The following is a 68,715-nucleotide window of genomic DNA, read 5'->3' as shown; positions in this document are numbered from 1 at the left end:
GGCTCCTAGTGTATGGAGATTTGACTCCTCTAGGGTAATTCCAGGAAAATACAGGCAGCGCCAGCCCCATTCAAATTTTATATATTATTATTTTTAATATATTCCCGCACATCCCTGACTCTAGGAAAGTTGACAGGGTAACTGTTGGCAATAATATTTAAAGTTTTGATAGAATATCTGGGGTCAGAAGTGGGATTGGGAAGAAACTAGGAAAGGAAGGACAACTGATGAGATGAACAACAGATGTGATGGCCTCTGCCCAAAAAATAGAGATACCCCCATCTCAAAATGTTTTTCCTTCATCTTATAACCTTACTAAAATCGCAGCAACCATTGTTTTTTTGGGGTTTATAAGTTCCTCTCAAAAAGCAGATGCCTTTGGGTGAAAAGTCACCCACACCTTAGTATGGATTCGTTTAATTACAGATTCATAGATTGCTAGAGCTGAAAGGGGCCTTAGAAATCATCTAGTTCAATTCCTTGGATTTATTTAATTTTATTTTTAAAATACATTTTTATTGATGCCTCATCTTATGTACATGACAGTCATTTCTCATCCACCTCCAGTTTTAACCCTTCCTTGTGACAAAGTAAAGCAATTAAGTGAATATATGTATATTTATTAACCATATCTGAAAATATAGTCAATGCCCTATTAACTCCTTCATTTTAAAGATAAACGAGTTTCAGAGAGATAAAGTGATTTTCCAAAATTAGTTATTTGCAGAGCTAGAATTCAAACTCTCCTGATACTCTCGGTTTAGGGTGCTTTCCCTTATCCTATATTGCCAGAGCTTCTTTCTAACAGAGGAAAGTCAACTTCCCTGAGAGAGATGGGCTAAAGGATTAGTTGATTGTTTGTCTTCCCCCCCCCCATCTATAAACTTTTAATAGGAGAAGGAAAGGAAGATCTAGGTTATACTAATGGGAAGTAGGCACTGGTGCCCCAGGCATGGAGTTGGGGGTGAGGGAGGTCATGGGAGATAAGACTAGAGGATAGGATAGGATAGGAGAGAAAAAAAGAGAGAGAGGAGAGGAGGCCTAAGACAATCTTCATGTATTTAGGAATTTTGCTCTCATTGCTCCAATCCAAGAAAGAGGGAAGATCCTCTCTCCTCTTCCTCCTCCTCCTCTATTTCTTCCTTCTCCTTTCTCCCATCTCCATCCTCCCTCTTATGCTGTGTTGGCACACTACTTCCCAGACAAATTTCTGGCTAGGACTGTTCCTTAACAGCTACTCTATGGGCTAGCCTGAGTACTTTATCTCTATGGAAAACTTTTTTCATGAATAAATACTCTCCTGATTTCCAGACAATAAAAAGGATATTCTATAAATTATTGTAGTTTAGAGGCTTCCTGTGACAGTAAAAATGAAAATGTATGCTGTGGGTGCTAGTCAGTAGGAGAAAGGTCGGAAGTCTTTTTTGCCCTATAATTCAACTATTCCTGCCTCTTTCTGGAGCTGCAGGAATCTTTTCTAACATGGATTTGATCCCCTTTGATCCTTTTTCTGTTCTTTTCCAATCTACTTATGTTTTTGCCAATAGCTGGTCATTTTGTATCTTTGGTTGCTGATAGGAAAGGGGCCAGAGAGATCTGAACCATACAGAATCCCTCATCATCATGCTGGCTATGCAATTTCCCTTTCTGTAGGCAAGCTTCCCTATTCTCAGCACAGGACCCATTTGCATTCCTTTGAAGTTTCTCCAATTCCAAAACTAGAGTAGTGGAATCCTCACCCTCAACTATCTCTCATGCCTTTTGATGCCATGTTAGAAGGAGGTGATCCTGATTGCTTAATCATAGGCCTTATACATACCTTCTATCTTTCCTGGAGATGAATACTATTTTACTTTATTTCTTCCTTTTAGTTCTTCACACCACTCCTGTGTTCCCTTCTTTACCTCTCTTCTCTCTGGAAAAAAACTCATATAATTTTTGTGTATTATCCCTCCTCTATTATATTGTTAACTCCTTGAGGGCAGGAACTGATTTTTTTTTAAACAATTGAATCCTGAACACTTAGCATAGTGCCTGTTACATGTAAGGCATTTAATAAATGTTTATTAGACTATTGGATATCCCCAACCTCCTAGATATGATTCTCCCCTTCTCATTATTTACACAAGATGCACTATCAGTCTCTTTTGCCTGTTGAAGGGTTCAGCACATCCAAAGATAAGCTTCAAAAGTTGTCAAATCTTGGGAACCAGATGTTTACTTTCCTATTCTAGCAAGCCTTCAAATATGTTTGTGTCATTATTTATGGACCTTTTCCCTTCATAAACACCAAATGTAATCATTCAGCTTGTGGTAAACCCAGACTTTGAGAACTCTATCAATTTCATCCTTAGCCCATTTTTAATTCTTCCTCAGAGGAGCAGCATTTAGCACAGAGCAACCCCCACAACCATACAATAAAGATACCCCATTTCAATCCTGACCCACACAATAATTACCTATCGAATCAAACAACTCAATAGCTGTAACAACCCCAACCTCACCAGACATCATAAATCAAATCAGTTCCATTAACAAAGTAAGTAACAACATACTAAAAGCCACCAAATTCCTTACCCAGAAAATTCTCACCTGTTTATCCTCAACAATTTCTCCAAATTGATGTAGTCAGTTCTAATTCAGTCAAAGAAAATAAACTCAGTCATTTAATGTTGTATTTGGTAATCAAATCTATTAGAAATTTGTTAGCTATATAAAATAGCCATTTGGGAGATAGTTGTCCTAATGCTTTAGTTTGACACAAGTCATCTGGGACTAATTTTAACCCCTAGGGCTACATTCCCCAGGTATGCCTCTTTCTTCCTAAACAGGGTACAAACCTGCCTTCCTTAAGTCTTTAGAGTGGGAAATAGCTCCTGACAGAAATGTCTTCAGAACACACTTTTCCTTCCCCCTTCTGTCTACCTAACTACTGAGTATATACTCCCTTAGAGTGAAGAAGGCTTAGACTCATGTGGTGAGACCTGATCTCCAAGAGGACTGTTGCTTCTCAGGAGCCATTATTAAGGCAGTGCTTACTAATAGATTTTTAACATGAAGCAGTGGAAAAACTCAGAGATTTTTGATTCAGCAGACTTAGGTTCAAATTCTGACACAGCTACTTGCTCAGTAGTAACTTATGGGAATCATTTAACCTCTGTAGGGCTCAGTTTTTCTCATCTATAATAATGAGAGAATTGGATTACATAACTTCCAAGGTCCATTTGAAATCTGGTAATCTTACAAAAGATTTTTAAAAGATGCAGGTTGCAATCCAGTTCCATGATATTCCTCCCTATCTCAGTCTTTTCCTCTCCCAATAACTGTCCTTGTCTCCAGACATAAAGCAGAAAGTCCTTGTTCTTTCACCCTAAGGCGTATCCCTCTTGCCCCATCTGCGCTCCATCCAAAGCTGCCTCCATCCGTTTCATCAGCTACATACATAAACACACATATAAACACACTCCACCCCCACTGTTCTCTTCGGACACCAAATAAAGAAGTCTCTAATAAAAGCAGAGCAGCTGGGACCAGAAGGAGAGGGGAGGAAGGGGGAGGAAGGTCTCTATAGCAAAGATAGACAACCCCCTCCCCAACTTCCTTATCTCTAGAGACATTGGGATACTTGAGTTTGACCATTGGTGTGGATGTTTTGGGTATGCCTGCAACTTTATAAAGCGTTTATAATGGTGTCTATGTTCGAGTGTATAATGAGTGTGGATGTAACAGGATGAAGTTGCATGTATTGGACTTGTAACAAATATATATATGGAACTTGTGTGGGTAAAGGGAGAAATGTCTATAGAGACAGCTGTCTAAAAGACTGCAATATAATCTGATCTTGTGTAAGGGAGAAGTGTGTTATAGTGGGGATGTATTTAACAATGTGTTTCTATGTGAGTGTGCAGTGGTGATTGAGTGAGTTAATAGAACCCGAGTTTTTGTGTTCCCCTTTGCCTATAGAAGCCCCATTGCCTCCACTTCCAACCACACAGGAGGCTGTTGGGCAGGCTTGTTGGGGACAACAGTAGTATCTCTCAGGCACTGATGCTCATTACTCAACATTATAATGTAAGTTAGCTGACCATGTGCAAGTAAGTGAACAGTTTGGCACATTACTCCATTCTGATCCAGACACCCTCTCAGACTTCCAAGGGAACACAGAAGACGCTGAGCTGAGATTGACCACTTTTGACTCAAGTTGATCTATTAACCAATCCCTTAAGGCTTACAAAGTCAACTGAGGGGTTGACACCTAGGGTTTTAGCCTAGATAAGATTAGAATGGCTGCTTCTTTTAGGGTTGCAAGAGTTATCAAAGAGCATATCCAACCAAGACCATCTTGAGACTTGGTGACCCAAGCACAACACACACACATATTCACATGCATCTTCACTCTTACCCTCAGGTGGTGCTGGGTGAAAATGGTATCAAAGGGTGCATATTGATGGGTGGACAGATTTCCTTGTAGCCACTGGGGCCCCCCACTGGTAGCCACCTTGACCCCCTTCCTCCCACTACTCCTGGCTCCTGGGACTTGTTTTGTTTCTCACTTTCTCTTACTCTTAGTGACACTTCAATGTCAAAAAAGAAGAAAATAAAATTGAAATAAAGGTGCTTAATGGCTCAATCCTAGTGTGAAGCACTCCTTAGCTAACCGTCTACTTCCTAACTTTTGACCAGCTCTGTATTTGGGCCAATATAGAGAGAAATTTCAAAAGATCCAAAGACTGAGGCCAAGGGCCTGTCGAGAGGTGGACTAAGAAACAATTTTCTTGACAACTGTTGAGGGTGCATTTGGCTGGGGCACCTGATAAAATCCCCTGAGGTGCTCTCATATTCAGTCTTCAACCTATCACACCAAAATGCATTTCCTAGGAAAGCGGTTGGTTCCAATCATATGATCAGCAAAGATCCCAGTCAAACTAAAGCAGGAGACATCGGTGAATGGGGTCCTGGGGTGGGGTGGGGTATGAGAATATGATTTATAGCTCCATCATAATGCAGTGCTTAGAAACAAGTATCCATGAACTCTGATTTTCTACATTTGCTCTCGGAAATCATGGGATGAAGAACGAAGGAAGGCTAGGACTCTCTAAGAAGAGCTTAAGGGACTCTGTCTTGGCAGCGATTTGAAGGTGGAAGGAGACCTTTTCTGTGCTCCCCATCCCTGGGCAGAGAACTACCCAGGTATTATGGATCTCGGAACCCCTCTCCTCCACTCGGCAGCAGGCACTTCCGATTAGGAGCAAAGTCTAGGCCAGAAACCCTCTTGGGGACTGACAGCTAGTCTGGGGTAACAGACTTTACTGGCACAAAGGTCTAAGCAGTCGTACTGAGCTGAAGGCTACAGGCTGAGCTCCGCAAAAACCTCCTCCCTTTATTTCAGAACTAGTTTCCAAAGCCGTCCATAGTGGCGCTAGCTCAGGCTAGATTAATAATGTTGCAGACGGGAGACTTGTCAGCAAGATGGAGACTATTCTGAATGGCCCCTAACTATTGTGCTGGTTACAGGGGGAGGCTTTGTATATCCGAATTCGTTTCCCAAAGTTGTTAAAGGAGTTGGCCCACGGCCTGGAGGATCAGAACTGTGCTGCCTTTTCTCCTTATCTTGTGCCAACTGGAGACAGGCTTCGGGGCTGGCTGGAAGAAGGCTCTGACAATGAGGACAAGAACAGAAGATATCCAGCCGCCTGGGAAGTCCACTTCGTACCTGCTCTGAATAGTGGTGTTATGTGATCAGCAGGGCCTGAGATGAAGGACCTGGGATTGAAGACCAAACAGCTCTAAGAGACAGTGTAGCATTATGGGACAGCTGGAAGGAGTGATCAAGACTCAAGTTTGAAAACAATGTCTTGGTCTGGAGAAGGTGCTACAGCTGTTGAGTCTGCTGGGGACTGGAGTCATTTTCCACCAAATTACAAAGGAAAACCCTCTCCAAAAAGAAAAAAATGTATGTTGCTCACGCTGCTTTCCTTTCTCCTCTGCTCTTCTCCCTCTCCCTCCATTTCCCTCCTTCTTGTCTTTTTCAGACACACACACACACCATTTTTCCCGAACTCTTTTTTCCTTCTTTTCGTCTATCTTCCCATTAGACTCTCTCCACCAAATATACACCTGGGTCTTCCAGGCTGTATAAAACGGGGCTGTGGACTCCATACAGAAGAGCTGGAAGGAACTTTATAGACCAGAATATCTAGTCCAACATCTTTCTGACATCTGTGACACTAGGGCCAAAGTTAAAGGACACTCAAACCTAATAGACCCAAAGGACAAAATATGGTCGTCTGCAACCCGCTCTGAACTTTCCTGGGGAAATCGGGGAGTAGGGGTGGGGGGTGGGAGGGGGGAAGAACGATAATGAAAGGGAAAGAGAAGGAAAGACAGGGAGGAAAAAAAGGAAAGAGGGAAAGGAGAGCCAGAGAGAGAGAAGGGAAAAGGAAAGAGAGGAGGAAGAGGGCTTAAAAGGGGGAAACTTGATGTGAGGGAACAGGAGGAAGAAGAGGAGAAGTAAAATGGGAGTCGTGGGGAAAGGAAGAGAAGGAAAAGAGAGCGGAAAGGGGAAAGAGAGCGGAGAGGAAGCAAGAGAAAGAAGAAATGAGTTCTTGGCCAGTTCCTAGGACCGCTTCTTTTAAGGTACCGCATTTCGGTTAAGGCCGGAACCTTAGCGACAGCCTCCGCCTCCACCTCCCACTCTGCAGTAGCCGCTCTGGGCCCGTTTGACCGCTCGCAAAGTCAGGTAAGTAATGAGTCGGCCCTTCAGAGCACAGACAGCTGCAATTGATGAGCGCCCAGTGCGCTCTCCTTGCCAGCCCTTTTTTTCCGCCATGCGCCTTATTAGAGTAATTACGGAGCGCGGGGGTACGCTTAATGAGCCCCGTTCACCCGGGTGAGGTGGAAAGGGAGGCGGAGGGTGGGGGAGAGAGAGAGTTAAGAGGAAACAGAGGCGGGATGGGGGAATGGGGCAGAAAGGAGAGGAAAGAAAGGGAAATATTGCACCAGCACCTCGCCTCCCTCTTCTCGGTCCCGGGGCGGGCCTGAAGGTGGGCGGGAGTTACCAGGGAACAGGCCCAGGTGTGGGACAAGGCCCGAGCGATAGAGCTTGACTGACGGACTTAACAGATGGGCTCTAAAATGTCCTTCTAAGATTCGAGACCTCATAGACTTGTTCACTCCCGTCATCACTGCAGGTTTCCACCAATCTACGATTTCTCAACCTGTGCCGATTCCTGTTTTTGTTTTCCTGTAAATCCTCCCCCCAAGATGGACACTGGAGGTCAACTTTGTTTTTCATACTTCGTGAATGTGACTGTAACATTCGGGCACTCACGCTCTGATATAAACATGCTGATAGAACAACAGATTTTTCTGTAGTTTTCTTGGGAGTGCAAAGTCTTGAGCACTATGCCCTCCCCTCCACTATGCTGTGATCGAGGTAAAGACCTCACCGATTTTGGGACCTCCCTAATTCGAAGTCTTTACAGCTTCCCAGTATACAGCATCAGCGAGTCGAATGAAGCAGAAAAAATAGATGTTTATTAGGGCATTCTGAAGGCAAAACAATCTGAGTCTTTGCCCGTTTTTTTGTTTCCGTTGAGGTTCTTGGATCAGGAGTCCAGGACACAGGTTTCATAGATTACATACAATCTCAAGAAAATTGGGGGAACAAGACTCATCCTGTCTGGGATCTCTGGGTATAAAGAACCCTTACTTCAGACCCCTATCTACCCGACCCAAATTTCTGGGTCGGTGCTTTCATCCCTGGCGTTGGGAACGAAAGCTGAAAGGGGAATGAGATTTGGGTCCAGTCCCACTTTCCTAGTTCTGGCTCAACCTTCATCAAATCTTGGTTATTCGCTAAGTCCTCAACGTTTTTCTTTTTCTGCCAAAACTGAGGGCCAGCAGTTCAGGAACCGCTGAGCCATTTAAAAGTGGTATTTTGCGACTCTGTGCTTTTTCCTTGAGTCGGAAGAGCAGAGTTGGAATAGATATCCGACCTGTCAATAATTTGAAAAGAATAAAAATCTTTGGGATTTCGGAAAACACGGGATGGTTGGGATGGAGAGTGAGGGATCCAAGAGGCGACCTAGTCTCCTTAACCGCAGCAGAAATGCAGCGTGAGGCAGTTGGCTGGGTCCTTGAGAGGAAACTGGAATATTTTTAGTTTATTTTGGCTGAGTTAACAGTTAGTTCTTTCTCTCTGATAGAGGAGATTCATTCTTTGTACTTTGTTTGCAGGTGTGGAGTTGAGGCTCGCTTATGATGTATCTTGAGCAAGTATCGGAGGTCTTTTACAAGGATGGTTATCCACTGACCATTTTTGTCGCTCGTGCCCATTTCTACTTACTTAAACATACAGTCACACACGTACATACTTATATACACATCTCTTTCATTCATATAGCCACACAAACTCCTTTTCTCCTAATAATCGTCCTGTCTCTATATGTGTTTCTCTTTCCAGTTCCTGGTCCCCCGTCCCCCGTTTTCCGGGTTCAGATTCTACGTCAAAGATCCTGAGGTCCCAGAAGGAGTTGCAGAGTGGAACCTCAGGTGCTTGGAGTAGAGAGCCTGACCTATCAGGGCCGGTGCCAGCCTCCCTGGAGCAGCGGAGAGGAGTGCGGGTGGCGCTTAGGGGCTCAGGGATGGGGGTGGGGTGGGGTGAGAGAGGGCGGTTCCGAGGGGGAATCCATATGGATGGGCTCCCGGGATACAAAGAGCAGCTGCCTGCAAGCTCCTGGTGTGCGGGCTCCGGGCTAATTGAATTAGGGCACACAGAGCAGGCTCCCACCCTGCGCGCCACCAGCCCCCCCGCCCTCCCTCCCGGTTTCCCTCCCCTCCAGAGTCCAGGAGCTGAATGAGGAAGGCAGCAGCCGCCTGCGTCCCCTGCCCGCGGCAGCGCCCGGAGCTCTGCGGGGTGCCCTCCCCCTCCCAACGCTCCCTCCGGATTGGGTCCTTTGTCCCGCTGGCGGCTGGCCGAGTTAGGAGCCCCGCTATCCTCAACTGGACAGCGACGCCGTGATTAATGGGGCAACCAAGAAGCTGGCACAAGGAGGGGCCTGTGCACCCCCCTCCGCCCTCAGCTGCTAGGGCTGTCAAGGGCCCTGGACCCTCCTCAGCCCAATATTGGGCTTGAAAGGACTACGCAGCCTCTTTTCGAGTTATTCGCTTAAATTACTATGTGTTGGGGTACTGTGCTCAAGTGTGTGTCTGGGCTTTGTGTACATGTTTATGTATCTGTGTGTGTCTGTGTGATTGTGGGTCTGTCGGCCAAGGTATGTGCTTGACTGAATACTGCCTCGATCTCAAGGACCAGTGATTCTCAAAGAGTATTTCACTTCACTCTTCTTATGCAGACTCTGGAAGCCGTCTATATCCAAAGGCGTTCTGGGAACCCAAGGTTTGAGGCACGAAAGCTACCCAACTGCATAAACAGGATGCCCATCATCTGGAAGAGCTGGGCGTCTGGAACCTCAGAGAATCAGCAAGGGTCCGCGAAAATCTCTAGGAAGAGATTACTTTCTCAACTCTAAGAATGAGGCTAGATCCTACATTCCTGGAGAGTTAGCCAGAGGAAGTAGAAATACCAGCTCAACTGAAAAAGGTCAGGACAAGTACTCCCGACTCAGATTTGTATTCAAATTGAAGTTGATTAGTTACTCTGGATTCATTCTCTGTTCTCTTCTTTCCCTTTCCTCCTCCTCCTCTTCCTCCTCCTCCTCCTCCTCCTCCTCCTCCTCTTCCTCCTCCTCTTCCTCCTCCTCTTCCTCCTCCTCCTCCTCCTCCTCCTCCTTCTCCTTTTTCCTCTCTCTTTCTTCCTCTCTCTCTCCCTTCTTCCCTCCTTCCCTCCTTCCCCCTCTTTCCCTCCTTTTCTCCCTCTCCCCCCCACTCTCCCTGTGGCACACTTTATACTCTTGCCCACACCCCAAACCAACCACTCACAGAAGCCAGAGAATCTGCAGCAAATTTGCTGAGGTTTTACAATCACCTTAGTGGGGCAGGAATCAGATGCAGAGAGGTGAATGGCAAATTATCCCGAACCGTTGAAACACCCAGTGCAAATTAAGCACCGTGGACTTGGGGTAAAGATTTTGTCTTGTAGAGTAGACGAACAGAGAAAGAAGTGGAAACACTGGCCCCCTACAATTCTCATCCACGGGGGAGGGGAGAGGAGAAAAAAGACGGGCAGGCATTCACAGAAGACTGGCTGGTCTACACTCTCTATACCATCCCACACAGATCTGTTGGCAAAGAATTCGGAAGAGATGAATGTCCTTCCCACAGTACAATTAGAGAAAATTAGATCTCCCTGGTTAATTAGGCAGATTAACAGCACACCAAAAAAAATCAAGCTTTTGGCCAGGAAAGGCGGGTCTTGGGTCCCTTATCCTTGGTCTTATCTTAATTGTGCTCTTGCTTCCCAGAAAATTGCAAGAGGATCCTAGTAGAGGGATAACCATGCCTGGGAGTGTAAAAGCTGTTTAAGCGTGGGACCTCGGCGGCTTTGAAGAAGGGTCTGTGACAGCACTTAATCACTCTGATCTCTTTCTCTGGAAGGGACATAAATAACTGGCCTTGCTAAATGCAAAGAAAATCCTGGAGAACCGAGCGCTCACTGTCACCTGAAGATCAGGGATCTATAAGGAGGGCAAATGGAGCCGGTTGGCATAGACTGGTAATGGGAGAGGAAGGATGCCTAGAATGTGGGCAAGATCATCTCCTTGGTGGGCTCGATTCATTACAGAGTGCATTGAGACCCAGGGAAGCACCCACAAGAGGGATCCAAAAGACCAGCCGCGAGTCAGTGCCCTACTCTCTCAGCAGCTAGGCTCAAGTAGGGGACATCCAGGGACTGATGAAACGTGGCTTCTGCCTTTGCCCTTTCTACTCTTCGATCCTGCCCCTCCTTTCCAGTTGCACCCGCAGTAGTTCCGGCAGGGGCAGCTCGGGCCGGCGTGCTTTCTGCAGCTCATAAAATCTCTAACACAATTTTTTCTAGGACTTTTACTGCTCAGCGGAGATGAGCAGTGACATCCCTGTCTCCCCTTTCATAAATATTACATCTTCCCAATGCAATTACAGGAAACGGAGCAGCGGAGTGTTTACTAAATAAGATTATGGGATAATGCTAATGTATTTCATGTCGGTGTCTGACACCAGACAAACTCCCTATTAATAACCACTCAATGAGGCGCGCAGCCTCTCACCGGGGGCCGCTGCAGGGGACCTCAGGCTTTCTGCGTGGGAAGTGGCCACTTCTTGGCTGTGCCCTATAGCAGAACTGGAGGGACCTGGAGCAGCTTCCACACGGGCCCCAGGAGCCACGGATGCTCCAATCAGAAGCTAGAACAAATTACCCCCTTGACAATCCTGCTGCTGCAAGGATTTGTACCTACGGGCCTCGTCTGTACATCCCTGGGATTTCTCAGGGCACATTATTCGAATTGGAATATGCTCGCTATTTACCCTCTCCCCAGGTCCAGGTTTTCGACACTTGTTTGCAGCCTGGTTTCTTTTAGCCGAAGGCGGATTTTTCTCCGATTTGTGGAATTGGTGGCGCCGGGATACAGGGGGGAGAGGGAAAGGGGAAAGAAGGCAGGACAATAAATCACACACACACACACACACACACACACACACACACACACACACACAAACTGATAACCAAGGTTCAAAGTCTATTGTGTCAGCCCCTTGCCCAAAGGTGAAATACTATAGACTGAGGACTCTTTTCTGCTTTCAAATAAAGATGTTTCATGCACATGGATCTAAGTAATGAGGGACCAGGGAGGGGTGGGAGAGCCTGCAGGCTCAGCAAATTCTGCACTGCCTCTGAGGCCTTCCCTATCCCCCTCCTCCGATGTCAGCAAACCTTGGGCAGAGAAACCTCTCAGCCTCTCAGCCTCCTTAGGAGGGAGGGGGATACTTCCTGCTTTCTACTTTCTCACCACCCGCCCCTTACACCCGGGAGTGGAGAAAGAAGATTAGCCAATGTGGATGAGTCAGTGTGGAGGAAAAGGAGAAGAGGCGGGGAGCAAGGAACACCCCAAACTCTGCCAATCCTTGTGCCCTTGTTTCTCAGGTGACCTTTAGTCTGGAGGTCTTTCTGAGCTTCTACCCCTCCCCTCTACCCCCATTCTGCACACTCAGCTTACCCTCTCTCCCAAGTGCCTTAGACTGCCATGGGGGAACAGATCTATCTATATGAATTATGAACCGGTCTGTTCTCATTATGTGCACAGAGACTTTCAACAAGTCTTTCCCTTTAAAAGCCATCATGTCTTCCTTTTCTGTGTTTCTAGATTTTCTATTCTCCCCCCACCCCCACAATCTCTCAGTTCCTATCCCTCATCTTCCCTCCTGCCTTTTCTCAAGGTTCTATCTTACAGAATCACATCTCCAATCTACAGGTATCTCCATACATACACCTATCTACACAAATATACAGAGGTGTCTGCACACAAGCACCTACATATACACAGAGAAATGAGCACAGGCATATCTAAATTTCCTCTAGCTTTACATTTCTGTGGTTATGCAACAAACATGTATACAGGTACACCTAGACACAAATACACACACACTCATGAACACAGACACATAGACCAATATAAACACCAGCAAAGCATTTCTTCCTGAAAGAGCTATTGAAGCCAGGCCAAGATTCTCCAGTTCTGCCTGTGAATTGAGCAGTCCTGGTCTCTGAGGGAACTTCTATTTCTTTATAGAAATTATATGTATCACGTTTGAGATAAAATATATTTCGATTCTTGTAAACCTGAAGCTATAGGATTCTGGAAGGACTTCAAAAATGAGTCATCTGAGAGAAAGAGAAGTAGGTGGGAGTTGGTAAACTATCTGGGAGGGACCTGACTTGATGCTGGAATTGTCGGCCATCTCTGTTCAGCAAAGGAACTGAGAGCCAGAAGAACCCCCCAGGACAAACAAAACAAAACAAAACAAAACAAAACAAAACAAAAAAAAAACAACCTATTTTTTTTTAAAAAACCAACTTTTAAGTTAAAAAATGTAAAATTAAATTTTATTTTGTTTTTATGTCTATTTTCTCTCCCTCTCACTTTCATTTCCTTCTCCCTCACTGAAAAACCAAGAAAAACAAAACCCCTGATACAAACATGTAAAGTTAAAAAAAAAAATTCCAGGACTGCTGTTTCCCTCTCCTCCCTTCCTCTCTCCATAGTCTTGATAAATAGTCTGAGTTCATCACCTCTCTTTCTGGAGATTGGTAGTATGTTTCAATATGACTCTTCTGGAGTTGCAATTGGTTCTTATGTTGCCTAAATATTTCAAAGCTGTTTGTTTTTACAATATTGTTGTTATTATATTGCATTATATTGTAAATTGAAAAAATAATAACTTGATAGGATAATTGATGAGGGAAGACCTGGGTTAAATTAGAGATTTATGTTGCTGATGATGCTGATTTTTTATATATTCTACTATTTGTGTTGATAGCATAGCTCTTAGTAAACTGCAAGCTCGAAAAAAAAGGGACTATCTTGTCAAATCTCAACTTTGTATATCCACTAATCTTGTAGATCCTAAATAAATGTTTCTTATAGTTTTAATTTCTTATAAATATTGATTTTTCCTTTTCTTTGTATCCCCAGAAATTAGCATGCCTAGCACATAATAGGTGTTTAATAAATGCTTGCTGACTTGATAGTAATATTCCTTTACATATATATTCTACAACTTGTTTATCCATTCTCCAATCAATAAGCATGGGCTTTGTTTTCATTTCTTTGTGACTACAAAAAATTAAAAAAACATTTATTTTGTTGTTATTCTTTCATTTATATCATTATAGTAATTAGACACATTGGATTTCTTTCTTCTTCATTTTGCATCAATCTTTATTCCTTGCTTCTTCATACTTTTCATATTAATATTTTTAGAGCAAAAGAGTTTTCCTTTATAACTAGATATTTCAACATTTATTTTATAAAAGAGAATTGGCCTAAATACTTCAACATTTCAAGCACTCCTTTAATTGTGTTCTAAACTTAAAGACAGCCAGCTCCCCATAACATCCCATAATGGACTCTATGGCATGCCAAAATGGCAGCCATCAGTTATTATCCTATTGTATTGTCGGCTCCCCCATTTTCCTCAGTTCACTCAAGCTGTTTAGAGAGTTTGGGTTTGGAGTTTGGTTTGTTTTTCAATTCATAGCTGTAATTTCACTTGCCTAGGAAACTTTCAGTGAAGACATCTCTCTATCAATGCAAATCTGGTCGCTATTCTGCAACTTCCAGAATGAGAGTGTTTCCTAGGACACTAGGAAATTAAATGATTTGCTTGGCAACTAACAACCAGCATGTGTCAGAATAGAGTCTTAAATCTTAGCCTTCCTTACATTAGGAAGGTTCTTTATCTGCTATTGTAAGCTATCTTTTGGAGTTTTGTTTTTGTTTTTGTTTTTTTTCTTTTTCCAACTAGCCATTTCTTTCTGGCATTCCTTAGAAAGTCCTTAGCTCTTCCTTAGTTTACTCACAGGTATTAATACTAGCATAAGATTATATTCATATTGTTCTACATGGCACCTGTATCTATACAATACCCCCTCCAAAAAAAAACCTTCAAAGAGAATTACCAAAGACCTCAAACTTTGAAATGGGAAGACTTGAAGCTGACTTTTGACTGTCAAAATTTTTAAGACAGTTGAATCTGCTAACAAGATCATAATTCTTTTAATTAGACCAAAGTGTGAGCATGGAATAGTGGATGAGGAAACTGAACTTCTCTGAAGAATAGAATCACCCAGAATAGCAGAATAGTTTGTCTGCTTTGACAGACTGTCCTGGACATAGGAAAATGAACCAGGAGGGTGGTATGATTACTTTGGAACCAATGAGATCTTTAAGAGGGCAAAGGTAATCATTGCCAATTCTTTAGAGAACAACTTGAAAGCTGAATCATATAATTTTTATTGATGCCATTTGTTTTTATTTTTACATTTTATCATTTCCTGAGATTACTCTTTCCTTCCCTCCCCCACTTACAATAAAGATAAAGTTAAGCAAAATCAAATGGAATAGTAATGGTAGTTCCTAACACAAGTCACATGCTGCACCCACACCTCTAACTAGAGGAAGGAAATATGTTTTATTATCTTTTTCTCTGGGTCTAGGATTGATCATTAGTATTAAATGGAGTTCAAATGTTTTCTGGTGTTATTTTTATTTATTTTAGTTATTCTATATCTTTTTTCTCTTGAGCCTGCTTATTTCATTCTGCATCAGATTAAACAATCTTGTCATATTCATCATTTCTTATGCTTAAAATTTGATCTTTTTGTTTATACATTACTTTCATTTGTCAATATATAGACCTTTCAGAGAAGGGAGTGAAGTATCATTCCTCTTCTCTGTATACAAGCTTCATCATTGTAAGTTCAATGCATTTGGGTTTTTTTAAAATAAAATTTTTATTGATACCTTTTACTTTTTAGATCATCCACAATTCCCAAGATGTTCCTCTCACTTTTCCTCAAAGAAAATTATCCCTTCTGATAAAGAATAAAAATAAAGGAGGGGAATAATTTAGCAAAACTAACCAAGATATAAAAACATTATGTTATTGCAAGCAGTATTCACCCTTCTCCTCTCTCAATTTTCAGCTCTACAAAGAAGGAGAGTGAGTTACTTTCTCATCTCTTTCTTTTTTTGATTAATTTTATCTCATTTTCCAGTTCAAATTCTTTTCTTTCACCTTCCTTCCTCACTCATTGAGAAAGCAAGAAAAACAGACTCATTACAAATATATATATATATACATATATATATAGTCAAATAAAATGCTTATTTGTGTGTATATAGATATAGACTTTGTGTGTGTATATATAGATAAGTATTTATGTGTATATGTATGCATATGCATATACACGCATATACATCTTTGTGTATACACACATACACGCATGTGTTATATATACATACTTGAACTGAGTCTGTCACCTCTCTATAGTAGTGGATAGCTTGGGTTATCCTAAGTCCTCTGAAATTGTGGTTGGTATTGTTTCTAAGTCTTTCAAAGTTATTTGGATTTACAATATTGCCATTAGTGTATAAATTGTTATCCTAATTCTGTTCAGTTTACTCTGCATCAGTTTATCCAAGTCTTCTCAGTTTCTCTGAAATCATCCCCTTCAATATTTAACAGGACAATTGTAACACATTCATATCCCATAAATTTTCAGCCATTCCCAGATCTCCTCAGTTTCCAATTTTTTTTTTTTGCTATAAAAAGGCTGCTATAAATATTTCTGGTCCCTTCCCTCTTTCTTGGATCCCTTTGGAAAACTCTTTTGCTCTAAAAATATTAATATGAAAAGTATGAAGAAGCAAGGAATAAGCAGAACTATTCTGCTATTCTGGGTGATTCTATTCTTCAGAGAAGTTCAGTTTCCTCATCCACTATTCCATGCTCACACCTTGGTCTAATTAAAAGAATTATGATCTTGTTAGCAGATTCAACTGTCTTAAAAATTTTGACAGTCAAAAATCAGCTTCAAGTCTTCCCATTTCAAAGTTTGAAGTCTTTGGTAATTCTCTTTGAAGGTTTTTTTTTTTTTGGAGGGGGTATTGTATAGATACAGGTGCCATGTAGAACAATATGAATATAATCTTGTGCTAGTATTAATACCTGTGAGTAAACTAAGGAAGAGCTAAGGACTTTCTAAGGAATGCCAGTACTATCCCTTCAGATAGTACTGAATCTACTATAGATTCAGTAGGGGTATATTGCTGGATCAAAGGGCATGAAGCTCAGCTTTTATTTTATTGTTCCCTCATTTTCATAGTTGTAGCAATTGTGCATCTTCTCTTCCTTGTTCTGCTTACTTTACTTTGCATCAATTCATTCTTGCTGCTTTTCATTCTTCATATTAACAATTTCTTAGAGCACAATGATATTATCTCATATTTTGATGCCTCAATTTGTTGTCTTTCCCCGACAAGTAAACATTCACTTCTTTCCTGGGCTAGAATCTTGTAGACTAGATAGAAAAGTGCCTTTATCACAAGGGAATGAGGGGAATAGACCTGGTTGGACAAGACCCACTAGGGTGAGTATTAACTGAACAATTTGCCTGGGGAACAGAAGTTGGGGTTGATTTAAGAATTCCACCTGATCTTTTGGCCGGGATAGTCTGAAGCTGTTCTGATTTAGATGCTGTTTCCTTTGCCAATCTAGCTTCTTCAGTTCTTACTTCTCTGGTCCAGTATTTCTTTACTTTAGTTTCTAAGTAAATTTCCCTTTCACACCTTCGAGGGTCTGTGGGCTTATAAAAGGGAAAGTCAGTGTTTTCTTACCTAGGGCCTGGGGTCAAGCAACCAATAACTCCTGAGCCTCTGGCATTCCTCTAAGTACATATACACCTACTGCTTTTTTAACCAAAATAAAGAAAAGGGTCTATATCTGTGTTGACTCATCTTATTTAGTCAGAAAGATCTTTAAACTAACAACAATGATTCTATCCTCGGAGGTAATTAGAGTTCAGATAGGCTCTCTCCTGCTCCTCTAGCCCCTGCTTCAAAGAGCATAGCTCCAACTGGGGGAGAGAAGCCCATTGCCATCATCAGTCAACTAGTTTTCATTTCCATGGGCTTGAGGCTGCCCTGTATCCTTCAAATTCTGCCCCATATGCCCCATTCCCTCAGGGCTAGGCTCTCTGTTTTCCAAGGCAACAATTAAGTAATCTGATAGACTCAGTGTGCTAATGTGCTAATGAGAGAAGCTCCTTAGGGTCCTCTCTTCTATTTCTAAAATACACATGTTCATTGTAACAGGCTCCTTCTGGAGATGATATATAATTATTAAGTCTTTTTATTGTTATCATATTAGCTGACATTTGTAATATAGTGCCTTAATGTTTGCAAACCACTTTATATATATTACCCGATTTGATTCCTAAAATAACTCTCTGAACTAGGTATTACAAATGTTAACATTCCCATTTTGCAGATGAAGAAACACTGAGGCTTCTGAGATGTTAATGGTCATTGAGATTGATGGTAATTGTCATAATCAAGTCATGAAACCAGTATGGAGGCTGGATTTGAATCCCGGTCTCTACTTTTGAAACTTTTTTGACTGTATCCCAAAGTCTCTCCAAGGGGCTAGAATTTCATTGTTGTGGAAACTTGCTTTGCTAATAATATTGCAGCAATTCTGTGAGAGAGTTGCTATGACAGAAAAAAAAAATCAGCACCTTGTGGCCAATCTGGTGACAAGCTTCTTTGAATACAGTTGAGATGATCCTTTGTTGACAGACAGACACATGCCCACACTTGAAATCTTTCCATCTGAATGAGATCTGACAGAGCTCCTGCCCTGAAGGCTACCCTTTGAAAGATCAGGGTCATTTCTATATCACAATGAACCATTACAGAAGGACATTAATGAAACTATTGCATTATATTAACAAATTTAAAAATTTAGGCCCCAATTTGTTTAGATGTTACTGATATAAACTCTTTCTTGAGCCAATGTAAGTGGCTTGTAATGTGGCTTTTCAAAAGGTTAATCTAAAAATATCATTTATTATGGCTCCTTTCCCTTATAAAGGCTGCCAACTTGTGCCTTGGTCAGTACAGAAAGGAGATTAGGGTGCTTCAGGTGGTCAAATGTGTTGGTAACAGTGCCCAGAACCTAGAGGGAACTGATAGAACTGAAAATGAGAAGAGTAGACAGCTAGTTGGAGTTTTTTAGAGATTTTCTAAAATGAGTTTTTCTTGGAAACCTTGAAACATTATTTCAAAACGCTAATTTAACTTTGCCCACAGGGTCCTGGGCCCCAGTTTTCTTATCTGTAAACTGGGTTCAGGCATTGTCTCCTAAGGGGTAAGGGGTTTATGGGGGGATGAGGAAAATAGAACAGTGCATTTGCTTTTTATGATGCTAACTACCTTGAGCCTCTGACTGATCAGATAACTCTACTGAGTTTGTAGTCCAAACTGAATAAGAGTTGCCTTAAAATCTGTTCTTAAAAGGTTAAGGAAAGCCCCAGAGAGGGTTCACATCTTATGCCATTAAGCAGAATTTACTTTTAATAAAAGTGTTTCCTAAATAGTCTTCTAGCTTCTTTCTCCTCCATAGTCCTACATTACTATCCCTTTTACTATCAGAGAGGAAAGAATACTCTTCTAAGGTGACTGAGAAGTTATGAGGAGAGGAACTTGACCAACAGTCTCTTTCCCCCAAAAAATTAGCAGGCAGCAAGAGTTTGAGCCTCTGGACCCTTAGCCTTGGGGCCTGACCCAGCTGAGACTTACCTTTTAATGGATTTTAAGTAATTTTTGCTTGTGATTTGGGACTTGACAAATACAAATTCTTATGAACATTTTCATACATAGAGAACAGAAAAGAGGAATTACATTAGAAATGAATAAATTATTGAACATATTGTTATATATTGTATTATGAATGTATTATTAATAGTTGTTTAAGCATGTAATAATTCAAAATATTAATTTCAAAGTTTTCCTTCTTTCCTGTCTCCTTTTTAAATTTCCTTTTGCTCTCTCTTATACATTAAAAAATAATTCAGTGACCCTCTTTTCTTTATTTTTTGTCATCATTAACTTTCATTCCCTTTTTTCTCCTCACCCCCTTTTGAAGTTAAAAAAAATCACCTCTCTTAGGCCAAATGATCATAGTCAAGGCAAAGGAATCCACTTATTGGTCAGCTGATCCTTGTAAAAGGTCACTCCTCATTAAAGTTCCCTTCTAATCACTACCACTCTTCTAGTTGCATTGTTCTCTACTTGGCATTGTTATACTAGGAGCACCACTGGTCCCCTATATCACCTGCCTGAAATGTCTTCTCCTCCAAGTTCAAGCCCAAGAAAAGGGCTTGCGAGCCAGAATTCATTGCCAATCAAGCCGCAGAAAGACAGGGAACCTTCAGAACTCCTTTTTAGCTTGAATTTTTCATTGTTCACCAGAAAAATTCAAAGATAAATGAGGAGAGGGAAGGAGTCTAGATATGTATGTATATACTCTTACTTATATTGCCCTCACCCAATCATTTCCCACTCCCCTCACACATATACCACCTACCACTCACCTCTAGGGCCTAGAGATTCTGTACGGCCCTCACTCATCGAAGAATTTTGGACTGGGGCACAACAACACTCTCCCTAATTAGCATTAGTTCGAGTTGAGCACTAACCCCATGGGGTCAAAGATCATGGCTTTATTTACTCACCTCCGGCTCTTTCCAGTATTCCAGTCCTTTCATCATTTTTTATAATGGAAATATCTCTCCTTCCTAGTGGCTATACAGAGTCCAGAGAGACAGGACCTCTTCCCCCCTCAAGTTCCCCATGCTCCCTCCAACACAGCTCAGGTTTCTCACTAAAGTGATGTTATATACTTGGGACAGCTTTCAGCTGTCACTTTATTACATTCCTCTGTCTGCTTATAGTCCACTAAGCTCTAGTTGTGTGTGTGTATTTGTGTGTTTGTTTTTCAGTACATGTATATATGAATGCAAGTATGTATAAATGTGTGTGTATTATCATGTACATGTTCTATATGTGGATGTGAATCTGAGTGTATATATGTGCAGAGGATTATAGAATAGCAGCACTGAAAGGGACTTTTATAGATCATTTAATACATTTTACAGAAGAAGAAATTGTGTCTCAGAGCATTTGAAGAGACTTGAGGATCACAGAACTATTATGTTGCAGAGATGGCATGTGTCTGTGCCTATCAGAAAATGTGTATGTGGGATCTTGCCTATTTCTCGTTATCATGATAAAGTAGATTACATGTATCACAGGTTACAGTTAGAAGAGGGAGCCAAATGTACAGAGCCTTGACTGGAGAGACATGATTCCCAGTCTGAGAAGAGGAAACATGATTAAAGGTCTTCCAGTCTCCCTGGAAAGATACCGTAGTGATATCACACATAAAACTACAAAATATATCAATAGGCACTCAGATATAAGTATCTTTGTCAGGGTTGAGTGAGAGGTGAAATAAATCCTCCTATGGACAACTAAATGGTATTAACCAAAGAGACTTTCCTGAAGGAGATCAATCTTTAGAAATGTTCTTCCAATTGGACTGTAGGTTTGCTTTTTAACCCTGGGAAGTTCATATAAGTTCTGGTATATTCAACCTCCTCACTTATAAAATGAAAAAATCACTCCATTTCTCTTACTGTTCCCTGAAGTATAGTATAATTGTGGAAAGGAATGAATATTACTGTTTTGGCATACTGTTAGATATAGGTCTTAATGCTGGGCAGAAAGAAGAAATAGTTGGGATCTTGAAGAACATATTAAAAGTTGGTATGGACTTATAGTCCATATAGTAGTCTATGCAATAGCAGTGATAAATGACTTCAATTACCCATATATCTATTGAAAAACCCTCCTGCCAAAAAATTAGAGTAACCAACAAATTCTGGGCTTGCCTTAATTATAACATTGTTCTGCAAAAGGTGAAGAAAATGATGAGAGAAACACCTTTTCTAGATCAGTTTCTAGAAGTGGAAATTAAGGCAACCTAAGGGGTAAGCAACTACTTTGTGTGGTAAAGGAGAAGGAACAATCTGGGCACAGTCCCCACTATGACAAATACTAGGAAAGAAGATTTCAAAGTTTTTAGAGGAAATATAAGTACAATCCCTTATTTTCTGCAGTTCTCCACAAGTCAGCCCAGGAGGTATTATAAAAATGATAATGGAAAAAGACACAAAGAAAAACAATATGATGAAGAGAAAATGGTGGTGGAATTATTTAAAGAGGATGATCTCTGTGAACCCACAGGGAACTAATCACTCAACTTAGACTTTAAAGAGACATAAATAAGGTAGCAGCAAAGTCAGTTAATGGAAGATAAAAACAGACACATTTCACGTCCTTGTGAAAACAGCCTTAGGAATAAAGCTCAGAAGGTTAACAAGGAATGCTAGGGAGTAGACATAAGGGTGAGGGTTTTTTTTAAAAGCTATATTGGGGAAAAGATGAGAATTGGATAAAGAATAAGACTGCTTTACAGAGTGTGTGGGATACTGATAGATTACAAAGAGAAGACAGAATTACTGAATTCTTATTTCTATTCTGCCTAGTCAGCCAAGAAGCAGAAAGAACAGAATAAAAATTGCAAGATAAATTAAAGAACAGTAAGAGAGCATCTAGCTGCCCTTGAAATGTTCAAATTACTAGCCTCAAACAAGGATTTATCAGAGTACTAGAAGATCTCGAAGATATATTTTCTTAGTCACTGTCAATGATCTTTTAAAGATCTTGGAGACCTATCAGAGAGAGGCTACCGGAGTGAAGAAAGGCAAATGTCCTGATTTTTTCAAAAAGGGAAAGGAATTGTGGATAGAGCACCAGCCCTGAAATCAGGAGGATCTGAATTCAAATCTGGCCTCAGACACTTAGCAATTTCCTGATTGTGTGACCCTGGGCAAATCACTTAACCCCAATTGCCTCAAAAAAAAAAAAAAAAAAAACAGGGGGAGGGAGGGAGGAATCAAATCTTTAAATTGTATCTCAGGGATTTGACTTTGATTCCTGGAAAATTTTCTATGACATATAATTAAAGGAACAGTTAGTAAATATCTAGAAAAAGAAACAGTGATCATAAAGAGTCAATATGATTTGATCAAGAGTAGGTCATGCCAGACTAACCTAATTTTTTTAGAGGATTACTAGATTAATTTGACTAGAGGAATGTTGTAGTTATGATTTACCTAGTTTCAGGCAAAGCATTTGATAAAGATTATTACATTCTTATTACTAGTAAGATGAAGCGGTGTCGACTAGACAATATAATTAGGTATCTTCAAAACAATAAACATTTATGAAGTATCTATTATGTGCCAGATAGTGTGTTGAGCACTAAAGATACAAAAAAGTAAAAAGTAGTCTCTGTCCTCAAAGAGCTTACAATTTAATGGGGAAAACAACATGCAAATAGATATATAAAAAGTAAACAAGTTGGATGACTAAACTAATGGAATAGTCATAAATGTCCACTTGAAAGATGCTTAATCAACTCATCCTTGACCTTAGGTAATATCCCAATTGGATATTTGAGTAATATCCCAAATGGCATGTTTATCAGATTTGTAGATGATTCAGCACTAACAAAATGCATGAGTGTCAGAATCCCAAAAGATGTCAAAAGGCTAGAATAATGAACCACATTTTATAAGATTTAGGGTTTTTATTAAAGCTTTTTATTTATAAAATATATGCATGGATAATTTTTCCAACATTGGCCCTTTTAAACCTTTTGTTCCAAAATTTCCCCTCCTTCTCCCCACCCCTTTCCCTAGCCGGCAGGTAGTCTAATACATGTTAAATATGTTTTAAAAAAAAACATGTTAAATCCAATATATGTATATGTATTTATACAGTTATCTTTCTGCACAAGAAAAATCAGATCGGGAAGGAAGAAAAAGGAAAATTGAAAAAGAAAACAAAATGCAAGCAAATAACAGAGAGAGTGAAAATGTTATGTTATGTTCCATACTCTGTTCCCACAGTTCTCTCTCTGGGTGTAGATGGCTCTCTTTATCACTGCACCAGTGGAACTGCATTATGGGAGCAACCTGCTAGTGGCTGCTGGATGTTATGGGAGCCACTGCCAGTGACTGTTGGGGAGCCAACTCAGACCAGCAGAATAAATCCTTTCATGGGAGAGGATAATGTGATACAAGGAATCTGAGAGGCAGTTGCATTCTCTGATTTCCCTCCTCTTCCCTCTTGCCTCCAATTTATTTCATTCCCAATCTAGAAGCAACATGTCAGTAAAGGCTGATTTGCAATTCCTTCAAGTGTGTTATGATTCACAGCTGTGGGGGCTTTTGGAGAACTGACCTGCCTCTTCACACTTAGGTGTGGTCCTTAACAGAACTGGTCCGAATCATCTCATTGTTGAAGAGAGCCATGTCCATCAGAATTGATCATTGTATAGTCTTATTGTTGCCATGTATTATGATCTCCTGGTTCTGCTAATTTCATTTAGCATCAGTTCATGTAAGTCTCTCCAAGTCTCTCTAAGCCGATCATCCTGCTGATTGTTTCTTATGAGATAATAATATTCCATAGCATTCATACACAATTTATTCAGCCATTCTCCAACTGATGAACATCCATTCAGATTCCAGTTTCTGGCCACTACAAAGAGGGCTGCCACAAACATTTTTGTGCATGTGGGTCTCTTTCCTTTCTTTAGTATCTCTTTGGGATATAAGCCAAATAGTAACATTGCTGGATCAAAAGGTATGCACAGTGTGATAATCTTTTGAGCGTAGTTCCAAACTGCTTTCCAGAATGGTTATATCCATTCACAGATTCATCAACAATGTATCAGTGTCCCAGTTTTCCCACATCCCCTCCAACATTCTTCATTATCTTTTCCTGTCATCCTAGCCAATCTGAGAGGTGTATAGTGGTATCTCAGAGTTGTCTTAATTTGCATTTATCTGATCAATTGTGATTTGGAGCATCTTTTCATGTGACTACAAATAGTTGCAATTTCTTCATAAGATTTACTTTTAAATAAACATAATAAGTAGAATTTGAGAGAGGAAAAATCAACATCAAAGTAATGAGGGAAGTAAAGCACAATATCTAAATAAGATAAGGCTTTTAAAAAACAAATCATAAGGTTAACATGAGTTTAACAATGTGACATGGTCATCAAGAAAGGGAATGTAATTTTGTAACCTTGTGGTACATCAAAGAGAAACAAGGTACCTAGATGATGATTCCACTGTATTCTGCCTTGGTCAGGTCCCATTTGGAGTACTGTGTTCAATACTGGTCACCACATTTTAGGAAAGACATTGATAAATTGGAGAACATTCAGAGTAGGGTTATTATGAGATTGAAGGGATTTGACATCATACCTTGTGAGCAGGAAGTGAAGGAGATAAAGATGTTTGGATTGGAGAAGAGTAAGTTTTTACTAGTTTTAAAATAACAGTCTTCAAGAATTTGGAAGAATATTGTGTGAAGGAGGAATAAGATTTATTCCTCACACTGGCTCCAGAGTAAAGAGTCAGGCAGTCACAGAGAAGCAAATAGAATTTTGATATGAGGAAAATACAATAGACTTATATTTAGCCCCAGTTTGTGGAGGAAAGGGAAAGGAAAGGAAAGGAAAGGAAAAGAAAGGAAAAGAAAGGAAAGGAAAGGAGAGGAGAGGAGAGGAGAGAAGAGGAGAGGAGAGGAGAGGAGAGGAGAGGAGAGGAGAGGAGAGGAGAGGAGAGAGAGAGAGGAGAGGAGAGGAGAGGAGAGGAAAGGAAAGAGGAGAGGAGAGGAGAGGAAAGGAAAGAGGAGAGGAGAGGAAAGGAAAGAGGAGAGGAGAGGAGAGGAGAGAAGAGGAGAGGAGAGGAGAGGAAAGGAAAGGAAAGGAAAAAGGAGAGGAGAGGAAAGGAAAGGAAAGGAAAAGGAAAGGAAAGGAAAAAGGAAAGGAAAGGAAAGGAAAGGAAAGGAAAGGAAAGGAAAGGAAAGGAAAGGAAAGGAAAGGAAAGGAAAGGAAAGGAAAGGAAAGGAAAGGAAAGGAAAAGGAAGGAAAGGAAAGGAAAGGAAAGGAAAGGAAAGGAAAGGAATACTCTGAGTTGAAATATATAGGAATGTTATATATATTTCAAGGTGAGTGGGGAGATGTTTTTAAAACACACACACACACACACACACACACACACACACAGAGAGAGAGAGAGAGAGAGAGAAAGAGAGAGAGAGAGAGAGAGAGAGAGAGAGAGAGAGAGAGAGAGAGAGAGAGAGAGAGAGATTGGACCAAGATAACCAAGAAACAACCATGTGGTACACCATAAGAAAGAAAAATCAATGGGAATAGGTCATGAGGTCTGATAGAGCTTTCTGTTTTCCTCTTGGGTATATAAAGATTAGGGGATTCCATTCTAAAATAATGGAGAGAAATTACTACAGAGCATGAGGATACCTAACCTTTCAATTGAGTTGTTTGAAACCATTTGTGCCATCTCAGTACTATGACTTTTTTTCTTTCTATTTCTTTTGTACAAGGCTATACTTGTACAAGTATACAAGCACTCTCTACTTGTCAGTTTTATGTTGTTCCTCCATCAGATGCTGATAGTGATATCTCTTTCCTCCATCTCATCAAAAATCCTTCTATTCTCCCCACCCTTCATGGAGCAGCTGGCTTGATCAGTACATAGTGTACTAGACTTGAAGTCAGGAAGACCTGTTCAGATTCTATCTTAGACACTGACTACCTGTGTAGTTCTAGACAATTAATTAACTGATTAATGCCACAATCTAGCCTGGTTAGTATGGTATCATTATAATTGGGAACCAGAGTTACTGGATAGATCACTACCCCTCCCTGTATGCAAATTCATATATTTACATACTCAATTACTTATGGAAATACATATTAATAAATATACATAAAACTTTGGAATCCTAGGATTGTAGAATGTCAAAGCAAGAGTGAGACCTAAAAATCATCTTATCTGACATATTAATTTTTCAGATTATAATAGTGAGGTCCCTTGAAGAGAAATAGCTTATTTAAGGTCATGAATGCAGCAATAAAGGAGCTATGTTTTAGATAAATAAATTATTGGAACAAGAAAAGAAGCACCTTTTATGACTATGGCTAAAGGAAGAATTTATGACCAAAGCAGGAACTGAAGACATCACAGAAGATAAAATAGACACTTTTGATTATAAAAAAAAATTTAAAAGATTTTTTTCAGAACCAAAATATTTGAATTTAGAAGGAAAATAATCAAGGGAGGGAATCTTTGCATCAAGCTTCTCTGATAAATGTCTTATGTTCAAGATATGTAAGAAAGAAACTGATTCCAATATACTAGAACAGCTATAAGCAAGAAATGAAGTTTTCGACAGAAAAAAAAGCCATGCTATACCACCATATTTTTTTATGAAAACTTTTTATTTTCAAAATAAAAAAGAAAATTTCAAATTTCTCCCCATTTCACCACCCCCTCTCCTAGATGGCAAATAGTCCAATATATGTTTAACATGTAATTTTTCTATACATATTTATACAATTATCGTGCTGCACAAGAAAAATCAGTTCAAAAAGGAAAAATAATTGAGAAAGAAAGCCAAATGCAAACAAACAATAACAAAAAGAGTGAAAACACTATGTTGTGATCCCCACTCATTTCCCACAGTCCTCTCTCTGGATGTAGATAGCTTTTTTCAACATATGATCATTGTAACTGGCCTTAATCATCTCACTGTTGAAAAGAGCCATGTCTTTCAGAATTGATCTTGGTATAACCACGACCCAATTTTAAAAATATTCAAATTACTAATAGTTCTAGAAATTGAAATAAGAACAATTCTGACATCCTACTTCAGACCCTTCAAATCATTAATGATGATTTTAAAAAAAGGAAAATGACAATTGCTTAAGGAGTGGAGAGAAGACAGACACATTAATGCATTACTGGTGAAGCTATTAATTGGTCCAGCTATTCTGGAAACCAAAGTAGCACTATGTGCCAAAACTCATTAAACTGGGAATCTTTTACATAATGGTATATATGTAAAATGGTATATATACATAATGGTATATATATTTCTTACCAGGTCTATATCAGAAAGATATCAAAGATAGAAGAAAAGGATCCATGCGTACATAATAGTTCATTTTGTTATAGAAAAGAACTGGAAACTGGTGATACCCATATATTGGGGAATGACTACATAAGTTGTGATACATTAATACAATAGAATTCTATTGTACTGTAATAAATGATGAAGAGGGCAATTTCAGAGAAGCCTGAGAAGAACTGTATGAATTGATGCAGAGTGAAATGAGCAGAACCAGGAAAACAATTGACACATTAAAAATGACAAGATAAACTTTGAAAGACTTAAGAACTCTGATCAATGCAATGAGCAATGAGGATGAGACATGCTATCCATATTCTTGGCAAACAGGTTATGAACTCAAATTGCAGAATGAGACATCTTTCCAACATGGCCAATGTGGAATTAGCTTTGCTTCATTATGAATAATTGTTACAAAATTTTGTATTTCTTTTTTCTTTTCACAATGTGGAAAGATAGGAGGGAGAAGTGTTTGATAGGTACCAGAAAAAAAAGAGAAGAGGGTCATTAGAGTATTTCTTGAATAAAAGACAACAAAAAGAAAGTCAGAAAGAAACAGAGATAGGCAACATAACTTTGAAAGTTATTGAATTTATGTAGTTTAAAAGAAAAGCAAGATATACATAATAGAGACTCCTAGTCTTATGTACATTTTTTCCCTGTTTTACTTTGTATACAGAAATGCTCATTGTATTTGGTATTTAAGAGTTCAGAATAAAATTTATTTTTAAAAAACCAGCAATTTTTTTTAAAGCCCTGAAGAGTTAAATTGGCTTCCAACACTTGACTTTTGGACTGCCATGGGCAATGTACAGAGGCAATGTACAGACAGGGGAATTGTACTCAGCTGAATCAAATTGATGTCTTTGATGTATATCTTTGTTGAATATTCTTCCCTGGTATGGCTAAGTAAATACCTTTCCTTAACTGTCAGATCTTCTAAGAGTGTTTAATTGATCTGAGTACATGTTACCTGGTGGTATGAATTATTTCTTTTCTAAAGAAGGTAAGTAAAAATTTTATTGGTGTTTTATTTTTAAAAGCATTTCTGTCATTTCCTAATGACCTGCCTCCAAAGAACTCTCCTTTGGGGAAAAAAAAAAGGACCACAAAGCAAAACAAATTAGCATATGTATGTCACATTCCAAATTTATAATCCATTACCTTTCTCCTGAAAGGAAGAAAGCATGCTTTACCAACAGTTTATTCAAGTTATGATTCATCACTGCATCAATCTGAGATGGGATGCTTTTTAAAGTTATTGTACTTTACATCATTGTGGTTATACCACAAACGGTTCTCCTAATGTTCCACCTCCAGAATGATCTACTACTTGAATTGATCTACTTTTCCAAATCTGAATTATTCAACTGGATGTGAGCTCCCTAGAGGAAAGGGAGAGTGTGGCAAGGATATGTCTCTTCTTTCAAGGTATTTTCCACAGTGGATCTAAGCACAGGGCTTAGCATAGGAGAAGACAGTAAATGCTGATTAGTGTTTTAGAGATAGTCACAGAACACGCAGTGTAAAGTTTTGGTGGTATTCAGAGATCTGAAGATCAGAGAGAAAAAGATCGAACTGCTGATTGATTGGATGAATGAGCCCTGCCATCATTCTTGGGTGATAGGATTCCCATGGGACAGAACAAAAGAACTCCATCCTGCTTGGTGAAACAGACTTTTCCGTGTGTGTGTGTGTGTGTGTGTGTGTGTGTGTGTGTGTGTGAAAATCAGATAATTGAACCCTTATCCCTAGCTGGAGGAAGGACTGGAATGGAGGGACTACAGTCGTTGGTTACTTAGTAAAGTACTTTTGGGTCCAAATTGTGAAGTCAACAGAGACTGAACTCAATTTATAGCCATCCCATGGGCACAGTAGGCATCCTGTAGGAGAAAGAAGAACAGGACAGCCATGAGTAAAGCCATTACCTGAAAGAATTATGTAAGTCAACTTTCTTGATCTAAAGTTTGTCACTGTTAGTGATCTCCCCACCTCCAAAGAGAGGTAAGAGAGCTTCTCTCTGAGCAGAATCAGGGGCTGGAAAAACTGGTTGGGGAAGACAGGATGAACAAACCAACATACACATGCAAAATTCAAAATAGCAGATAATCCAAAAGTCATTTCTCCCTGGCTCTGGAATGTACGACCTCTGCACCTTAGTATAAGTAAACTCAGTATGTGAAAATCCAGACTTGCAGACAGATAAGGAGTCTAGGAGAGAGATCTTTGTGTTATAAAAGAATTTCCGGCAAGGATCCGTTATTTTTTTTTTAAAAAGGTCTATTGATGTCTTTTGTTTTTATATCCTAGTCCCTTCCCAGGAACCTCACATTGAACTCTCCTCAGTAACATAGAAGAAAAAACAGTTGAACATCAACATAGTGAAGACATCTGAGAGCTCATGAAGCATGCCAAATCTGTAGTCCCCACCCCCACTCCATTCTTCTACTAAGGTAAGGAAAATGTGTTTCTTTCTTAGCTTTCTGAGACTACAATTACAATTCATCTGAGTTCAGATGCTTTCAAATGTTGCTTTTGTTGACATAATTACAATTGTGTATATTGTATTTTTCCAGATTCTGGTTGCTTCACTCTGCATCAGTTCATATATATCTAAGTTCCTATGATTGCATAAAAATATCTTACAGTGAAATAATATTCAAGTATATGCATATTTCACAATTTATTCACTCATTCCCTAACTTACAGGCACCCACTTTTCTTTCACTACTCCTTTTTTGCTAACACAAAAAGTTTGGGATATATAGGTATTTTATTCTTGTGGCTACATTCAGTAGAAGAATTAATAGGGGAAGATATGAATGGCTTAGTAACTTTTCTTGAATAACTTCACATTGTTATCCAGAAAGTTAGCAATGATTAATAGCTTCACCAACAATGTATTGGTGTGCCTATTTCAATCTTCTTATGATCTTCACCAATTTGATGGCTATGAGGTAAGCCTCAGAATTGTTTTAGTTTGCATCTCTCTTATTATTTTAAAACTTTTAAATATCCATTCAGTTCCCAGGGTGAGGGATGGGATATATCTAAAATGAAATTCAAAATATTATAGAATCAGAAGCAACGTTTAGATACTTAGATTAACCCCTCACTTCATAGGGTGAGAAAACTGAGACCAGAAAGACTTACATGAATTGGCCAAGTTAACACAGGTATTAAGTGGCCAACACAGTCATAAAGCTATTATTCATTCCACTACATGATGCTTTTTCTCAATTTACAAAAACTTGATTCATAAATGATTCCCTCCCCAAATATTGGATGAATTGAGGACTATCAGCATGTAAATTATCAATAGTAAATATTCATAATATATTGTTATTTTGTGTTGGTCAATAGCATTGGTTATTTTCTTTCATAGAAAGAAAATTGTTATTGTTATAGCTGGCAGTGATCAGAGGTTGTCAGTCAGCTCTTTGTTTTACAGATGCTAGGTGCAGAGGACAGATTACTTAGTATTAAACATTTTCAGTAACGCACATAAACACACATACACGGTGGTAAGAGAATCTAGAGGATGTGGTGGTTAGAAATAGTTAGATGGTGTAGGGAGGGAGTGCTAGACTTGGAGTCAGGAAGACCTTCATTTAAAAATTGCTGAAATAAGTCAGGAGGACCTGAGTTCAAATCTGGCCTCAGACATTTAACACTTCCTAGCTGTATGGCCCTGGGAAAGTCACTTAACCCCAATTGCCTCAGCAAAAAAAAAAAATGCCGAAATAATTATTACTGGGGTGATCCTTGATGTCTGCCTAATTCAGTTTCTTCATTTGTAAACATTTAAGATAATAACATCATCTAACTTCAAGGGTTGTTGGAATAGAATGAGATAAGTGCTATATAAATCTTAGCCATTGTTATGAATCTGCATGTAGATAAAAGTAATATGATGTTATTATCTTTTTTGGATAGATTCTGGTTCCATTTCTTAGCTCTCTCAAACAGCCCAAACCCAAACATTTGTTTCTATGAGACTCTTTATCCTTGGATTCCTATAACAAATTGAAGGTTCTGAGGAGGAGTTACATACATTTTTGCGGGTGTTTTGTGAATTTGACACTGTTCAAGGATTCTGTTTTAGGTGATGGGAACATATCTATATTTACAAACTTTGTAATCTTGGGTAAATCAAGTTCTTGAGCTTTAGTTTCTCATCTATAAAATGGACACCTTTTATAAGGGTCTTTTGAGAAAATATGTCTATAAAATGGACACCTTTTATAGGGTTCTTTTGAGAAAATATCTTGAAAACCACAAACTTCCACATAAATATAAGCTATTATTTTATGATAATTATTCCTTGCTATGGCAGTTGTGATTAGGTGCTACACAGGTAGCAAGGCAAAGCAAGGGTTTAGAATTTACTTCAAAATCTTGGACAATTCCATTGGTATCCTATCTCCACTGCATTGCTCCTGCAAGTAGAAAACAAGGTTCAGTCTTTCTTCACTTGACTAAAGAAATAGGGCAACAACTTAGAAAGCTACTGCTGATTTGGGTTTATGAAGATGGAGATCGAGGCTCAAATAGTGGCCCTTGAGTGTTGAGAATTTTATAACTTGACAGTAGGATAACTTTAACCGTAGAAGCTGATTTCCTGGTGAAAAATTGAAATAAAGAGAACTCATTCTGAAAGGGGCTTTTTCTGAGAAAATCATGATAAGACCAATATTTTTGAACTGGGAGTAAGAAAAGGAGAAGCAAATTCGGTAATGTGAGGAGTCACACAGACCTTCTAGATTCTATTAAAGAAGATATTAAAATTAAGAGAAAAGAGGCTTGAGCCTTTAAGACTCTCAAATAATGGCAAAAGTTTGGAAGTTCAGGAACAATGATTAAGGTGAATAGAACACTGAATTTTGGGCTGGACAGAGCAAAGGATTTCAAACATTCAGAGATTTAGAGAGAAACTTGAGGATAGTGTCATCTTGGAATGGATCTGGAATTTATCTGATCCTTTAAGGAGCAGCGGACCCTGGGCCTTGGAAATTCTTATAGTTTTTTTTTTTTTAATTTAACCACTTGTGTTATTGTTCTCTTGTCTCCTGCCTCTGTTTCTCCAAGAGTCACAAAGGAATAAATATAAATTCCCCAAGGATGTGATTTACTGTTTGTTCTGAGTAAAACCTAGCTACACATTTCAAACAAAAAATCAATAAAGATTTCATAATAGAGATAGGGATGATGATGGAGATGGAAGTGAGGCTAATTCAGGTGATATGATAAGGAATTAAGTAATTTAAACAAACTTTTTTTTTTTGGTGCATATGAGGTAAAAAAGAAGAAGATAATTGGTGAAGTTAGAGACATTATCATTTTATGGAAATACACATGAAGATAATGACAGTTTTTCTGCTAAAAATCCCATTATTTTACAGGCTCTTTCCAGAACATGTGGTTTTTATTCAGAGCACCTGAGTTCAAATACCATCTCTGATGTGTATGACCTAGGTAACTCACTTTACTTCTTTTATCTTCTTTAAAATTTGCTCTTCTTTAAAAATGAAGGAATTGAACAAGATGATTTTTGAGGTCCCTTCCAGCCATAAACATTTGATCTATTCAAGAGACAAGCTATTCATTCAAATCCAGCCTCAGAAATTTACTAACTGTATGACACTGGACAAGTTGCTTATCCCTGATTGCCAGAAAGAAGGAAAGAAAAAAAGAAAGAGAGAGAGAGAGGGAGGGAAGGAGAAAGGAAGGAAGGAAGGAAGCAAACAGGGAAGGAAACAAGGAAGGAAGGAAGGAAGACAAGTTATTAGATGCTAGATGGAAGAATAGATCACTACACCTGGAGTTACAAAGACCACCTCAGGCACTAGTTGTGAGCCTTGACAAGTCACTTAATTTCTGTCTAAATTTCTCAATGTATAAAATGGGAATACTAGTATTTCTTAAGTGAGGAGAAAATGAGATAGTATTTTAAATAAGATAATATTTTAAACCTTGAGGTACTATAAAAATGCTATCAATGATGATGGTGTGATAATGATAATGATGGTGTGGTAGCGAGAGTGATAGTGATGATAATAGTGATGATGATGATTAAATCTTTTGCTTCAACTCCCTCACCAAGAATCGTGATATTGTCTTGGACCTGTTCATAGTGACTTACCTCAAACTTTTTCCTTTTTTTCCCCTCTTGTTGCTTTTGCAAATTCCTGGCTTGGATCTTGGAAAGGATTTTTTAGGACAAGTTCACTTCCCTAATTTCATAAATGAGAAAAGTGGTGACTTGTCCAGCATCATCTACTCAGCAAAAGGCATAATGGGGTCTTGAGTACAGGTCTCTTGACTCCAGGCTAGCACTCTCCTCCCCCTCTCCTGTTCTCCTGTGTTCTCTTATGTTTCTCTCTCTCTCTCTCTCTCTCTCTCTCTCTCTCTCTCTCTCTCTCTCTCTCTCTCTCTCTCTCTCTCTCACACACACATAAAATTTTGGTCACCAACACCCCTATCCTCAATTCAGGTTTATTGTATCCTATCCAATCCTTGACGGCCACTGGTCTCCAAGATTCCTACTTCTTCATACCCTTATGATAGGAGCAAGATCTAGAGAAATTCCATTCAGTCAACACTAATTAAGCAACTACTGTGTCCAAAATATAGTAGTAGGGCAATGAAGCAATGATAATGGAGATAAAGGGAACAATTATAGCAAATAGTGTGTTAGAGCTGGAAAGGTCCTTGAAAGCCATCTAGTCATTTTAAAGATGAGATAAAATGGCTTATCTAAAGCTTTTCCTTTCCCTGGGTCTCAGTTTCCTCTTCTGTAAAACAGAGGAGTTAGATTCTTCATTTTTGGGTGTTTTTTTTTTTTTTTGAAGCAATCAGGGTTAAATGACTTGAGCAGGGTTACCCAGCTAGCCTGATTGAGGCAGAATTTGAACTTGGATCTCGATGCCTCTCTGGCTCTATCCACTGTACCACCTAGCTGCCCTTAGATTATTTATTTTTAAACATGTTTTTAGTTTTATATTCTATGACAGTAAGCCTTTTGTGGTGGTAACAACAGTTTGAAAAATTTGGGAGTTATCTCTGAAGTACTCAGTGTTTAGCTTTTTAAGAAAAAATGCCTCAAGCCTTTCCTCTTCCTTTTCCAGGTCCAAGGTTATGTCATCTGCTCTGCATGGAATATTTAGGCTTTGGACTTAGATTCACTGACAAGCTTCTTAGACTTTCTATGTTAATCTGAGTTAAATTTATCTTTCTTTTTAAAATAATTTCTTACTTTTATTGCTACCTCATTATTATTATTATTATTTTTACATTCCATTCCTTCTTTATGAATATGTTCCTTCTTGAGCCAGTGAGCCATTTCTTGTATGAATAGAGACAGAGATTAGACCCATAGTTTTATTGTCATAGAGTACTCGAAGCTGAGGAAACTCCCTCTTACCAATCTTCTCTGAAGTTTATGGTCTTGGATGTCCAATACACTAAGAGATTAAATGATTTGATTACAGTCCAAGAGTCAGTATTTATCAATCTCAGCCAGGCCTTCCTAGCTTTTGGACATTATACCTCCCTGCCTCTTCCGTCCTTGGTGATGAAGATTTAAAAAAGAAAGAAGAAAATAAAAACCAAACAGGCACATCTATCTTGAAGGATCTTATCCTTCAAACAATCAATTAATCCATCAACAAGCATTTATTAAGTAGTTGCTATGTGCCAAGCACTGTCCTAAGCTGTCTAGTCCTTCAAGGAGCTTTCATTCAGTGTGGGTGAGGGAAGGGAGGAGAGCCAGAGAATACACTATTTTTACAACTAAAGTAAATACAGGATGGGATGGGGCATGAACAACTAGAGGGATGGGGAAAGGCCTCTTGAAGGAGGCAGCCCTTGAGCTAACCTTGAAGGGAGGTAGGGATTCCAAGAGGTAGAGAAGGGGAAGAAGAGCCTTCTAGGCATGGAAGGCAGACTCGTGGAGAAGCACAGAAGGAGATTGTGTCCAGGGCAATCGTAAGTAGGCCACTTGGGCAAAGTAGAATGTAGAATACAAAGGGGGGTGTATAATGTGTTTTAGCTCCAGGGCCTTCACCTTTCACTGTTTCTAAGCCTTCACTGATTCCTGAACCAGGATTTGTAGCATCCTGATCTTACTTAACTTTTCTGATTCCCCAAAACCAACTCCTGGAGTTTAGAAATCTGTTGTACCCAAGCCCTAATTACCTCTCCTCCTCCTGCCGCTTCTGATACCTTTTCCCTCTCTCTTTAAAACAACAAAAAATGCCTTATTTTATTCTGCAGAGTATTTCTTTTTTCCTTCCTTCCATTCCTCCTTTCTTATTTCTTTTTTTCTATTCCTTCTTTTTTTCTTTCCCTTATTTCAATTAAATTTTGTTTTCAGATTCACGTATGTGAATCCATCTCTCCTCCCTGAATTGAGAAAGTTAAAAAACAAAATGCAACTCATATTTTCATAAACATGGAGAGTCAAGTAAAACAAATTCCCACATTAGCCATGCCATATATATATGGATGGGTTTTTTAAGGGTTCCTACAAAAGGAGAAAGAAAATATAGGCATTCAGCAATAATATACCATGATAAATGGGTCTAAATGAAATCTACTTAAATGCCGATTGAATTGCATCGAAGTTTCTAACCTCACCCTTAATTAAAGTTCTGAAGATTTAGCATAAACCACAATCTGAGATCCATGTACCATGGTATCTGATTTCTCAGAACAACCATTTCTTTCTCCTGTCCTTTCTCTCGCTAGCTGTGAATTTGAAGATGCATCCACCTGCACATGCTGGAGCAAACTCACTCACTTTTCTAGCCTCTTTCTCTGGTGTTTCATTCTTACAATATCACCAAGCCCCGACTCACCATCTTGTCCAAACCAAGAAAATAAAAATGTGTAAATAAGACAGTATGTTTCCATTGCTACAGGTCACCTGAAAGCTTTTAACATGCAGCCCGTTGCAGGGATCTTCATTAAAGGGGTATGACCTGGGGTTGGGGTAGATGGGAATTTGGAGAGAGTAAAGGAGGCAGGATTCTGCCTGTCTGTCATTTTCAGAGGGAGAGAGCGGCCAAGTCTTGGGAACCTAGATAACTCAGTCCTAATCTAACTTAAAAAGGAACGAGCCAGTGAGTTCAGTGGGGAGGGAAGACACATTCATGACCAAATGGGAAGGAAGTTAAGAATGGCATTGTAGGAAACCTAGAAACCTAATTTTGTTGTTGAGTGTAGAGTTGGAGTGAGAATCCTGGAGCTTCTGGAATCCTGGAATGAACAAATTCAAACCTGGCGTTTCCTGTGGATAGGAACTCACCTAGGCAGGTGTGGTTGTTGGTGAATTTAACTTTTTGGCATTTTCATAGAGGTAAAGATCAGAGTCTGACTGGGCCCAAAAGCCATTTGACTTCCTGTCTGCAATGGATGTCCGAATAAATTTCAGAAAAAAGTCACAACCTGAAAAACTTTTTAGTGGGAGGGTAACAGGTAGATAGATGACACCTCTGCATCTACTGTTCCTACTCCTGACTTACTTTTTCTCAAAATCATTAGAGCAACATCACCCCATTCCCTGTGTTTGTCTTTCTTTACTACCTCTGTGATTCTTAAAGGCAAAAGAATTCTGAAAGGAATTCTTTCTCCTATTAGAAACTAAGTATTTAATCATTAGTAAACCCCTTCTAAATGCTTGAAACTTATTTACTTTCCTAAGTTTCATTTATCTCCATTGTTTGCATTTCAAAGATTCTAGCAGTACTAGTCTTTTCATCAGAAATGAGTGAAAGTTCAGCAGTCTATGCAAAGTCTATTTTCTCTCCTATAGAATTATTCTGTTTTGCAGGCTAAGTTTTTCTAGTTGTGAGTCTTTTTCTTTTTGGAACATCATAATCCAAAATTTCTTCCTATTTTTAGGTCCAATGTAGTCTTATGTGATTCTGACTAGAGTTCCTCAGTACTTAAATTTTTGTTTCTGCATGCTGAGAATGTAGGCTTCAGAGTGGGGTTTTCTTCAGGAAATAACTAGTGTTTTGTTTTTTGTTTTTTTAATTTTCATCCTGTAGTTAAAATTGATCTAAATGATAATATTTTATAATTTATTGGAATGTGACATCCAAGTTCCTTGGTCATAGTTTTTAGAGAGTCCAGAGATTTAAATTCTCTCTCGACTTATTTTATAGGTCAAATGTTTTTGATGAGTACTTTATATGTTTTAATTTTAAAACCTTTTGATTTTGTTCTATTATTTCATGTTATTTCACAGAATTATTCAATAGTTTTTTTTAAGGCAATCTGCTACATGAGTAAGGATTTCTTCTTACTATTTTAAATTATTTTTTTTCCTTCTATTTCCCCCCCTCAAGACTTCTACTTTTTCTCTTTTTTAAAAACATCTTATTTTTTTCCAGTCACTCTTGGAGTCTTTGGGGGAGGGATTAGAAGAGGCAGATCCTGCCCTATCTATCACCCCTACCCCCATGATTCTTTTTATACTTACGGTGGCGTTAAAACTCTTCTTCTGGAGGAAATATCTTTCACAGTGAATAGAGAAGGATGGTCTTGGAGTCAGAAAGGCTTGGGGTCGAGCTTTGACTCTAGATTTACTTCTTGGGCATATAGTTATTGTATTTAGAATTTTTTTGGATCTCATGACAGGGCTACCTGATTTCCCTCTGAAACTCTTGAAGGGGGTAGGTAAGCCAAGTCTGGTCCTGTCCCCGCTGAAGTTCTTGATGACGTGGCTAAGACCAGATCCCAGCTTCTTCTGCAATCCCTGGCATCCACCCCTGTCTCCTGATGTTGGCCTTGGCCCCATCTCTGTCTCATTCTCTGCGCAATCAATCTGCAGTTGGGAGGAGGCGCTTTCCTTTGTTGCATCGGTAACAGGTCCCAACAGTATGCTAGAGACCCAACCAGTCTCAGTCCTCCTGGAGGGCCCCCTTGCCTAAAGACTGTTCAATCACAGAGATGGTTGTAACTCCCGCAGAAGCTCCTCCTTCAGCCCCCTTGGCGAGCCTCAAGGCGTGTGTGCTCTCCTTGGTCCTGTCTCTGCTCAGTGACCTACAGAGAGCTGGCTCTGTCCCTTGCTGTGGCCCCAAATAGGGACAAGATCCTGCTGGTTTCGAGCTCCCTTTAATGGGACCGCTTTGTGTCCTGTACCACCCTCACACCTGAATCCCCACTCTAACTAAGTGCATCTCAGAAATCCACACACCTCTCGCCCTTTTCTCGCTCAGTCGGATGCAGGAGCTCCTGGAATTTCCTTTTGGTTTTCTTGATCAGCTTCTTCGAATGTCCCTTTCCACCTGTTCCGGCGTGTTTTGGAGACTGATTAGGAATTTCCCCATCCTAATTGCAAGTTGACCCTCCACTTTCCCTGTCAAGAGAGATGTCTTGTTCTAGTTTGAATGGAGAAACTGGTGGAGCAGGGTTTTGGTGGGATTAGAGTTCAAGTCTCTGAGAGGAGACGAGGACGTTGACCAGACAATCTGCTCAGAAAATGGCCTGCCCTGGGCTAGGGCTGCAGTGAGACATGGGGTGGCAGGATGCTTCGGCATAGGACTTTTCTCTTCACTGAGATAAACAAATAGACCTTCATAGAGACCTCATGGACAATACAGGGAGATTTATTACATCCCAATTAAGGACCACAAACCACACCCAGGATATGGACACAACGTGAGGGAGAGGAAAAAGACAACCAGGTGGAGCTCACCCCAGGATGCCACCGTCCTATTTTAACTAATTATTTATTCTAATAAGGTGTTAAGCTATGCTGTTTTCAGGCACACCCCACAAAGGTATCCTTTAAAATTGGCTCCCCGGTGAAAAATGTCGGTCCTCCTCTCCCTGCCCCCGTCCTAGTTTTAATGCTGTATATGCACACATGAACATACTTGTTCATACCAACTGTCATTTAGTCTCAATATTTTGCTCACACCCCGGTTCGCTTGCACAAACACACATGCTCTCATCCATATGCTTTTTGTACAGTCTTAGTAACACAATAGCATATAAATAGACCTAAATTTCCTTCCTTATCTCTTCCCACCCTACAGGGTACCTTTTTCTTGGGGGGGAGGGGTCAGATTTCTGCAAAAAGGTTCAAAAATGTGAATGAAACAAGTGTTTGCCTCCCTTCCTTTCTATTTCCTACCTCTCCTACTTATAGTCTCTGGGCTAGGACCAGGACCATAGTTGAACTAGAGCCATGTCTCATTCACTGATCCTCTCCCAGACCTCAAAGGGGTACTCTTCTAAAACCCAGCAGTCAGCAGAGAGGTATAAAACCTGCTTCCTTCTACTTTACTTGAACTTCTTCTTATGCTTAGAGAGGACATGACTGCTCTGGCAGAGTGAAAGTCTAGAGGGAGGAAGAAGACAAAGAAAATACCCAGAAAAGTAATGATACCAAAAAGTAGGACATTTAGGTGGTTCTAGGCCAGAAACGTAATGCCAATCTCTATCTCTATTTTTGTTTCTTCTCTCTCTCTCTCTCTCTCTCTCTCTCTCTCTCTCTCTCTCTCTCTCTCTCTCTCTCTCTCTTCTCTCTCTCTCTCTGCCTGTCTCTGCCTCTGTCTTGGAGTCCCAGACTGCTAAAAGCTGAATGGAGAAAAATGAAAAGATGATCTTATGTCAAGGTGCAGAGCAGGAAGATGAAATGTGGAGATGTACATCTGAAAAAATGAAAGGACTCTTTCCTCTCCTTCCCCTCTCATCCTCTTCACCCCACCATCAGCAGCACACCTGAGCTCTCCTCTCCCTTTCTCTCCTCTCCACTCCCATTCTCTTCTTTCATTTTTACATTGTCACCTTGAAAGGAGGGGATTATTTTTTGCCCTTGACAGATAAGAAAAACAGAGACTCAGAATTACAAACAGAACCCATGGCAGAGTTAGAATTAGAACTCAGGTCTGTGGCTCCCAGCCTGATTTCTGGCTAATGGACTTCTCTGCTCCCTATCCCTATTCCTCTTTAGAGCCGAGAAATTCCCCGAAGGAGTCTAGACTGGGTCCCACACAACCAGAACTTTTTGGTTTGGGTCCCACCCTGGACAGCAGAAAGTACAGCCAGCATGTGCCAAAGTCTGGCTCTCAACCAGTTCTACAGAGAGCATATATTTCTCTCATGGGATAAAAACATAGTGAATTACTCTTTTCCACAAATTCTGTATGTTAAAAGATCTCCCTTCCATGTTCTGTTCCCTAACTCCACATTTCATCTTCCAGCTCTGCACCTTGACATAAATTGTCCCTATTATACTTGGAATGGTTTTCCCATCTTCCCTTCCAAGTCTTGGAATTCTTAGTCCAAGTTCAGGAGTCAGCTCAGGTGCCGCCTCTTATTTCCTCTAGTTAATGGTCTTTCCTCACCCTTCCTAAAATTACTTTGAGATTATATATATACACATACACATATATACATGTGTATATATAGATATCAATGTGTGTATGTGTATATATACACATATGTATATATAGTTTGCATACTTACTGGTATATGGGAAGTATCCTTTTAGTAGAATGTAAGGTTTTTAAGGAAAATTTCATTTTTGTTTTTCAATCTCCATGGATTAGCACATAGTAAGTTCTTCATAAATTCTTCTTGAGTTAAATTAAGTTGACAAATTTCAGTTAATGGGGGCGGGAATGGAAGGGTGGGAAAAGGGCCAGGATTCACAAAGGGAAATAGCCCTCCCTGGATCAAAGGACTCTTTCTTTCCTAATTCAACCATTACACTAAAAAGGAAAAAGGATGCTACTATGGACCATGTGCCTTCCACCACAGGATTACCTCACCATGTCCTGTCTCCAATACCCCTTTCTCTGCCTCTATCACCGTCACAATGTGTGGGGAACGCTCTCTCCCACCCAGTCAGAAGGACATCTTGGAGTTCTCTTTTCAGTTTTGTGTATTGAATTTTAGGGAGAACAATGACACACTGAAGATTTTCTGGAGGTATAATAGGATGGCATAGGGTCTGGAAACCACGCTATTGAAGGCTCAGTTGGAGATGCCGGCACTGCTTAGAATGGACGAGAAAAGACTTAGGGGGATATAATAACCATCTTCAAGTGTTTGAAGGGCTGTCAGATAGAAGAGGGATTGGATTTGCTCAGCTTAGCCCTAGAGGACAGATCTAAAAGAAATAGATGGAAGTGGCACAGAGCAATTTATAGACATGATGTAGGAAAAAACCAGCCAAACAAAATCCAGCTTCCTGACAGTTAGAGCTGTCCAAAAGAGAAAGGGGCCACCTAAGCACGTATAATGGTGGGTTCCCCTTCCCTACCCTGTGCCCCAGTCTCTGGAATGAAAATTCACTCACTGGTGCTAAGTTTGGGACTGGGGAGACGCTCTCATCACCTAGCCCAGCCCTCCCCCCTCCCTCCCCTTCTTTCCCAGTGGAGGCTAGAGCCATCCCGGCATCCACTGCCGTTCCCCCAACCCACCCCCCACATCCCAACCCCCTTCATCAGCCCCCTGTGGCACCAGCCTGTCTGAGCCATGTCCCACCCTGGGGGCTTGGATACTGTTTGTTTTGGTGAAGGCAGGAACGTAATTGGGGCTTTAAACACCCTCTCGGACATAGGGAGTGTAAACAAGCCTGGCCTTGAGGGACATAGTCAAGGAGTTGATGTGAAGACAGACAACTAGAGGCAGGCCTGAGCTGCTGAGTGGGAAAAAGAGCAGGGCAGGGACACTGGGAGGGGTTTTCTCCTAGGGATTTGTGAAGGAGAGAAGAGGGGGAAGGGGGCAGAGATCTGGAAGGGGGCAGAGCTGACACAGGGGAAGAACAAGATTGGTTACCTGGAGATCAGGATGGGGTGAAGGTGGAGGGGCAGAATGCTTCAGGAAAAGAACTGAAGTAGAGGCCGCAGTGGAAACTGAAGGCCTGTGCTAAAGAGAGAGAGAAAGGGATGGGGAGAAGGAAAGAGGGAAGGAGAGAGGGGGGAGAGGGAAGGAGGGAGGGAGAGAAGGAGGAGAGAGAGAGAGAAGAGAGAGAGAGAAAAGAGAGAGAGAGAGAGAGAGAGAGAGAGAGAGAGAGAGAGAGAGAGAGAGAGAGAGAGAGAGAGAGAGAGAGAGAGAGAGAGAAACACTCAGCCCTCTTCCCCTTCAAGTTAGTGAGTTAGGAGTGAAAAGACATAGGAAGAGGAATATTGGGGGAGCCTGGAAGAGATACAGGAATCCTCATTAATACTAATGTGTAATGCAAAGAATATTGAACTAGGTTGGAATTAGAGTTCTGATGCCTGTTAGTTATGTGGCCACCTATAAAATACTTAATTTCTCTGAACTTCAGTTTTCTCATTTGTAAAATGGGGATATACTTGTGCTACCTACTAAAAATGAATTTGTAAGCTCTAAATTGCTATCTAAAGATGAATTGCTGTTATGATTAGCAGGCAGTCTGTCATATTGGATCAAGGGAAAGCCTTAGAGGATCTGGGTTCAAGTGTTATCTTTGACACACAGCTACATGGGTATAAGACAAGTATTTAATTTCTCAGTACCCCCAAGCAATTCTCTAGAAACTCTGATCTACAGATGAGCTAATTAGTTGCCTGCAAATGAAATCTCAACACCTATGAAATCACTGTTTGGGACAAAAAAAAATCCCCAACACTTCAAACGATTATTTTGGAGTTGGGGACTGAGATCTGTTGAGCAATAACTTAAACAAGCCCCTACAGCACCTCTCAGGTGCTCTTGGGAATCCAACTAGAAAACATTGCCTTCCCCCATTCCAGGCTATCATGAAGCTCTATGGATTATTTTTTAGAGTATAAAACCAGAGGACTTCATGAACCACATGAAGGGGGAGAGTAGAGCTCAGATGGGCTATTGGATACTATCAGTTGGATGGGCTGCTCTGGGATTCAGTCATGGGTTTTCAGTGAAGGCACTTTTGTCTGCCAGGAACAATCTTTCTGTCTCTTGGACACATTTTATCCCTTATCCAAGATCCCAGAATAGAGACCTGCGTTGTACAAATACTCCCTAGGAGGTCCTTTACGTGTTGCTTGCTCAGAATGATTTGGGGCAGATCCTTGAACTGAGAGCATCGGACTAGTCTGTCTGAAAATCAGGGTCCCGGGTTAAGACAGTTTTTCCTCCTGCAAGTTCCTACTATTAATCCCCATTTTCTCCCATCCTAAACTTGGGGATAGCTAACTCTTCTCCTGGAAGGAGCTCAGTATTATGCGTTTATAAGACTTTGTGTCACATTGAAGAACCTAAGAGGGACAGACATCCCATCTTGCCAGCCATCTCTCAGGTCAAAGGAGGCAGCAATGGCCTGAGTCACTGGGCATTCATCTTGTTGGCTGGGATGGGTGAGAGGAGGAAGGGACGACAGCCCTCTGCGTTAGGTCTAGAGAACAGATGGTTTCTTCCAATGGGAGAGCCGGTCATCCTGCTCCCACCCTCCCAACGGTCCCGCCCCCAGCTCCACCTGGGGACAGAAGCCCGGCAGGTGGTAGAGAATACCATGTGTCCTGTAAAAGCTGTCTTGTCTCCTGGCATTCACCTAGGCTTCCTATCTGCCATCTGGTGGACATTTCTGTCACTGCTCCGTATGCCCACCTCCTGTGATTGGCCACCGGTTCTACCCAGGAGGGGCCCATCAGAGCATTCGCCAGGTAGTGTGGGCCCGGGGGGAGGCAGGTCCCCAGGTGCCCCAGTGGACACACCCACATCCGGCTTCCTGGGCCGGGCCGGCCCTGAGCAGCCAGACCTGGTCGGCATTGGGGGGATGGGGCATGTGCGGGGGGCTGGTGAGCTCTGCGTCAGTTCTCTGAATCCGTAACATTTCTCCCCCCAGGAGCCCCAGATGCCTCAGCAACCAGACCGTCCTTCTCCCAGCGACGACCCTTTCCAAGGGAGTAAAAGTCCTTTCTCTCTGGAAATTCTGGGGCTGGCGCTGACCTGGAGAGACAATGAGATGTATCCTTCCGTCTTGGTGAGAAGAGCCAGCCCCAGAATCCCCAACCCCACGTCGGACCCTCTTCTAACCTCTTTGTAGACGTCTCAGCACCTGCCTCCCCTGAGGAAAAGCACCCCCCAAAACCCCGTCACACAGCAACAAGCCCCCGGCCCCCCTCCTGCTCCCCCTGCCCACCCCGTGCCCTGCACCGTGCCCAACTGTTCCGGAGACAGACTCGGGTTCGTCCCAGCCTCCCCGGCCCCGGTGAATAATTCATGTACGAGGCTGAGGAGACAATAAATCAGCCGCAATGATTAACATGAGCTGTTTTGCGTGTGAGAAAGATCTATCGCCGCACTTGCCAGGTTGCTGGTGATTAATGTAGCCGCCTGCACTAGAATCTAGGCCTTTATATTCAATTATGGGACTGATGGGTCCGTGATGCCCGTTGGTACGAGGCAGAGAGATCGTGGGACACGGGCACAGGCGCTGAGTCAGGGGGGGTTGGAGGGGAGGGGGAGGTGCTGCCCACAGCCCATGGCCGGAGGTGAGGGATCACCCTTCTGCCCCCTCCTCTGAAACCAGAGAGCTCCCCTTGGTTTCTTCTTGAGCGGGAGCTGTGGGATTTCCGCAAAGATCCATGCTGGCCTAGCAGTTCTGAGAGGGTTACCAGGGGCTCCCGAAACCCTAGATTTATATTCTAGGCAGGAGTGAGGAAGAAGGGAGAAGGGAAGGAAAATTCTTGGGGGACCGTAGGATGCTCCCAAATCTAATAAGGTCAGCTTCTTGAGCTTCCTGCCTCTAACAGCACCCCCTCCCAAATGGAGGTAAGGAAGCCTGCTTGGAAGTAGAAGTAGCTGGGTCTGGATTTGACCCATCCAAGCCGGAGAGGAAGTCCATTGTCAGCAGAAGGAGGGTTAGAACTATGAACCCTGGCTCCTTACCCAAGGCAGGGAGAGGGAGGGCTGGAGAGGAAGGGGCTCCCGAGTTCCCGCCTCCCACCTGACCCCAGGAAGTCCTGGCAGCTGGGCCCCTGGGAGGGGGCCATCTCCCTGAATTCCCACACTCAGGGGGTCCCCTCCCCCTGCCCATTCCAGCTGGCCCCTGTCAGGGCTGTGGGCGCCAAAGATCTGTGATGGGTTTGGGGTTAAGTGATTTCCCCCTACAACTTTGTCTGCTCTCTGTTCCTTCCTCTCTCCTCCTCCTCTTCCTCCAAAGGCTTTTATTGAATAACCCATCCCCCCTTGCTCTCTTCCCTATCCTTTGACTTGGAGAATCTGTGCATCAAATTTATTAATGGGGGGAGGGAGAAAGAGGAAAATGAGTGGAAACTTGGACTGGGTTGAAAACCGATGGAATTCATTCTCCAGGTAGGATAACCCACCTGCAAGGACAACTCTCCCCGACCCTCCTAGTCCTGGTAAAAATGCCCAGAATTTAGAATTCCCAATCTTTTCTGCTACAGCATGAGGTGGGTAGTCTATTCCTTCTTTAGGCAAGTCCCCAATTATACAGAGAAGAGAGGGGAATATTCATTGGGTTCCCATAGACAGAAAAGAACCTTTAATTGAAGGGGTTCTTAGCAGCCTGAGGATGACAGATTGACTGAATGCTCAGCACAAGGGAGTCATAAGACTGAACTTTGGAGAACTTCTCAGGGTTGGAATCAAGGTACACAACAAAGAAGCAAAAAGGCACTCTGAAAATAGATATTGAGACACAACGGACAGAAGAAAGCGCGGGGAGATTCAGGACCCCCACCCCTACCTCGAGGAATAAAAGCAGCGGGGGCTTCTGGGCACTAGGGGACTGTCCAGGAGATAGCACAACAATGGTTTCTGAGAAGACAGTGTCAGCTAAAGTCGGTCCCAGAGGTGGGTTCCTGACATAAAAGAGCCTCGGCTTCCACCTTAGTGAAGAAGATTCTCTAAATATTCCCACCTGGAGGCCAAAGAACTTCAATGCTGTGGGGGTGGGAGGGCAGCCAATTCTCAGTCTTTATGGTCTCCCTTGCTGTTGAGCATTCAATCCTCAGGCTGTTACAAACCTCTTCAATTAAAGTCCTTTTCTGTCTATGAGAACCCAATGAATGTTCCCCTCCCTACTCTGTATAAAGAAAAGAAGGTGGGATCATGGGAAGTCATCCCCTTCTTAGGGTGGGGAGGAGAGTGCAATGATTTCCCCCCAAAGAGACGTTCAACTAGCTTTGAATCTGTCTCATAGACAGAGCTTACCGAGAGGGGGTGGGGCAGGGAGTGGTTCAGGAGCCTAGAGTCTGTTGGGCAGGGTCCCTCTTACTCTTCCAAGCTCCCTAACCGTCCCTAATCCCCTATTTGCCTCGTTCATCCTCTGGGACTCCCCAGGACCCCATTAATGAGATCTGCCCGCCCCAGGACAAGCCCCAAATTAACCCTGTCTCTGACCCTGACACCGACACCTGTAATTACTCCAACCGGAGGCTGTGAGGTAGATGAAACCAGCCGGCCCAGCGGGGGCTCGTCTGGGCCCCAGGGGCCTAGAGCCTAATGCCCAGGAATGCTGTAAATGCTCATCCTGGCTCCAGGGCCCAGCAGCAAGGGCTCACCTCTAATGCCTCGGCAGAACTTGCCAGGAGAGACTCCAAGAGGATTACCAGAGCCTGGAGGGGGGCCTCGGTGGCAGGTGAGGAGCTGGGGGATCCTTCCTCCCCAGTCCCACCCTTACCCTGAAGCGGCTCAGTCTGGCTCAGGGCTCTCTGAGGAGGGTTTGAAGGCTGCCGGGAAATGAGAGTTAGGCTCTGACTCAGGGGCGGCAGAAAGAAGGGAGTGAATGGGACTGCGGTTCCTACGGCCCAGAGTCCCCCACCTGAGCTCAGGACCACTGTCCCTTTTTCTCCTCATTCATTCCTCCCCAGGGGAAGGTGGGTGGCTGGGGGAGGAAGTGGGGAGGATGTCTGCTGCAATTCAGACAGCTGGATTAGTCAAATGAGTTCCCTCAGAGTCCTTCACTCAGGAGAGAACGTTGGGGAGAGGCTCAGACCCAGAGTCACCCCCTCCCCTCGGCTTGTTTTGTTTGTTCTGAGCATCGTGTCTCGGTAGCTCTTTCCGAATTAACCTCTGACCCCAGACTGTAACTCTTCCTCTCTTTTGACAACTGTGTTTGTCCAGCGGTTTTCCCCTCATCTTCTCCCCAGGGAGGCAGCAGTTTTGATTTGGTTTGATTTTCTTGTTCTTATCCCACCACCATTCCAGGAACCATGGAAAGAATCCTTGCTCCTGGGATTTAGTCCCTGAAAAGGTTAGTCCCAAAGTTAGGCCGAGGGGCTTTAAATGCAATGGCCATGAGTTTAGATCGCTGAACTAAAAGCATTTACATTTAAATGGTTCAATAACTTGAGTGCATAAATATTGAGGGGTGGAAGGAAAGTATGGGGAGCGAAACGGGTCACCAGCAATGGAGCTGAGGAGGGACAGTCTTGTGGATACTTCTCCTTGCTATTATAGGACCCAGCACAAAGAGCTCCACTCCTCACCCCCCCATCCTCAGCTCACAGCCAAGGGCTGGAGCCCCTGCGGGGAGGCGGGGGGGTAAGCTCTTTCTGATGCTGAAGGTGCGGTGGCTCCAACCCAACCCTCCGGGGTGGGGACAGAGCTGCCAGCTTCCCCATCACCTGCTCCCACTCCTTCCTGCCAGCACTCACCCAGGCAGCCAGACTCCCACCAACCCCTCCCCAGGTTCCCCCTAATTACACTTAATAGCAAAGATCATAAGAGCTCTATTAACTTTATTAAGGACCCAATTAGCTGTTACTGCCCCCCACCCCAATAATCCCATTAAACATAATGAATCAGCCACTGCCCTTTGTTTCCCCTCTTGGATAGAGGGAAAAATTCATCTTTGAAGACCTGACAGGGCTGCTGCAGGTCCATCCACAGGACAGGGGTGAGAGGTGTGAAGTTCGATGTTTCCCTGAGCTAGATGCAGGAGATTAATTGGTGTGTTAACGCCTGTACTTGTGCCCAAGTCTACCCACACACATACGGGTATATGGCCTGGCCGAGGTCCAAGAAGTCCTTTGCTTGGAACTTTAAGACAGGCACACACTTACAGCCCAGCAGATATAACCATCATTTCTTTCCATGAGGGTCAGAGAAAGCCTGATGTCTGTGTGCGTAGGTAGGAGAGCAGGGGCTGAAGTACCTGCTGCGCCCTCCTGGGCAAAATCTGTAGCTCTCTGGTCTCAGCTACAATGTGAAGCCTTCCTTGATCCCCTGGCTACTAGCACTTTCTCCCTCCTCAAATTGCCTTCTATTTGCTTACATAGATAACCTCCTTAATAGAACTGAAGCTCTTTGAGGGCCAAGTCTGTCTCATTTTTGCCTTTGTATACCTGTGGCCTTGCAATAAGATGGGGGAAGGCTAGACCAATGATGTAAGTTATAGAATAAATCACAGAGGAGGAAGTCCCTCCTAGCAGTGCAGGTTAGCAGGTTTTCTACAATGTATAGGCTTGAGTATTTCCTAGAGCATCCTGTCCAGGGTCTCGTAGCCAGTGTGCTGGACTTGAATCCAAGTCTTCCTGGTCTAAGATCATCCCTCTATCTACTATACCAGTACTGCCTTGTTGTCTTGCATGCACTAGGTACTTAATAAGTGTTTGGTTATTTGAGTCTTTTTCTTTTCTCTTTCCAGTTCAGTGAGACAAGGGATGATAGATAATAACTTCTTTTTATATAACAGAGATAAGGTTTGTAAAAAAGATTATACTCATTTTATTTAACTTAATCCTTAAAACAAGATAAAATACTATATACATCCTCCACACACATATATTTGTATATATGTGCTGTTTGTATTTTTTTCCTGAAAAAACAACTGAGGCTCTGAGGTTAAATGACTCATTCACAGTCATACTTAAATGGAGTATTTTGGAGGTAATTTAGAACACAAGTCTCTCTTGAGTTCAGAAAATGCTTCTCTAAAGGAAGACAAGAAAAAATGTCCTACGTGGAACTTTTCAACAATGAAGCAATTAAGGCCAATTCCAATAGACTTGTTATGGAGAAAGTCATCTGCATCCAGAAAGAGACAATGGGAACTGAATGTGGATCATCACATAGTATTTTCACCTGTTTTGTTGTTGTTTGCTTGATTTTTTGTTTTCTTTCTCATTTTTTTTCCCTTTTTGATCTAATTTTTCTTGTGCAGCATGGGAATGTGGAAATGTGTTTAGAAGAATTGCACATGTTTAACAAAAATTGGATTACTTGCTTTCTAGAGTAGGGATGAAGGGAGGGAGAAAATTTGGAACAGAAGGTTTTTTGAGAGTGAATGTTGAAAACTATCTGCATATTATTTTTTATTTTTTTAAAAATAACTTTTTATTGACAGAACCCATGCCAGGGTAATTTTTTACAGCATTATCCCTTGCACTCACTTCTGTTCCGATTTTTCCCCTCCCTCCCTCTATCCCCTCCCTCAGATGGCAAGCAGTCCTTTGCATATTGAATAGGTTACAATATATCCTAGATACAATATGTGTGTATTTGCATATATTTTGAAAATAAAAGGCCTAGTATTTTAAAAAAAGAATAAAAGGCATATTTTTACAAATGGGGAACTTAAGACATTTAATTCATAGAATCTTAGACTTGTAGCTAGAACAGGCCTAGGAGATTACTTAATTCCCACATTGATGGTAAGGCAGCACAATCTTCCCTTCCAATCTCATATTCCTCCTTTGCAGGATTCAAGGCCCACAGCTCTCAGCTCCTGAATCATGGGGGTGAAGAAGAGGAAACGGAGATAGTGGATGTTGTCTTGTGGACTTTCAGTATCTGGGAAAGAAAAGTGATCTTGGCCAAATGAATGTTTTCCCCCACCCCATTACCCTGTCCTATTGATGCATCCAGAACTTTGGGATTCTGAGGTCCAAGTTTTTCAGGCCTGAGCCAGTTTGAAAGAAAAGCAGAAGCAACCCTTCTCCTAGAGTATTCCCACTGCTACCTCCCCCACTCCAAAGCACGAGGGTGAACATGTGCTTCTGTGTCCATGAAGGGAGGGATTCTGTCTCTGGGCATTTAGAACTGTCCTTTCCTCCCCAGGCCATGGCCCCCGGATGAGGAGGAAACATTGTGACTGACAGCTCCAAAAATGCATCTGCCCTAAGCAGGAGGGCAGGGGGCCCAAGCCTCGGGAAGGGGGGGACCCTTTGAACTTTTGCCTGGAAACGACTTTCTCATTCTCATTCTCATTGCCCTTTCCCTTCCCACCATAGGCTGGGTCAGCCTGGAAGAAGCCACTTGAACATTTTCCAGGAATCTGAAATCAGGAGAGCCCCCATATCCCAGTCCTTGAGCCCCAGAGGTTCCCTTCATTCCCAATTCTCTGATCAGAGTTTTGAGATCTTCCTTTCCCTGGGATCCCGAGCTGCACCCTGCTTCCTACTCCCTAACCCCAAACTAATCCCAACCCTAGCACAAACCGGAGAAGTTGGGGGTGGTCCCAAACCTCCATTGGACTTAGTGGGGCCCCATCCCCATCACTTCATGCTTGCAGGTGGAGGAGGGGGAGATAATGTGTCAGAACCTTTGCATTTCTCTGGGGACCATAATGGGGGAAGGGGCAACAAGATATCCCAACCCCTAAGAGTTCCTCTCAGGCAGTGGGGGTGGGGAGAACTATCCCAGAGTAGAAACCTTCTTCACTCTCCTTTTTTCCTCTACCTATGTTACACAGCTCCTCTTGTCTCCACCACCACACCTTTCAAATAAATAACACAAACGGGACGCTAGGACCATGTTCTCCCCCCATAAACAATCCCTCACTCTGGGCGACTCTGCTGGGATTTCATGTGATTTTTTATGACATTTTATGTCAATATTTTTATATTATTTTATTTTGTTTATTAAATTATACATAATTTGTGTCAATAAAATGGGCATCAAGAGTTTGGAGAGAGAGAAAGAAAATAAGTTCTGCTGTGGAAGCCCAAGGTTGTTACCTGATCTTGGATCCATACCCCACCTGATGTCTGGAGTTATGTTAGGAAGGCAGCTCAGAGTCCCACTCCACCCTGGCCTAGGGCCCCACGCAGGAATCCTGCAACGACAGCTCCAGAAACCACCATAGGGATGTAATATAAGTAACTGGGAAATGAGAAGCTAGGAATATGTGGGGGAAATTTCTAGCTGGGGCTTCCCCGACTGCCCTGGGAGGACAGCTTCCCAAGATCGGCTGTCTCCCTGCTGCCATTGGTGACAGCCGGTATATCCTGCAGGTCTGTCCTCTCTCTTCCCTTTCCGGTTGCCTGGAGGAGGGAACCGAGTCAGAGTGAGAAATATGTGGAAATGATCTGGAGCTGAGAGAGGTGTCAGCCTGAAGGCAGCAGGCCCCACTTCCCACCCACCCCCCACTCCTTTTTGTCCCTCTGCTATCCACTCCCTGCCTACAGGGACTGGGCTCCGGCCTGCCTTTCCACATGTCTATGCAGGGAGTAGCTTCCCTCCTTCCCCCCCATTATCCCCAAGGTGTGGAGTGAGGCTGTCAAGCTCGGAGGGAGGAGGGGGGAGGAAGGCACTTATCTAGAAGAGCATTGTATCTAGAAGGGAGGGGAGAGGGCTGCTTTTGGAGTTAGAAGACCTACATCCAAATCCTGGCTCTGCCCGTGCCTGTGGCACCTTGGACAAGTCAAACAAACGAGTCTTTCTGGGCCTGACTGTCCTGTAAATAAGGGAGTTCTTCCAGCTCCCTCAGAACCTGGGATCTGGTGGCTGGCCGGGAGCAGACATGGGGCAGCGACCCTGATAGTCAGGAGGGAGAAAAGGATGGAGTTTCCGGCCCACTCCTTTCCACCAGTTTCTATATTTTAGCATTCAGCTCTGGCGGGAGGGCCCCGGCCAGCGCACGGCCTGCAGAGCCCGAGAACAGAAAGGTAGTCATCAGAAGCAGTTGGGCAGTCCCCTGAATAAGTGAATAATCCCAGAGTCGAAAAGAACCGAGTTCGTGTAGTGCTTTAGATACAGCTGTGTGACCCTGGATAAGTCACTTAAGCTCTTTCCCTCTCAGTCTCCTCATTTGTAAATTTGGGATAATAATTACCCCTGTCTCCCAGGGTTATCGTAAGAACAAAACGAGAGTGTTTGTAAAGTGCCTTGCAAACCTTCAAACACTATATAAATGCTAGCTATCATTATTATTCTTTCAAACAAGCTCCTGGGCTTTGGTCTCCCTCCTGCCTTCCTCAGGGGCAGAGGAGAGTCTCAGACTCAGCTTCTCCTTTCTAAAAAGAAGACTTCTCATTCACTTTCCCTTACATGATTGTAGAGAGAAGGGGCTGGTGGGACAAACTCCTGGAGCTCCCTCTAGCCGAGAAGACCCTGGATGCGGAAAACATCCCCTCATCCTATCCCTGTCATCGTTAACAACAACAATTATTATTATTTGGAGAGACAGGCTGGGGGCAGCCAGGGATGTGGATGGTGTGAAAGAAATAAAAAAGTCCTCAGTACGTGCCGTCTCGCCAGGTTAATACTCCTGCCTGTCTGCCTGACAGCCGTAAGATTGATTACCCAGCCCTCCTGCTCTTTATAACTTGATCAGTCGAATTAATCTCTGGCTGTAGGCCCATCTGATGCCTGCATCACAAATTTAATTTGGAGATGAATCAGCTCCACTAGCTCACCCCCCCCAATCTCTATCCCTTCCCCCTCCCTTCTTCCCCCTAAGCCTTTCTCTCCTCCTCATCTTCCTCTTCATCTTCCTTCTTTTTTCCTCATCCTCCTCTCCTCTTCCTCCCTCCCTTCCTTCTTCTTCTCTTTCTTCTTTTCCTCCATTTCAGTTTCCCTTTCCTCCTCCTGTTCTCTATGTCCTCCTTGAAATCTTATTCTTTTTCCCCTTTACTTCCTTTCATCTTTCCTTGTTCTCAGTACGTCTGGTCAATCTACCTCTCAGAATAGTCAGGAAACATACGCCAAAGTCTCAGTGGGAATTAGAAATCCAGCACCAGTGGTCATATCCTCTGCCCACCTTACTCCAGGTTTGGGGGAACATTACCTACATATCCATCCCAATCTGGAGACAGAGACAAGGGTAGAGAAGTAGAGGCTGATGAACTAAATAATCAATTATGATGCCTAAGGACTAATACCTCATGACAGAGAAATGATAGACTAATATGCAGAAAAAAAATTCATTTTTAGACATGACCAATGTGGGACCATGTTTTATTTAGCTGTGCTTATGTGATACAAAGATTCTTTTTCAGTGGGTGGGAAAAGGTATAAGAAAGAAATAAATGAATACTTAATAACTGAAAAATTAATTTAAAAAAAGGATAGCAAGAGATAGAAACAAAAGGACAGGATGTGAGAAAACCATAATGAGAAAAGGATAATATGAGAGGAAGAAAGAAAAAAAGCTGCAGAAAAAGGTAAAGAAAGAAAATGAGAGGGAGAGAAAATGAAAAGAGAAAAAGAGGCAGAGACAGAGACGGAGAGACAGAGAGACTTTGCAGACAGTAAGTAAGACATATTAATGTACTAAAGACTTAATGAAGTTGGGGAGGGGGGTGGGGGGTGGAAAGTGCTGGCTTTATTAGTTTATGGCCGATTAATGGGGAGGCCATTATGGTGATGGAGATGGATTGCTGCTGTCAGCACCGGCCGGGCAGCCGCTCCCTTCCTTAAGGTGGTGGGTGCCGGTGCAGGCCGAGCAGGGGCTTCATTAGAAGCCTCCCTCCACTTGGATCAGGTTGGGGAGGGGGTCGTTGATTGGGATGGGGATCGAGGAATGAGATTACGGACAAGGTGAGAACGGGGTGCAACCCTGGGGAAATAGAAAGAAGTCCCACCGGATATGTCATGAGAAGGAAAATGATGTTGCGGACAGCTAAGAATACTCCCCTTCTCTCTCTCTCTGTCTCTCTCTGTCTCTCTCTCCCTCCTTCCCTCCTTCCCTCCATATCTTTCTCTCCATCCTCTCCCTCTTCCTCCCCTTCTCTCTCTCTCTCTCTGTCTCTCTCTCTCTCTCACACACACACACAAACTCTAGGCTGGAAACCAATAGGAGACTTCTCAAGAGATAGAGGTAAAGGGGGTAAAGCAGACCCCTTTATCAGAAAGGAGATAATCTGGGCAAAGAGGAAGAACCCCTCTCTATCCTTGGTCCCAGAACTGCTGTTATTCCTGTCCACTGGAGATGGACCTCTGGCCACACAATCAAGACAGTTTCTGTGGTAGTCTTCCCCCTCCAGAGAATCCTCACTGCCGACAACCCTACTTCATCCAGGGAACCAGGTATTGAGGGCCTCTAAATCTAGATTCACATTTGCAACCAGTGGTTCACCAATAGAGATGGAGTAGGGAGGATCAGCTACTGGGGAAGGAAATTACCTTAGAGATAGATAGAGCCCCTTAATAGATGCTATGTGCCACAGGACTTGGGCAATCTGAACACCCATTTCCTAGCAACTCTGTTTTATTCTAAAGACCCTCCACATAATTACCATCATACAATCCCAAGCCTCATTCCACACAATTTCATAGAAAAGAGCCAGGGACTACTTACTACATAAAGCTTTGGACTCATCCAGACTTAGAGACACATGTTAGCTTTTCTGGGTCTCTTGCCTGAGCAGATTTTTGGGAAACTTTTTTCTCATGTGTAAGTTAAGTGTGATTATGTGTGTATAAACATAAGTACATAAGTATTTGGCTTGCCCATATTCTCTCTCTCTCTCTCTCTCTCTCTCTCTCTCTCTCTCTCTGTCTCTCTCTGTCTCTCTCTCTCTCTGTCTCTCTCTCTCTCTCTCTGTCTCTCTCTCTTTTTCTCTTCTCTCTGTCTCTGTTTCTTTCTTTTTCTCTCTCTCTCTTCTTCTGTCTCTCTCTGTACGTCTCTATGTCTCTCTCTCCTTTCTCTTTTCCCATTCAACTATCCATCTGCATACATGTCTATGTTCACATCTATGTCACTGCAGGTTTCAGTCACTGTGGGAATATTTGGGTCTCTCTGTCACTTTGTGTCATGTGACTGTCTCTATTGCTATGTGTATGGACAGACTGGCAGTTCCAGGGTCACTGCCTGGACACACTCCCCAAGCTGGGGAGGTACCTGCTCAGCTTAACTGGGAAATAAATACTCTGTTTCAAGAGTAATTTAATTATTGGCTCTTGCGGATTAGTGGGTAATTAAATTCTGTAGTTCCCAAAGTAATTAATTGCTATGCAAATGGTAATGCCCTCTGCTTTGGAGAGGAGGATCCCGGCCTGGGTTTGCCCTGCAATTAGAGGCTAATAATTACCCTGTCAGCTCTCAGCTTCTGCCGGGTAATTGCCTAGTAAAGCCCTGGCTGGTCACTTTGAGCCGATTCCCATCATCACCTGCTGCTATTACCAGAGCCCTGGGGTTCCTAGACCCGGGTGTCTGGCCAGTCATGAAAGTGGTCCATGAGAATGAGTAATAGTTAGGAATCCTCTCATCCTTTTGCACCCCATCCACTCCCCTCAGATACTGGAGGGACGTTGCCCAGGGGACATTCCAGTTGCAGAATCCTTGTTAGATAGATAAATGATAGATAAATAGAGCATTTATTAAGTGTTTACTACATGCCAGGTAGGACAGTTAGGTGGCACACATGGAGGTAGGAAAACTCATCTTCCTGAGTTCAAATCTCACCTCAGACACTCACTAGTTTTATGACTTACTTAATCCCATCTGCCTCAATTTCCTCATCTGTTAAATGAACTGGAGAAGGAAATGGCAAACCACTCCAATATCTCTGCCAAGAAAACCTCCAAAAATAGGGTCACGAAGAGTTGGACATGATTGAAAACATTCCAGGCATTGTGCTAATTGCTTAGGATATAAATATAAGTATCCAAACATTCATTGCCCCCAAGGAGCTTACAATTCTTTTTGTTTTAAGCGATATTTTATTCCCCCTCCCCCAGTTCCATGTAAAGACAAAACAACAATTCTGATAGGGTAGCTAGAAAGTTGGAATTCCCTGGTTTTGAGGCGATGCTAGAGAACCAGGGGAACATCTGGTTCTCAGCAAAATCAGGTGAAATACCTTGAGGTAGCTCCAGGCTCAGGATCGGAGATTTCTGTGTGGAGGAGGAGAAGATGGTGGCTAGAGACTGTTGGATAATAAGTGTTCCCAGATCCCATCGCCCTTCTTTCCTCTTTTCCCAGGGATTATGGGACCATAGAAACATAGGATGTCATGCAGTTTAATTGGTGACAGGGTATGGGTTAAAAATAGAATCTCCTGGGGCAACTAGATGATGCAGTGTAGACCATGGACCCTGAAGGTAGGAGGACTGAGTTCATGTCAGACCTCAGACATGAAGCATTTGTGACCCTAGGCAAGTCATTTAACCCCAAATGCCTTGCGAGAAAGAAAAAAAAAAAAAGAAACAGAATCCTGGGACTCAAAGTCCAGAACTTTTTATAGATCTTTAGAAATCTAAAATCTAAATCATTTCCACAGACCAAAGGACCACCAGTCAGTTGAATTATATAGTCTCTATACCCCAAAACGGTTCTGTAGCAACAGCACTTGACTTAGAATAGGAAAACATGGTGCCGAACTTGAGGTCTGTCACTAACTTTATGAGTGACTTCATCTCTTTGAGCCTTTGTTTTCTCAACTGTAACAATAGGATTAAAAGTTCCTTCTTCCTACTTAATAAAACCATTATTTAAAGAGTTTTATAAACTGCCACGTGCCAAGAAAGCATGTTAGTATTTTTCATCATCTGCGCCCATGAGTGCCTGCAGGAAAGACACTGGGGTCATAGCCTCTGCCCTTGAAGCTGAGTTGAGATTCAACGTCCTCCATGAATTGGGTGAGTTCACAAAGCAAGGGAAGCTTTAAGCGAGACTTTGGCCAACAATAGGCAGACGAGACTGCTGTCCAGAGGAATGGCTAAGAAGGTGCATTGTGAACATATGGCTCTTTTTGGTGGGAACTGAGGACAGGAGACTAAAGGAAAAACAGCTTGTTATAGTGAATGAAGCACCCAGCTCAGAGACCAAAGACCTGGGTTCAAGTCTTATTTTTCCTGACTACTGCTATCTGATCCTGGCTACCTTGCTTAACCTGGAAGTGTCTCAAGTAACTTGGAGATAACACATTGCAGAGCAATTGCTGATCTGTATTGGAAGAGAGCCTTTCTACATAATGAAACCAAAGGTCTAAATAATCTCTTTTCAATCATTACATTGATGATGTATCATCAATCAACAGAAGTATTGAAGAATCAATGATTATTTAATATTTCTGGGAACATTATTATTATTATTATTTGTATGGTGTCTCCTCCATTAGATTGTGGTCTCCTCGAGGTCAGAGGACTGTCTTCTACCTTTCTTTAACTGTCCAGCGTTTAGCACTTAGACCCTCACAAAAGTAGGGGCTTAATAAATGCTCATCCACTGATTGACTGAGAAAGGCTTTAAATAAATGCTGTCTTGATGAGAGAGATGATCATGATCTTAGTCTGAACCTGGGAGAGTGATAGAAGTCACTATAATAGTCAATTAATGCCGTCTGGAATCACTGTGTGGAAAAGTGGGAACTTTGTGCTTCATACTGGGTACCATCCACATTAATTAACCTGTAGAAAGAATGCTTTTGATTTCTATGGAGCTTCTTGAATCAGGGGGAGAACGAGATGATTGAACGATAATATGTGGCAAGGAGATACCAGGGTCCATGAAGAATATCCTGGGAAGAATACAAGAGAGTGATGGGAAAAGGTCATCCTGCTGGGTCTCTACTGGCCAAAGGGGACCATTGTATGCCATAATGTGAGCTTGGCTTTCATAGAGCAGGTTGTTTTCCACTTACCAGTTATAATCAAGGCTTCCATGTAGGAAGACTCGAGATGATTTTCGTGATTTTGTGGCACTGGGTTTCCCTTATCACTAGTTTTGCAGGGATGAATTTTGAGAACTCTATGCATGTATTTTGAAAATAAAAAGCTTTTAAAAAATTAATACTTCCCCCTAGTTGTACCAGATCTAAAACTATATTATAAAGCAGCGGTCATCAAAATCATTTGGTACTGGCTAAGAAATAGAGTAGTGGATCAGTGGAATAGTTCTGATGCTATTATCAGACACAATAGTCAGTGACTATAGGAATCTAGTATTTGACAAACCCAAAGACTCCAGCTTCTTAGATAAAAATTCACAAGAGACAAAATGCTGGGAAAAATTAGACAATAATATAGCAGAAACTAGGCATTGACCAACACAACATCTCATACCAAAATAAGGTTTAAAAGAGTTCATGATTTAAATATAAATATAAATTTAAATATAAGCAAATTAGGAGAAAAAGGGATAATCTTCCTCTCAGATCTGTGGAGAAGGAAGGAATTTTTGGCCAAAGAAGAACTAGAGAATATTATGAAAAGCAAAATGAATAATTTTGATTATATTAAATTTAAAAGTTTTTGTACAAACACAACCAACACAGCCAAAATTAGAAGGGAAGCAGAAAAATGGGGGAAATTTTATGTCCAAGAGTTCTGAGAAAGGTTTCATATCTAAAATATATAGAAAATTGATTCAAATTTATAATAATACAAGCCATTCTCCAATGGATAAATGGTCAAAGGATATGAGCAAACAATTTTCAAAGAAGAAATTAAAGCCATTTCTAGTCATGAAAAAGTGCTCTAAATCACTATTGATTAGAGAAATGTAAATTAAGACAACTCTGAGACACCACTTCACACATCTCAGATTGGCTAAGATGACAGGAAAAGATACAATAAACGTTGGAGGGGCCTTGGGAAAACTGGGATACTCTACACTATTGCTGAACTAATCCAATCACTGTGGAGAGCAATTTGGAACTATGCCCAAAGGGCTATCAAACTCTGCTCATCCTTTGATCTAGCAGTGTCTCTACTGGGTCTGTATCTCAAAGAGATCATAAACAAAGGAAAAAAAACCCACATGTGCAAAAATGTTTGTAGCAGCTCTTATTATTGTGGCAAGTGGCAAGCAGCCCATCAGTTGGAGAATGGCTGAGTAAGTTATGGTATGTGAATGTAATGGAATATTATTGCTCTATAAGAAACGACCAGCAGGATGATTTCAGAGAGGCTGGAGAGACTTACATGAACTGATGCTGAGTGAAGTGAGTGATGCTGAGTGAAGTGAACCAAGAAAAAAATGTACATAGTAACAAGATTATGTGATGATCAGCTGTGATGGATTAAGTTCTTTTCAACAATGAAATGATTCAGGCCAAAAAAGAAAAAAAAAGAAATGATTCAGGCCAATTCCAATAGTTTTGTAATGGAGAGAGTCATCTGCATCCAGAAAGAGGACTAAATGAGGATCACAATATAGTATTTTCACCTTTTTGTGTTGTTTACTTGCTTGGTTTTTCCTCTCATTTTTTCCCTTTTTGATCTGATTTTTCTTAGGTAACATGATAAATGTGGAAATATGTTTAGAAGAACTACACTTGTTTAACCTATATTAGATTACTTGCTCTCTAGGAGAGAAGGGAGGTGGAGAGGAAGGTAGAGATATAGAACAGAGGATTTTGCAGGAGTGAATGCTATAGATTCTCATTGCATGTATTTTGAAAAATAAAAAGCTATTATAGGTAAAAAAAAATAAAAATAAAAAAAGAACTAACCAAAAAATTATTACCTCCCAACCCCCTGCAGAGAGTGATTGGACTTTAATAAAACAAAAGGGGTTTGAGAATTTCAGTCCCTGCGGAATGTCAGGACAAGAGAGACATTTTCCCCCCTAAGAGTGCTTAGGTAGGATGGTTCCTGGAGAATCCTTTTGGTTAAGGGTCACAGGGAGAAAAACTTTATCCATAGGTATCACTTCTCTCTTTATATATTTTTTGTCATGGCATAGGAAATCAGCCTGGAGCTAGATATGACTTTCGGGGGTCAATCTGTGTAAAGGAGGGCACAAATATCCAAACTATTACTAAGCTTAAAGCTTACCTTTTAATCAAAGTTTATTATTCTTAAACAGAGGAAATTCTTTCCTCTCTCTTCTTCAGGCCTTATATCTACTGGCAATTGAAAAGCAAGATGTTCGGTGGGCTGGAAGTAAGGACTTCTCCATTCTGTTTCCTGCTTTTTTCTGATTTGCTCTATGAGCTGGGATAAGTCCACATCTTCCTTATTCCTCAATTTTTCACTCTGGGAGTGGGGATGGGATAGTAGAGGAAATGTTCCTTTCTGGAGAGTCCATGTGAAACACGCAGCCCTAGGCTTCAGTACTTACTGACCCCTAGTCAGCTTCCCAAGACACCACTTACAGCTCTTGGAGCCTGTCCAGGGGACTTAGTCCTTAACTCTAGGGCTTTCGTCTTTTACTTCTTCCTAAACTTCCTTGATTACCCTACTTAAGGTATCCAGCCTCTTTTTCTTTGATGGTTCAGTGAGTTCAAATATATTCAATATCACAATCCTAACCAAACATCCCACTTCCTTTTCTGATTAGCATCATAATCAGAAGACCTCGTCTATGATCAGTTACCTTTCTCCACGTATTCCAGACCATAAGATTGTTTTCTCTAGAAGAAAAGAAATACAAAAATTCAGAAATATATCAGAGTAAAGTAATTTTTAATTGTTCAGTTGCTTCAGTCAGGACTGATTCTTTATGACCCCATCTGGATTTTCTTGGCAAAGCTATTAAGGGTAGTTTGCCATTTCCTTCACCAGCTTATTTTACAAATGAGGAAACTGAGGCAAACAGGGTTTAAATGACTTGCCCAAGATCACACAGCTAGTGAGTATCTGAAGCCACATTTGAATTTAGGTGTTTCTGACTCCAACTCTAGTGCTCTATCCACTGCACCACCTAAATGCCCCAAGGTAGAGTAATTATGTAATTAGGAGTGCCTATAAAATAAAGCTACCTCCTTCCAAATTAATAAACTCCTTAAACTATTTTATATACTCAGAGTACTTCAGGCCAAATGTCACGATGCTCTTTAGTCTATGGCAATCTGGCAACTCCCAGAAGAAAATGAAAAACTTCTCTCAGAACACTCTGAGCCAATTTTCTGATCTATAACCCTAAAGCTCATTCAATTGTTTTGACATTTCCAGTTCACTTTTTAGCCAATCAGAAAGCTTCTGAAAACATGATGGGATGCTGGTGCTTCATCACTTTGTTGTTGTTGAAACATTCTGTCATGACCTACTTTTTGTGACCCTATGGACCATAGCATGCTAAACCCTTCTAACCTTCATTATCTTTTAAAGTCTGTAGGGGTACACGTTCATTATTGTATTATATATTCATCTTATTCTCTTCCCTCCTCTTTTCCCTTTGCCTTCAGTCTCTCCCAGCATCAGGTACTTTTTCAATATGTCTTATTTTCTCATTACGTGGTCAAAGTATTTAAGTTTCACCTTCAGTATTTGACTTTCTAGTGTGTAGCCTGAATTAATTTCTTTAAATATTGACTGGCTTGACCTCCTTGATGTGCAAGGGACTCTCAAAAGTCTCCTGCAGCAATACAATTCAAAAATGTTGATTCTGCTAGTGCTCAGCTTTCCTTATAGTCTAACTCCCACAGCAATACATTGTGACTGGAAAAACTATAGCTTTGACTCTATGGATGTTTCTTAGCAAGGTGATGTCTCTGTTTTTATTACATTGTCCAAATTTACCATAGTTCTCCTTCTAAGGAAGAAGTATCTCTTAATTCCATGGCTGCAGTAGCTATCTGCAATAATCTTTGAGTGCCCAAATATATCTTCATTTCTTCTCCTGTTTTGCATGAAGTTTTCAAGGCTTTAGAGTTTTTCTTCAAACCAGTTTTTATACTCTCCTTTTTCACCCATATTAAGAAGCTTCTTAATTCCTTTTTCACTTTTTACCATCAGAGTGATATCCCCTGCATAGCTGAGATTGTTGATTTTTTTCCAGATAACCTTAATTCCAGTTTTTGATTCATCAAGTTTAGCATTTTGTATGATGCACTCTGCATATGAGTTAAATCTTATTAAATAAATCAGTTATTCCAATTTGGTTTTAAAGATCTGCTTGCTATTCCCATCCTTTTGAGAACTTGCTACATTTTGTTGTTATCCACATAGTCAAAGACTTTAGTATAGTCGATGAAACAAAAGTAGATTTTTTTTTCTGTAATTCCCTTGCTTTCTCTATAATCCAGAAAATGTTGGAAGTTTGGTTCTCTTGGTTTCTCTGTTTTTTTTCCAAAACTATTCTGCTCTTCGGGTAATCCTCAGTTCACATATTGTTGAAGCCTACGTTCCAGAATATTAATAATCTTATTGGAATGTGAAATAAGTGCAATTGTGCAGTAATTTTGAACATTCCTTAGCATTGCCCTTTTTAAAGAATGGAATATAAACTGATCATTTCTAATTCAGTGGCTACTGTTATGTTTTTCAAATATACTGTCATATTAAGTACATCACTTTAGCAGCAGCATATTTTAGGATTCTAAATAACTCAGCTGGAATTTCATCATCGCCATTAGCCTTATTGTTAGAAATGCTTCCCTGAGACCCAACTGACTTCATTCTCCCATCATGGTTCTCAATGATGTTAACATTTTTCTAATATAGTTCTTTTGTATATTTTTACCACCTCTTCTTACTTTCTTCTACTTCTATCAAATCCCTCATTTTTGTCTTTTATCATGTCTATTTTTGAATATCTCAAATTTTCTTGAAGAAATCTATTGTTTATTCCTATTTCTTTGCATTTCTCATTTGAGAAAACCTTCCTATCTCCTTGCTGTTCTCTGGAATTCGACATTCAGTTAGGTATATGTCTCCTTTTCCCTTTCCTTTTTTCCTTAACTATTTGTAAAACCTCAGCAGACAGTCATTTTGTCTTCTTGTTCATCTTTTTCTTTTGAATGTTTTTTGTTACTTCCTCATGTTTACTATTTTGAACCTTTGTCCATAATTCTTCAGGCATCCTATATCCGAGATCTAATCCTTTAAATCTATTTATCACCTTTATCTCATATTCATAAAGGATGTTATTATGTCATAACTATATAATCTGATGGTTTTTCCTACTTTCTTCAATTTAAGTCTGAATTTTTCAATAAGAAGTTCATGATCTGATCCATAGGAAGCTCTATTATTTTAACTGACTGTATAAAGTTTCTTCAGTTTTGACTACAAAGTCAAAATATCAATCTGATTTCCACTGATCATCTGGTGATGTCCATGTCTATAATGGCCTTTTCAATTGTTAAAAAAAGAAAGATAACCAGTGAGTTACCTTGATTCTATTAGTCTGTATTCTGCTTCATTTTGTACTCCAAGGCCAAACTTGCCTGTTATTACAAGGCCAAACTTGCCTGTTATTACAATTATCTTTTGATCTCCTATTTTAACATTCTAATTCTCTATAATGAATGTGACCTAAAGAGCTAGTAAGTATCTCAGGCTGGATTGGTCCTCTTGACTCCAGATCCAACTTTTTATCCCCTGGATGACCTGGATGCTCCAATTCCACTACTATTTCTTTATAATAATTAGCAATCTGACTCAATATCTCTTTCATTCTCAGAGCATTTGCATAGTTTTGGAGGGGCAAGCAATTACTAAGTACATATTGGGATTGAATTATTTACTGTACTCTAATTTTCCTATGTCTCAGTAGATTCTTGTTCATCCTTGGCTGTAAATGGATCAGATTTCCTCAATCTAGAATGTAAGGGGAAAGGTAACCTTTATGACTTTTGAAATGAAGGGAAAATCTCTTATGTGATAGTTCTTTTTATAGCCTCTCTTATGTTCTGAAGATACAGAGAAAAACAATCATAGGGTGAGGTAGCGAGGTTGTGTGCAACAGAAAGAGAAAAGGGATCAGGGTTCAAATTTCAGTTTTGTTGCTCTGGAACCTGGGAAAGTCATTTTCCTTGTCCTTGGGTCTCAATTCCCCTATGTATAAAATAGGCGTATTGGTCTCTCTAAGATCTTTTCAGCTCTAAATCTATGATTCTCAGAGAGCCAGGGGTGTAAGAGATATTACCTCCCCACCTTGATTGGGATCAGTGTGAGCCCTCTCATGGGAGGCATTCTCATGATTTAGGTTTTGAATTCTCTGTCTCTCTTCATAAAGCCTGGCACAGAGCTTTGCCCATGATTACAAGCCAGGTGAGACTAGGTTTCTGGAAATTCTTGAAGTCTATAAGCAAGATCATAGGCTGGATTCTCCTTGAAATCCAATACCAATCTCTACTGGTTTGGACCCTGTTGAAGTGACAGCTCTTTAGAATCTACTCTGAGTTTCAGCCCATCTGCAATCTCCTGGTGATGAATATTCCCTCTAATGAACTGACAGAAATTGGATTAGGTTGGAACGCCCATGTGCTTAGACTTCGGCTGATTAAACCCCCATCTGTGCAGAGCTTGCTTCTGAATAGCTCGTTACAAATAATTTTTTTAAAAAGGTGGCCAGGGGCGGAAAGGGGGAGAATGACATTTGTTATCTAAGATGGAGTCTTCATGAAGCTGATAGGAAATGGATTATTAGCCCTACATATCTAACATAATCCAACTATCTAATGCAACCTTGTCTGTCTAGGGTTTAGATCAAGAGGAGACTGAATTGCCTGACATACACCAGAAGGTCAGTACCAAAGACTGTTGCACTCCATCTTTTCTTACAAAGTAAGGTTTTTCTTCCCTCAGATTAAATCCTAGGTTCTGGCCCACTGACACATGAAGAGGTCTGGTCTATAAGTATAACCTAAAGCTTATGCAGTCATCAAAATGGAAAGGAGACTTGAACAAAGTAGGAATAGGTTGGCAATGGGAAGATCAACCTTATGGCTTTGGTCCTAGGTTAAGTAGTATGATGTAGAGAGCCAAATTGGATGAGCCTCAGCTCCAACCCAAAGGATCTGACCAATAGTATACTAAGTCCACCTCAGAGACCTTTATCCTTTACTATGACAGACCTTCAGAACCATGGATAGCATCAATTGTCTTTTGGGGATCCAACACAGATAGCTCCTCTCCAAATTCTATCTTCTTCCCCTTGACTTAATCTGGGGAAGGATGGGGACTTAACCTTGAATTAGCCTGGGGAAGAATGTACTTTTATAAACACACACACACACACACACACACACACACACACACACACACACATATCCTCAAGGAAATACTATTAGTTGAGAACTGAAGCCTCCATATGGCTGTACATTTATAACTTACATATCACATTGCTGCAGGTCTTGGGGAGGGAGGAGGGAATGGAGAGAGGCAGGAAAAAACCTGGAACTCAAATCTCATAAAAGTGAATGTTGAAAACTATCTTTATATGTAATTGGAAAAAAATACTGCTAAGAGAATTGAAATCTTCAAAGCCTGTCCTCCATTAAGCCCATGGCTCCCCTTCCATTCTGAGTTAACTTCAAAGATTTTCTCTTCTCCCTTGCCTTCTCTTCTTACGTTTGCTCTCCACTTATCTCTTTTCCTCTTACATTTCCCCTCCTATTACTTCCTTTCCTCTTCTTCTTTTCCTCCCCTTCTTTTTCATTTCCATAAATTTCACTCTTCTTATTTCTCTTTAAGTCTCTCCCATTCTTCATTGCTGCTTTCTCTTTTTCCCTTTTCTCCTCTTCTCTCCTCTCTTCTACTTGCCTTTTCTTCTCTTCTTTCATTGTTTCTTCTCATCCTTTCCCCCTTTCTTTTCTTTCCTTTTCTCTCATACTTTCCTTTTACTTCCTCTTTCTTCTTTTCTACTTTCTCCTACTCCCTTCCTTTTCAATCATTTCCTGTCTTCTTCCTGCATCTTATTTCTTCTCGCTCCCTTTTTCTCCCTATCTTATTGAATTTGTTCTCTTTTCTCCTCTTTCCTATATATGTATCTCTAGTTTTTTGTTAGTTTTACAAATTTTATTGGCATTTTTATATCATATTCGCTACTTGAATACTGTTGCCTCCCTTTTATCGAAGAAAAAAGGCTAACCAAAACAAACTGACAAGGATTACATCTGACTGTACTTGTGACATTTTATACTCAAAGTCTACTACTTGCTACTGAAAAGAGGGGAGTATGTTTCATCATTAACCCTCTAGAACCAAAATAATCATTGCATTTAACCTGAATCCAGATGCTCTTTAATATTGGCTTAATTTGCCATTCTCCAATTAATAAATGATCAAAGGACATGAACAGACAATTTTCAGATGATGAAATTGAAACTATTTCCACTCATATGAAAGAGTGTTCCAAATCATTATTGATCAGAGAAATGCAAATTAATACAACTCTGAGATACCACTACACACCTGTCAGATTGGCTAAGATGACAGGAAAAATAATGATGAATGTTGGAAGGGATAGCGGAAAACTGGGACATTGATGCATTGTTGGTGGAGTTGTGAATGAATCCAACCATTCTGGAAAGCAATCTAGAACTATGCCCAAAAAGTTATCAAACTGTGCATACCCTTTGATCCAGCAGTGTTTCTATTGGGCTTATATCCCAAAGAGATACTAAAGAAGGGGAAAGAACCCACATATGCAGAAATGTTTGTGGCAGCCCTGTTTGTAGTGGCTAGAAACTAGAAATTGAATGGATGCTCATCAATTGGAGAATGGCTGAGTAAATTGTGATATATGAATGTTATGGAATATTATTGTTCTGTAAGAAATGACCAGCAGGATGAATCCAGAGAGGCTTGGAGAGACTTACATGAACTGATGCTGAGTGAAATGAGCAGAAACAGGAGATCATTATACACTTAAATAACAATACTATGTGAGGATCAACTTCTATGTGAAGTGGCTGTCTTCAACAAAGAGAAGCTCTAATTCAGTTCCAATTGATCAGTGATGGACAGAATCAGCAACACCCAGAGAAGGAACAGTCGGAAATGAGTGTAAACTATTTGCATTTTTGTTTTTCTTCTCAGGTTATTTTTACCTTCTGAATCCAATTCTTCCTGTGCAACAAGAGAACTGTTCGGTTCTGCACACATATATTGTATCTAGGATATACTGTGACATATTTAACATGTATAAGACTGCCTGCCATCTGGGGGAGAGGGTGGAGGGAGGGAAGGGAAAAGTCAGAACAGAAGTGAGTGCAAGAAATAATGTTGTAAAAAATTACCCTGGCATATGTACTATCAATAAAAAGTTATAATAATAATAAAAATATTGGCTTAATTTGCTTTATTGTAGTAATCATATGTGTCATTTTCTCACTTCTCCTTTTGGTTTTATATCAGTTTTCCCATGTTTTTCTGAATACCTTATAGTCTTAATTTCTTCATCCTCCTCCACACCTTTTTCTTAAATGTTTGATTAATGCCTTTTATCTTAAAACCACTCACACTCCACCATCACTCTAAACTGAACTTCCTTAAAAAAAAAAATTACATTCACACTTGTACACACCCATATGCACAACTAGATTACGAATCTTTACTGTCCAATATATACAGTATTTTGTCCTAGTAGTCCTTACTTTCCCAATTTGGGTAAAGAGATATGTTTACATTTTCTCTGCTTCAAATCTTTCAATGCTTTTTCCATTACTCAGAGTTTTACTTTCTTTGGGGAATCTTTTCCTTTTACATTTTTGTAGTCATCATATATATTGTTCCCTCTATTATGCTTCTATCACTTTGTATCAGTTCATACAAATCTTCCTAAATTTCTATGAATTTCTCATATTTGTCATGTCTATTACACAGTAATAGTTCTTATCTGGGCAAATCTATAGGACTTTTGAAAATGAGGAGCTCAGGCAAGTCTGGGAAGTATATGGAAAAGGCCATGAAACTCGGGAAATCTTCACACTTTTTTCTGACACTTCCCCCACTCAAGCAGTCATTACACACACACACACACACACACACACACAGACACACACACACACACTCACACACACAGACACACACACCCCTCTCACTCAAATCAATCACCCTTAGAAGACCAGTGGGCCAATTTTCTGACTTTCCTCACTCTGAATGTACCTTCTCCTCTCCCCTCCCAATTTGTCCCTTACACATCAGCCACTTGTCTAGTTTTCATCATTGAACTCTGGAAGACTGGTCCTTCCTCCCTTCAGGGATTCAAATCACTGTGGCATCTGCTGTATGTAGTAAGTAGGAATCCATGTATTTTCTTTCCTGAGAGGTGATGCTGTTTTGTTCATGCCCATCAATTCTT

The 68,715-nt window shown here is 41.1% G+C and overlaps 1 long non-coding RNA gene across 1 annotated transcript; it reads left to right on the top strand.

The window, feature by feature from the left end:
* The first annotated feature begins 29,858 nt into the window (after window positions 1–29,858).
* LOC127551497 (uncharacterized) lies at window positions 29,859–44,868 on the top strand. Its single transcript, XR_007951109.1, has 2 exons — window positions 29,859–30,088; window positions 44,449–44,868. It is a non-coding gene; the product is annotated as an uncharacterized LOC127551497 (long non-coding RNA).
* The last annotated feature ends 23,847 nt before the right edge of the window (window positions 44,869–68,715 follow it).

The sequence above is a fragment of the Antechinus flavipes genome, chromosome 2 (genome assembly GCF_016432865.1).
Source record: "Antechinus flavipes isolate AdamAnt ecotype Samford, QLD, Australia chromosome 2, AdamAnt_v2, whole genome shotgun sequence".
Classification (NCBI taxonomy): domain Eukaryota; kingdom Metazoa; phylum Chordata; class Mammalia; order Dasyuromorphia; family Dasyuridae; genus Antechinus; species Antechinus flavipes.
Note: the sequence above shows the minus strand (reverse complement) of the source record. Positions and strands in the feature narration are given on the sequence as shown.